General features: G+C 42.4%; 5 protein-coding genes and 2 pseudogenes across 6 annotated transcripts; 3 read left to right on the forward strand and 4 right to left on the reverse strand.

The window, feature by feature from the left end:
• Positions 1-867: 867 nt before the first annotated feature.
• Positions 868-9,393, reverse strand: LOC146521155 (C-type mannose receptor 2-like). The gene is made up of 5 exons (XM_085155525.1): positions 9,248-9,393; positions 2,628-3,011; positions 2,184-2,528; positions 2,010-2,098; positions 868-1,926 (listed from the first exon to the last, which is right to left on the reverse strand). Exons 1-5 carry the CDS (start codon positions 9,315-9,317, stop codon positions 1,801-1,803), a joined length of 1,014 nt encoding a protein of 337 aa, XP_085011651.1. The 5' UTR covers positions 9,318-9,393; the 3' UTR covers positions 868-1,800.
• Positions 9,394-12,136: 2,743 nt separating this feature from the next.
• LOC146521156 (uncharacterized) lies at positions 12,137-18,724 on the forward strand (annotated as a pseudogene).
• A 1,269-nt stretch (positions 18,725-19,993) lies between these two features.
• Positions 19,994-26,924, reverse strand: LOC146521157 (nuclear factor 7, brain-like). Of its 2 annotated transcripts, XM_085154479.1 has the most exons (3): positions 26,695-26,924; positions 26,541-26,593; positions 19,994-22,126 (listed from the first exon to the last, which is right to left on the reverse strand). In XM_085154479.1, the coding sequence occupies exons 2-3, from the start codon at positions 26,574-26,576 to the stop codon at positions 20,957-20,959; spliced, it is 1,206 nt and encodes a 401-aa protein (XP_085010605.1). In that variant the 5' UTR covers positions 26,577-26,593; positions 26,695-26,924; the 3' UTR covers positions 19,994-20,956. The 2 variants fall into 2 exon arrangements, with proteins under 2 accessions (XP_085010605.1, XP_085010604.1); XM_085154478.1 differs by having other exon boundaries at positions 26,541-26,924.
• LOC146521158 (uncharacterized) lies at positions 22,145-24,247 on the forward strand. Its single transcript, XM_085154501.1, has one exon. The coding sequence runs from the start codon at positions 23,095-23,097 to the stop codon at positions 24,115-24,117; it is 1,023 nt and encodes a 340-aa protein (XP_085010627.1). The 5' UTR covers positions 22,145-23,094; the 3' UTR covers positions 24,118-24,247.
• Positions 26,925-31,114: 4,190 nt separating the features above from the next.
• LOC146521159 (nuclear factor 7, brain-like) lies at positions 31,115-37,824 on the reverse strand. The gene is made up of 3 exons (XM_085154480.1): positions 37,273-37,824; positions 37,119-37,171; positions 31,115-34,217 (listed from the first exon to the last, which is right to left on the reverse strand). Exons 2-3 carry the CDS (start codon positions 37,152-37,154, stop codon positions 33,054-33,056), a joined length of 1,200 nt encoding a protein of 399 aa, XP_085010606.1. The 5' UTR covers positions 37,155-37,171; positions 37,273-37,824; the 3' UTR covers positions 31,115-33,053.
• Positions 37,825-48,931: 11,107 nt separating this feature from the next.
• On the forward strand, positions 48,932-53,081 carry LOC146521160 (uncharacterized; annotated as a pseudogene).
• Positions 53,082-55,677: 2,596 nt separating this feature from the next.
• Positions 55,678-58,089, reverse strand: LOC146521161 (nuclear factor 7, brain-like). The gene has a single exon (XM_085146150.1). The coding sequence runs from the start codon at positions 58,059-58,061 to the stop codon at positions 56,883-56,885; it is 1,179 nt and encodes a 392-aa protein (XP_085002276.1). The 5' UTR covers positions 58,062-58,089; the 3' UTR covers positions 55,678-56,882.
• Between the last annotated feature and the right edge of the window lie 13,087 nt (positions 58,090-71,176).

Consider the following 71,176-nt stretch of genomic DNA (forward strand, 5'->3'; position numbering starts at 1 on the left):
CTTAAGTTCAGTTCACACTTGGACCGGCGGCCGCCTCAGGTCTCTTTTCCTTCTGCGTCCCCTTTCCCTCATCCACCTGCTGGCCTCCACCACTTGCTAATGTTACAGAATCTGTGGAAGCTCCGCGATAGCCACCACACGAAGTAACGAGTAACGACCCTATCTAAATCCCAGTAACGACTAACGCGTTCCTGATTTTGGCATAATAACTAGTTACCGTGCTCGTTACCACAATAATAACGTAGTTACTGTAACGCGTTACTTAATAACGCGTTAGTCCCAACACTGGTGAGTACACAGAAAGTTTGCTTCGGATGAAGCACGTGAAGATTATACTGTGAAAAAAGAATTTATTTAAAAGTTGTTAATTAAACTGCTGAGCAAATAAGCTACTCAGAAACACCACTGTGTTTGAGCAGGAACAGGAAGCGATACTATACCACAGAGCGAGCGAACGGGTCCGTTGTAGACATGTCCAAGCATAAAACTGTCTCTCTCTGTTTTAGAGAAAGAAAAAAATACAAACCTCACTGATAAAATCAACCAGAAATTCACAGGAAAGTTTTTTGCTTCCTGCCGGCACCTTTTGTTCCTCCTTGAATTAAATCTTAATCACAGAAAATGCGGCGCTCCGACATAAAACTTACACTGTTAGTTCATCATTTTCACTCTGTACCACTGTTCCTCATCAGGGCTGTGTGAAGCACAATAAACAATTCAGTCGAGGCCTTGAGCCATAAACAGACATCACGCACAGACATTGGTTTCATAACCAGACAATTTCAGACCTTGTTCCTTAAATCTACATAAATGCCCGTGAAATGTAAAAAAAAGAAAAGAACAATTCACGTTCCTTATCTTATTTTATTGATGATCAATGATGTACAATCAAAACTATAGTTACTTTAGTCAAAGACTGCAACATACAGACCTCGGGCTCCTCCACTTTCACTGTGAGACTGCCTTAAGCTTTCATGTATGAGTGGGAAAATTGGGATTGGACCATTTACTGTCATTGATTATATTATGAAGTTATGGCTTTAAAAGCTGTTTTTCTTCCCTGTTTTTCAATAGTAGAAATCACATTTAGTCCTTTTGAATTTGAATACATCTGATTTGTACATTGACCTCAAACTTGAACAGAGAGAATGAAGCACAACAAACAAAACCCTGTATAAGACTACATGTACTTCCTCACTTAACTCATCAGCTGCACTATTTTCTACAACTTTGTCCGCTCCCCCAACGGGACAGTGAAGTTAAAGTGTCAGATACAAGGACATCAATGCATGCATCATCCAAATTTATATCAGGTAAGGTTTGGGACTTTTATGGTCTCACTTTTAGGTGTTGCAGTTATCAAACAGTAAAAGTAGAACAAGGACATAAACAGTACAATGTTTTCTTGTCCACCCTGACCTCCTCAAGCAGATCTCTGAGTCTCCTCACTTTCTTCTCTATCATTTGTGTAAGTCAGCAGAGGTTACTGTCACAAGGAAACAGAACTATGTATCCTAATAAACTGCACATGGACAAAGCCTTTGCAGTGACGTCCACAGAAGGACAGTGTCTAAAGTGTTAAAAGATATTATGGAAAACAAAACAAGAAACTAGAGCCTATCAGGAAAACTAATGAATGGACCTCTGTTTAAAGAATTTCTACCAAACTACAACTGCAGCTGAACAAATGAGCTGTTGGTGAAACTTTACACTCTGAAATATTGAAAGATTTAAAGGATGAGACAGCTCAGCACAGCATGTTATTAACTTCAAGTTAATAAGTGAAGTGGTTCAGTCCAGTCAGAATTCAGTTTTGCAGTCACCGTCCACATCCTGCTTCTTCGACTGGTCGTCATGGTAACTCTGGACTTTCCTCCAACGAATCCTGAAGTCTGTCAGTCCTTTTGACAGCATGAGGCCTGACAGCTGGACAAAATGTGCAGATGATGAAAAACATGAAGCATAGTTTGAACTTGTGTCAAGTTTGTGTTTGTGACTGAACTGCTGACCTGCTGTGAAACCTGCTGCTGGATCTCTGTGCTGTGCATGTCTGCCTCTGACTGAAGCTTCATTTTCAGCACTGTTTGCTTTGTCACTGCTAAAAATGAACCACATATAAAAACACAAAGATCAGTATTTTATATGATGACAGGATCTTACAGTGTTTGCATTCTGGACCTCACCTTTGAAACAGAAAAGAAAGTGTCTCTGGTGACACTCGGAATCAGACCATATCCCTGCCATAAAATTTATTGTTGCACAGTACTGAATTGAATCGTAATTGTTAGGCTCAAGAGGCTTCCAGTTAGTGAATGTGGAGGTTGTGTTGTCAGACCAGAAGGCCCAGGGATCCCTGTAGAGACCAATCCACACATACTGAGCCACTGATCCATTCAAAGTGAGCGTGATGTTGGATTTCTCCTCTTTGCTTCTTATACTGGTCAGGTCTGTGTGGTATGTCCTGCAGTACGACTGAGCCGCTGACCAGGAGCGTTTCTCCTGCACTAAGATGTAACTTGTATTGTTGGCTGTTAAGGATTAAAGATAAGAATTAATTTAAGAACATGCACGTTATGAAGCTCAAGCTCAAATTTTAGGATATCAAGGGCAACAAATCTTTTTCCTACCATTGTAACACAGGAAAGGGTAAGAATCGCCACAGGGTCTATCATTCAACTGTGTTTGTCCCTGAAGAGCCACACAGTATTCCTTTGCATCTACACAGTCTGGTTGGCCGTTAGCCCAGATCAAAAATTCATGTGTAGTGCCAACATAAAAAAGTTTTTCCTCCATGGACCACTTCCAGCTGTAACGATCATCATAGAGCCCTATCCAAGCAAAAGCATTAATCATTGGTGCCATTGAAACAAGCAGTTGGTTGATGTCACTGTTGTAGATGGTGACCAAGTCAGTGAAGTGTTCTCTGCAGTAACTCTGAGCTTCAGTCCAGTTCATCAGCTTTTTCACAAAGTGGTATTCTCTGGAGTGGGGAGGAAGAGTGGAAAGTCCTCCTGAGAAAAATATAAATATAAAAATATAAAGGGCCTGTCTCAATATGCGTACTTGTGCGTACTTGCGTTCTCGTGTACTCGTGATACGTCATCAGTCGGAGACCAAGTACTGTTCCAATTCGAAGTAGGCATCAAGCCGAGTACGCGAAAAAGTCCCGGATGTGTTCTCACTCCGCCCGTTTTATCAAGCATGCATCGGTCGTGGTAAATATCCCAGAATGCATTTCGTCCAAAACTCAAACGCGGCAATGGTGGACGAGCGGGGCTAAAAACTTTTAAATATTACTCTTTCTGGGTCACAAAATAAACTTTTAAATTATTTTCAAGCGAGAATGTAGCTGTGTAAACTTCAAATATCTGCTCGATTTATCAAGATATCATATATTTCCAAACGCGCTCCGACGTTTTCGGAGACGTCTGTGACCCGCCAGCTCCATAGCAGACAGCGAGGTCGAGGGTTATTAGAGCCGGTGAGAACAGCGGACTCTCGGCACATCGTTTTAAACCCCCCTCCCCCGCGGTCTTTTCGCTACTAAGGTTAAACAAACCCCAAGACCCCAGCAGCTCTCTATAGTATTAAATGTCCACTAAAATAAAAGCATTCTACCATCTCACCTGCTTGTTTTTATTAAGGTATTTACATGTATGTACATGTACACTATTTTTATTAAGAGAGATTTCACTACTGAGGTTAAACATGATATATAAGTCAATTAGATCACTTCTAAATGTTAATGTTTGGTTTATTTCAGTGTTTTATTTGTTCCTGAGTAAACCGGTTTAGTTGTGATTAAAGTTAAGCTTCATAACATATTACTCACAGTTAAATTAAGAGGGGACGGCAGTAAAGACTCCGGACCTGTGACATCATCAAGTACACTGGTGTTCTCGGCGAGTATGTACTCGCGTACTTGAGAATTGAGAAACGGCCAAAGTTTTTATTGGTGAAACTGGACTGTTAGACGAATCACTAAAAAGGTTTTAAAAATTAAGCCAATTTAAACCAATTTAAACATCGGAGCACTTTTGCAAATATGTGATATTTGAAGTTTGAGGCTAACCAAACATCACAAACAATAAAGTAGAATGAGTAGAAATAGAATTTCCGGGTGTTTTACTTTTACTCCTTACATATTTACAGATACAGATTTCTGTTTGTTTTCTTTTTTTTCTTTTTTCTTTTTTTTACATTTGTGTTATTTGTGTTTGTGTCATTTGTGTTTTAACACATTTTGGAAAGTCTGTATTTCACATCACTGTGTGTTGTCAAACACAAACGTATTTAATCTAAATGAATGGAACAAAAACAGAAAAGAATGTCCAGCTAGAGATTCCACCACCTGGACTTTTAACCATGCAAAGAGATGCAAGAGGCAAAAACATACAGTTTTTTTGTTTAAACATATGTTGCATATGTTTAAGACAACAGAAAATAGAACTATAGTTTTTAAGCTATTTATTTTTTTCTTCTCTGTTGTTAAACTGCAACAACTACATGTAATGCAACAATGTACAACTAGTTTTCAACCCTCTGAAGCCAGGCCAAGTGATGGTTCCTGTTGGTTCCTTCGGGTGGCACTGTCACTTGGTGTTCACTCTCGCTGTGGTGTGTTTTCAGTTTGTGTTTCCCCTGTCTCCTCTTGTCGATCACAATCAGCTGTGCCTCCCTCCTGTGTGTAGTTTCCTCGTTCCCTTCTGTATATTTATAGTGTGTGTTCACTCATGTTAGTTGCTAGTCCGTCTGTGTTTCTTCCCTGCGTTTTCTCCCGGATTCGTCCATTCAGGTTCGTTTTGTTAGTCATTCCCAATTTAGCTTTTGACTTGCTCGCCGTATTTCTGTTTTTGCCACCTGTGTTAATAAAAGCTTGCTCACTTCCAAGCCGGTGCCTGCATCTGGATCCTGTCTCACACTCACCACACGTCTGCCCCCGCAGCCGTGACATAAAATTTAATTTTATCTAATCTAATAACTTTAATCTATTGATGTTCAGCCTATTAATCAACAAAAGACCAAGACAGACTTTTAATTCATTTGAAAGCCTGATACTTAGCCTCGTCCACCCCAGATGTGAAACTCAGAAACCAGTCTTACTTGTTATCATGTATTGTCCACCTGGGCCTTACACAGAGTTTCTCTCTGATTTCTCAGACTTTTTATCTGATTTAGTTCTGAGCTCAGATAAAATAATTATTGTGGGTGATTTTTAACATCCATGTAGATGCTAAAAATGACAGCCTCAACAAGGCATTTAAACTGTTATCAGACACAATTGGCTTCTCTCAAAATGTAAAAGAACCCACCCACCACTTTAATCACACTCTAGATCTTGTTTTAACATATGGCATAGAAACTGAACATTTAACAGTGTTTCCTGAAAACCCTCTCCTGTCTGATCATTTCCTGATAACATTTACATTTACAATAATTGATTACACAGCAGTGGAGAGTGGACTTTATCAAAGTAGATGTCTTTCTGAAAGCGCTGTAACTAAGTTTAAGAATATAATCCACCCACTGTTATCATCTTCAATGCCCTGTACCAACATAGAGCAGAGCAGCTATCTGAACGCTACTCCAACAGAGGTCGATTATCTTGTTAATAATTTTACCTCCTCACTACGTACAACTCTGGATACTGTAGCTCCGGTGAAAACTAAGGCCTCAAATCAGAAGTACCTGACTCCGTGGTATAATTCTCAAACACGTAGCCTAAAGCAGAAGACTCGTAAGCTGGAGAGGAAATGGCGTGTCACAAATTTAGAGGATCATCATTTAGCCTGGAGAAATAGTTTGTTGCTTTATAAGAAAGCCCTCCACAAAGCCAGAACATCTTACTATTCGTCACTGATTGAAGAAAATAAGAACAATCCGAGGTTTGTCTTCAGCACTGTAGCCAGGCTGACAAAAAGTCAGAGCTCTTTTGAGCTTTAACGTTAACTAGTAATGACTTCATGAACTTCATGAACTTTTTCAAATAAAAATAAAATTCTTATCATTAGAGAAAAAAATACCAATAATCATCTCACCGATGTAATATTATCTACAGCTACTTTTAGTACCATTGATTTTTTTTTTTTTTTTTTTTTTTTTTTTTTTTTTTGTGTCCCGTTTGGATCTTTAGCCATCAGAATTGTTGTCTTAAGGCCAAGAAAGATGCCAAGCAGATTTATTTTACCAAGTGGATCATCATGGCCTTGCCATATTGGTCCATTTGATTGAAAAGAATGAAAGAAAGAGAGGGAGAGAAAGAAAACCAGATGGGAGAAGAGACGGTGAGAAAGCTGGGAAGAAAGAAAGAAAAACAAACAAAACACCTGGATCACCTGTATGGAGAAAAAAACCCAGAAGAGAAAGCAAACAAAAAAAGAGCAACATGCTAAATACAGCACCATCACAATAAACTAGCTAGCAGTAGATAAGAGTAGATACTAAATATTAAACAATATTGTGCAGCACGCAAGATAGACAGCGCACAATGTGCTTTGAGGCAGCAGCCAAGAAAGGTGTAGTCCGCGTCTGTGAACACCCGTGTGTACACCTGTGTGCACACCTGTGTGGATCAGCATGCTTGTATTCCAAAGGTTTCTCCATGTAACGATCTGCTAGGGAGTGTGGGGAGTCATAGCCCCGTCTCCCAGGGCATGAAGCAGGTATGGAGGAGATCCAGGCCCCAGATATCCAGAGGCCCCAGAGTACGAGGACCCGAGGAGGACCACCAAAAGGGGGGGAACCGTGCCACCCTCCTGGGAAGAGCTGAGTAGAGCCCCAAACCAGCAGCTACGGAGCAGAGGCATGCCCGCGGGCTCTGCCGGCAGCCAGCTGTGCCAGAGAGGACCGAGCTTCAGGCCCAGAGGCCAGAGGGCACCCCACCCCCCGGAAGGGGCCCAGCCGGGCCACAGGCACCAGGCCCCGCCAATTGGCCACCAGGAGTGAGCCGGTACATACATGAGCGCCCAGCCCCAGTCGACAAGGAACACCAACACACCAACGTCTGAGGGCATCAGCCACCGGCAGGGAGTGTGGTGAGGGGAGAAAGGCCTCCATACCTCGGAGAGCCTGAGATGTTCCCAGAAAGGTTGAGTCTAAGAACCAACCTGACATATAGACACAGACGAACAGGCGCACGCGGACACAAACGTGCATTCCCACCCCCATATACACAACCAAATACTCGGCACTCACCCAACGTTATGGCCCTAGCAGGGCCTCCTCCTGATGGTGCCTGTGTGGGAGTGTCCTTCAATCGCTTCTGCCTGAGGTGCCACCTTTCCCTTTTACACAGCTGACTCTCGTCAGTAATTAAAAGTATTTAATCCCAGGGAAAGGTGAGCTCTGGGCCAGAGTGCCATGTGAGTGGTTACAGCTAGTGAGCTGTGTATTTGTGGTGTTTGCAGCTACTGAGCTGAGTGTTTGTGGTGTTTGCAGCTAGTGAGCTGTGTTATTGTGGTTTGCAGCTAGTGAGCTGCTCTCTTTCTTTTTGGCTTACGTTTTACTTTATTGACCAACGCCTGAGTTTTGTTTGTTTTCTTAAATGGTGATAGTGGCTTGTCCGTCTCTTTTAGTTGAGCTACTTTAATAAAGCTCTTTAATTTAACCCTTATGCCTTCTTGTCTCCTTTTTCTGACCCGGACACTTTTTGTTACTTCCCCCTCACCGACTAGACCCCTCAGGGGAACAATAGACAGACACAAATAGACACTGCACAGACAGTCACACTCCCCAAACATACTCTATACCCCAGGTCCAAGTACCCCCGCTCCTAAAGGGGCAAGCCGCACCTAGAACCAGGAGATGTAACCCTTCTCTCTGGAGTGGAGGCAAGCGGACCACCTCCTTATCTGCAGTAGCAGGGAGGCCTCGCATCCCAGACCCCAATCTGACGGCCAGCACCTCCTCCCAGCCCCCCAGCCCTGATGGCTAACAGAACCGGGGTGAGTGAAGACCCCAAACCTCCCTACGCCCGCTCATATGTAGTGTTGCTGTGTGCTGTTCTAAAGTGCATTTAAAACACAGGAGAGCATGGTTCCTACTTCCTCTCAGAGAGCAGAATGGCTCCTCCCGAAAACCCTTAGTGTCTATATGCATTTAAAATTGAGGGTAGGACACCAGTGCCAGAGGTGGGTTGGAATACACCGACCATCCTCTGGATGCTGTAAAATGTGCCCACCCCCAAGGCCCTATATGTATGTGTTATGTGAGAGTGTGAGTAACGTGGATGTCTAGGTTGCAGAATAAAATTGAGGCACAGGCGGCCAGAAGGGGACAGAGGGGGAGTGCCTCCCCTGCACCCTGGTGACATACCTTCACCCCAAGCCCTGCGTGTGTGGGTGGGTGTGGTAGAGCGGGAAAAGGGAGGCAGCTGAGGATGGGGAGGGAAGAATGAGACTTTCAACCCCAGATAGGCCAATTATGGATATTCGGATCCACATTATGTCAGCAGCTATTCTCCGCAGTGAACTATGTTAAAAACAAACACCGCTCACGCCTCACAGATGACAGCTTACAGTCCTGCGTAAAGATGAAAGTGACTTCGTACAGCCCCGATTTGCAGACGCTGTGCGCAGAGGTTCAGAAGCAGAAGTCCCATTATAAACATATCACGGCAGACCCGATGATGTTTGCATGAACATGCATTTCAGCATCTCTTTATTGACCACTTTTCACACACGGTTGCTGACGCATACAGGCGGTGTTAAAGCTCACAACCCGGCACACACCAACACAAGAGCAGAGAGAGCACAGACGTTAATGTGGCGAGGCGTGATTGCGGGTGCCGCTCAGGTGCGTCCGCCTCCCCTGCAGCGGCGCTGCAGACCACGCCCCGCCACACACATTAAACAGGTAAAATACATATTTAGGCAGAATTTTGCAAATATCTATTTTTCATTTTTCAGCACCATAGTGCTTTTTTTCCAATTATTTTTTAAAAGTCAGGTCAAGGCTCCAAAAGCCAAAAGGGCTTTATTACTTTTTAATGCTCCAATAAATTCTTTAAAATAAATTCAACATTTTTTTGTCATAAATTCCTTTTAGAATGTTTATATAATGTTTCAAACAAGTGAATGCAGTTATTTTGGTATAAGGAGAAAAAGGTTTTGTCTTTTTATTTGTGGCTGATGTTTTAATAAATTACATTTTAAAACCCTTACATGAAATCAAATTACCCAAATGGTTTCAGTCTGTCACTGAGTGTTCATATGCTATCATTTGAATGCTTAAGATAATTATTACTGACCTGAGAGCAGTAGGATGAGCAGTAAACAGGTTTCTTCCATTCTTTGCGTCTGTATAATAGATACAGTCATTACGACGACTGTGCCATATTTATTTATGATATAAGATTTTTATCATTTAAAATTTCTTATCTCCATTCTAATAGCTGCTTGGTATATATTTAATATGTATATTTGCAAAATAATCATATGCAATAGTTTTTCAATGTTTACATGTATCTGTATCTATCATGTCTTAAAAAATGTTTAAATAATCATTTATAAGTTTTATCATTAATAAAGTAATGGTGTCTAACTTACCTGGCAGTTTATTTTTTTCATCTGTTGACTGTTCTTTCAGAGAAGAAGACAAATATGTTTTAAATTATACTTTTTTATAATTTATTATCAAACATTTAGAATTTTAAATTAGTTTTGAGTGGTACCATGGACCTGCGTCTCTCTGGCTCTGACACAGAGTGCTGCCGCACCCAGACAGTAAACACATTTATTACATGTCATAAAAACAGAATGTTAACGTGATTGGTCAAAAAGCTCAAAAGCTCATGTTTCATCTCTTGCACCTTTCAGACATCTCCCTATAAGGAGACATTGCTTCTAACATCACCATGGCAACCATCTCTTGTCAGGCCTGTAAGGCGAGCGGTGGCCATTCCCTAATAACTGATTGATTGCTCTGTTTTTTTCTCTCAGAGAGTCAGCCATACTTCTGGTGCCATCACTAGTCTAGTCTCTGTCTACTTATGTCCTATAAAAGAATAAATTCTAACATGCCTGAAGCTTTAAAGAAGGTTTTTATTTAATCTTCTAACAGATTTTACTGTCAAATGAGGACACCAAAACAGAGTGAATATCCTCTAGAAAATCGAGACATGTGAAGTTAATGATAGTTCAGATTAGAGATTTTAGTTAAGGAAACGCTGTAAACTTTTATCTAGTATTACAAGTATTATACTTGTATTGTATGTTCTGAGCTTTGATCACAGGCAAAATCAGTTTAAAGAAGCATAAGCAAGGTTACATAAAGGTGAATCTACTTCACCAGCATTCAAATCATTAGGGATATCAAGCTGTTAAAGTAGATTTTAAAAGAAAGGCAAATAAGGTTAGATGTGGTTCAAGGAACAAACAGCATGGTTAGTAGGAAGAATTCGGGAAGGATTATAGAGTGTGTGCTTGTAAATTGTCTTCATGATTCAGGGAATTGAAGTTTTTATTAGCAAGCAATTTGTTTTTACATAATACTTTATGTTGTCTGGTAAAGAAATATCATTATTAAAGCAGAGGGACTGATTGAATGGAATTAGATATTGTACAAGTATTGTGTACATTTTAGGAATACTACTGTGTCAACATTGTGGAAAAAACACAATGTTCAAAGCACAATAGAGATTGACAGACCACGTGACTTTCGTGCATTGCTTTGTGGGTACCGGTGGCAACAAAATCAAAACACTGCATCAAGCACTAGCATTTCCAGCACCGGTAATCATGAATTCTGCGGTTTTAATCCCTACTTGCATTTTATTTGCCCCAAAAACAGTTATGTACAAAATGACAGAGAACATGGCAGGTCCGTACAAAGACAGACTTGACGAAAAGGCAAAAAAAAAAAGAGTTAAAGGGTCAGACACGTACGACCATACAGAGTGGAGTAAGGACGTTAGCGTGCTGCCTGACTTTCATAATGCACGTATTTATTATTATATGGTCCTAAGTTTATTGCATACACTCAAAAAATATTTAGTAACTTCAGACCCCTGCGACAAGCCCAGGTCCAGTTTACTTTGATTATTTGGTCTATTCCATTTCACAGCTGTTGTTAATTTTCTTCCTTTATCTCCTGTACAGGCCAACACAATCTATTTGTTGTTTCAAATATTTCAAATGGCTGCAATCCAGGCCATCCGTCGGCTCTTTGTTACTTGGGAAATGTGGCTTAAACAATTTCTCTTCCACAACGTAATCCGATAACAACCGATCTCTTTACCCGTCGGCTTCCCGTGGCTGTCATGCGACCGGCTATTGCAGTTAATAATACAACAGCTTCTTGCCATTTTTTGTGTTTCTTTTTATCGCTGTGTGACTGTTTTTTTGTTTTGTTTTTTGGGTTTTTTTGCCTGTCCCATTTGGTTCTTTAGCCATCAGAATTGTTGTCTGAAGACCAACAAGGATACCCAATGGATTTATTTTGCTAAATGGATCATCATGGCATTGCCGTATTGGTCCATTTGATCGACCTTTGTTTTTATTATTTATTTTATTTTATTTTCAGTTGTTACGGGACAGACATGAGTGAGGGTGTAAACAGCAGTAAATACTAAATATTGAATGTTGTTGTGCAGCATGCAGGACAGAGAGCGCACAATGTGCTTTGAAGTAGCAGCCAAGAAAGGTGTGATTTAAGTCTACGAACAGTGAACACCCGTGTGCACACCTGTGTGGATCGGCGCACTTGTATTCAAATGGTTTCCCCATTGCAAGAGGGTCTGCAAGAGGATGTAGAGAGCCATAGCCCTGTCCCCCAGGGCATGAAGCAGGCATGGAGGAGATCCAGGCCCCAGACATCCAGAGGCCACAGAGTGCAAAAGCCCAAGGAGGACCACCGGAGGGGCCTCCGTGCCACCCTCATGGGAAGGGCTGAGGATCCCCAGACGAGGGGTCACCCAGTAGCCACCAGGCAGAAGCTAGAGGGGGCTGCACCGGCGTGCCCTCCGGCTCCATCGGCAGCCAGCTGTGCCAGAGTGAACCGAGCCGCAGGCCCAGAGGCCGGAGGCCCGAGGGCCCCCCGCGCCCCGGAAGACGCCTGACCGAGCAACAGGCGCCAGGCCCCGCCAAGAAGCCACCGGGAGTGAGCTGGTAGATACCTGAGCGCCCAGCCCCGCACACCAATGCACCGACCCCTGAGGGCATCAGTAACCAGCAAGGAGTGTGGTGAGGGGAGATAGGCCTCCACACTTTGGAGGGCCTGGGAGTTGGAGTCCCAGAGAGGTGGAGTCTAAGACCCGACCTGACATATAGACACAGACAAAAAGGCACACACAGACACAGACATGCATTCCCACCCTCATGCACACATATACAAACACTCAGCACTCACCCAACGTAGGGATAGACATAAATGGACAAGTACACACAATCACACTCCCCAAACATACTCTATACCCCGGGTCCAGGTATCCTCGCCCCCAGAGGGGGAAACGGCACCCAGACCCAAGAGATGTTACCCTTCCCTCCGGGGTGGAGGCAAGCAGACTGTCCCAGGCTCTGCAGCAGCAGGGAGGCCAATCGGACAGCCAACATCTCCTCCCAGCCCCCCCGCCCCGATGGCTAGTAGAGAATGGGGGTGTGTTAAGACCCCATACCTCGCTCCTCCCGCTCATGTGTAGTGTTGCTGCGTGTTGCTCTAAAGTGCATTTAAAACAAGGGAGAGCATGGTTCTGCTGCCAGAGAGCAGCAGGTGTTAGCATGGCCCCTCCCGAGAACCCTCAATGTCTACATGGATTTAAAATTGAGAGGTGGGCACCGGTGCCAGAGGTAGGTTTGAATACACAGACCGTCTACTGGACGCCATTAACGTGCCCACCCTCAAGGCCCTATATATATATATATATATGTGTGTTATGAGAGTGTAAGTAATGTAGAGATAGTTGTGAGATAAAATTGAGGCACAGGTGGCCAGAAGAGGACAGAGGGGGTGAATGTCTCCCCTGCACCCTGGTGACACACCCGCACCCCAAGGCCCTACGTGTGTGGGTGGGTGTGGTGGAGCGGGAAGAGGTAGGTAGCCGGGGATGGGGAGGAAAAGAAGGGAGGGGAGGATGCCCCTCCCTAGGGCCAGCTCCCCCGCTGACCCCAGTAGGCACCCCCGTCCTTTGGTACCCACCAAGGCAAGGGAGCCCAGGCCCATCCAGACCGGGGCCTACGGCAGCAGCACCGCCAAGCCCCACAGGACCCGGGGCAGCCCACCCTACCCCACCGCAGAGGAAACTGTACCCACCCCAACATTCAATCATCTCCCAGACTACACAAGACAACAGACACCCAGGTTAAGTTTATTCTCCACCTCTCCTATGTCTCTTCCCCACCTGCAGAGTGGACTCCTGCAAGGATGGAACAACCTCCCTGCCAGTTGAAGAGCCCCCCAGTTAGGCCGATGCACAAGAGGCCCCCTGCGCCAGGGCTGAGCCCCCGTGCACCCACCCGCCCACAACCTCGGCAACACACCAACGAGGACTGAAGCCCCCAAAGCCCAGCCAGAGCCCCAGCACCGAGGCGAAGCACCCCCGAACCCCAAACCCCCACGCCTGCCCCGGATCCACTCAGGGGCAGCCAGGCCACCAGGCCAGTAACCTACGTCCGCCAGCACAGACCATCCTCCAGCCCCACTGCACGCAGCCACGAGGAGAACAACCTCTAAGAGCGACCAGAGCCACTAACCAGGTTATGAACACAACCCCCGGGTTAAGCCTTCCAGGGATAACGTCTCTAGGGGTCCTCCGGGTGCCCTCCAGGTGCCCTAAGCCCGTCCCAACCTCCACATCAACCACAATAGCAAAGGCGGGACCAAACCACGACCCCCTACCCCCGCTAGGTGATGGAGCCGATCAAAGGAGCCCAGAGGGATTGATCTAATGTGGTGGCAGAGGCTATATCGAGACTAATGTGATCTATTAGATGGTTTCTATATTGGCTAGAATTGAGATTATTTTTATTTTTCCAGTTCATGAGGACCGTTTTCTTGGCGATGCAGAATGTTTATTTTTTTATAACATCACTTTGATTTCATAAGTATGTAAAAACATGACTGTTGGGCTTCATTTCTGTAGTGAACAGTCATTTTAAGATTAGCCAGTAAATAACAATTAGTTAATGTTGTTGTAACACAGTAAGGGGAATTGTTGAAAAGAATATATGAATGGGCATATGGGTTCGACTACAGGAGCACAGGGGTGTGTCTATATGAGACACAGAGACAACAATGTAACTTAAAAGAACCAGCCGACTTTAGTGAAATAAACCATAAGGTTGACAAGCACAGGTTAAAGACACTTTACAATGGTAGAAAGGAAACTTACAAAAAATGAAAGAAAAGTAAAACACATAAACTACTAAAACAATGACTTGGCCAAGTGTTACTTCTGGTTTTCAATGTAGGGTTTCAAAGCTCGGGTGCACCCTAGTAACCTGACTCCTTAACTCTTATAGAAACAGATTACACAACTCTAATGTAAATTCAAATGAAATCTCACACTCTTTTCACATGTGGATAATGTTCTACACAACAGCTTATTATTCAAAGTCCCAAATAAAAAATGTCCAAGGGGTCCAAAAGATTCCCAGGGTGTGAAAGAAAATATGGGTGAGAGAATGTCAGTCAGTGGTCTCATGTATAACCAGCTGTGTGTGAAAGTGTGAGTGATAGAGTCCTACCACGCCGCAAGGTGCAGCAGACGATCAAGTGGAAAAGAAGCAAATCTCAGTCTCTCTAAGTCCAGGTGGGAAGGCTCGCCATCTATTTCACTGGAGGAATCCACCTCAGGAACAATTCAGCACACAAAAAAAACTGACCCTGACCTGTAGACAGACAAGGTCAGAACAGCAATTCAAATATTAATTATGCTGTTCTAGTTATAATTCACAACTTAGGATTTTGTTGACATCACATTCGACATCAATCAGCAATTAAAATACTCGAATTTGCAAAAATAAAACATCTCTTTTACACTGTGCATTACTGCAATATATTGTCAATATTCTTATTTGTACACTGCAGAACAGTTCTTCAAATATAATATGAAAACATTACGACTTACAACCAAACTGAGTAAAGTTATTGCATATGCGACAATTATTAATCAAACAATTCAAATGAATTCAGTAACTGAACAATAAAGTGCAATACACACTTAAACTGAGACAGACAATATGTGCTAACCGATCTCAGTGCATCACGGCCGAAGACAATGGTATGGTGTCTCTCGGTCGGAAAATGCGGGGCTCTAAATGACCTGACGGGACATGTTTTTTTAAGTTGCGCTTCTAGTGTTACCTTACTTCTGGAAGCAGACTGAGATGAACTTTCAGGCAGTTGATGACAACTAGAGATAATGAAGGTTAACAGTTTAGCTCCACGCGGTACTTTCTAAAGTTGCCAATTGCAGCATTCGCCTGTTTACTCACTGTGGCTACTTTTAACATGAAAGGTAGCTGATAACCAGCGAACTTATGTGCAGCACAGTTGGTTGTAACTTATATCTAATACTTTTTCCAACTCAAAAACTTCAGTCTCTCAGGGATCATAGTTTTGCAGCGCAGCTCTCTGTGGCTATATCCCAATTCAGGGTCTCTAGCCTTAAAGGCCGCATTTTAAGGCCAATTATGTCACTGACGAACAAGCATTTTATGATGATCATGTATCAAAGATTTTTATTGACAAAAAAACAACATGTTGTTCTGGAAGTAGTGCCACTAAATATAATGGTATTTTTTGTCATGGGACCATACCTATGTTTCTTTAAAACCACATTTTCTGTAAGTGACGTGCCTCAATGCTTAGAGAAACATAATCAAGGTTAAACAAAGGTGATTCTACTTTACCAACATGTAAATTATTAGGAAAATCAAGTTGTTAAAGAAGCAAATAAGCTCAGGTGTGGTTCTAGGAACAGACAACAGGGGCATTAGTAGCAAGAAGTGGTGAAGCATGATGGATTCTGTCCTTGTCATATGTCTTCATAATTCAGGGAACTGAACATTTTATTGGAGGACAGTTCCTTTTTACCAACTACTTTTTGTTCCATGGTAAAGAAATATAATTTTTAAAGCCAATGGACTCATTGTATGGTATTAGATATGGTACAAGTATTGTGTAAATATGAAGAATACTGCTGTATCAGCACTGTGGAAAAAAGCACAATGTGCAAAAGTGCAGTTAGAAGTCTGAATAAAGGCTATAAAGCAGCAAAGTTGTCACCACCTCATTAGAAGAATACTATTTAAATTTTTTTTTGTTTTGCAATCTGCAACTTTTTAAGTATTATCTTAGTGCCTTGCAACACTGGGGGTTAAATGGAGCTTCAGCTCCATAGAGATAAATATGCTGCACGGCAAAAGTTATAATGAGCCACTATTCCTACAAATCATGTGAGACTGTAAGGGATATTTTCAGAAGCATATTTCCTGACAGTGACATAGAAAAACAGTTTACTGGTGAAGAGAGAAAAGTGGCATACCTCAGTGCATTTAGGATTGCTCCTCATTTCTCCTAACTAATGAAAGCTAAAGGCAAGAAAGACATCTCTTTGATGAAAGTCTGGACAGGGAAATGAAGGAATGTCAGCTTGACATGCACATGAAATTATGGAATGATAACCAAGTAAAATCGCTGAAATTACTGTACCTGACATTATTTTTCATGGGTCATGACACTGCAGTGCAAATGTATGAGAAGATTGAAAAAAGGTGTTCTGGTATAGGCTTCCAGAATCTGATTCATTTGTCAGTGGATGGTCCAAATGTGAACTGGAAGACCTTCTCACTGGCCCAGCATAACATTGAAGAACACACAGACTGTTACGGCCCTAGCAGGGACTCCTCCTGGAGGTGCCTGTTTGGCCGTGACCAAACAGGCACCTTTTCTTCTGCTACCTTTCTCTTTTATACAGCTGCCTCACATCAGCAAGAAAAGGTATTTAAGGGAAGAGAAAGGTGAGCTCTGGTGCCAGAGTGTCATGTGAGTGGTTGCAGCTAGTGAGCTGTATTTTGTAATTGCTTGCTCTTGCTCTGTGGAGAGGAGTGTATTTGGTCACTAATCTCTTTTTGACTTTTCAGTTTACTGACCAATGCTTGAGTTTTGTTTTGTTTCTTTAAATGGTGATAGCAGCTTATCCATCTCTTTTAGTTAGTACTTGATTGAAACTTTAATAAAACTCTTTAATTTAACTCTTTTGCCTCCATATTTCCTTTTTCGTACCTGGACACTTTTTGTTACTTTCCCTCATCACCTTGACCCTTTAAGGGGAACATAACACAGGCAAAAACATGTTAAATGTTGGAAGTTGTGGTTTGCATAAACTACATAATGCCTTCAGAGCAGAGTGTGCAGCCACAGACTAGGAGCAGGGAAATGCTCTGTCAAGCCTTAAATGACTAATCAAGGATATTCCAGCACGTAGGGAAGATGACACAGAAGTCACTGGTTCCACGTCCTTTCTTCTTCAGTTCTATAATCATTGATGGCTTGAAAATGTGGAGGTGGCTGAGCACGCTCTTCAGATTTTGCCCTTTCTGAAAATGTATATCGGTGCTGCCAAAAAAACACTGTAACAGAGCCAACAACAAAGTCTTTCAAAATGGCTCAGATGATTCTGAAAGATGAACTTTTCCCAGCAAAGCTCAACTTCTTTATAATGTTAGCTAGGGAAATCACTAGCTTGTCAGACTGACAAACCGTTGCTGCCATTTTTGTGCCGTGATCTCATAAATATCCTGAGGAGTTTAACTGATAAGTTTATCAAGCCCAAAGTGAGAGTTTGATTTGTCACAGAGTGAGCACTAGAAAAACACATAAAGAACAACTTAGGAGCTGCGAAGCTGAGACTTGAGTTCAGGCAGAACTGTAATGTATTTTTGTTGAAGATGGTCACCAAAATCTTTGAAAGGGCACCACTTAAATATCCTGTGAGAAGGCTGTCAGTTTTGGATCCAAGGGTGTTCCTCCAAAGCAAAGAGTTAAGTGTCCGAAAACTTACCACTATTCTACGACTCCTTGTGGAAGCTGGCTTTGTCAAAGAAAAATGCTGAGAAGAAATTCTCAAGGAGTTTGGCCATTTTTATGACCACATCATGGTTTCGGCATCAAATTCTTTCAGGAACATCAACCCACTATGTGGAAGGTTGGATGAATTTTACAATGGAAATTTATCCAACAAACCAGACTTTCACTACCCATAGAGATTGAAAACGTGATGTCATTTCCGGGATAAAACCGCAAAGGATTGTAGGTAGAAGTGGTAAGTGGTACTAGCACCGCTGGCTATTAAAAGTAGAGGTGGGTTTTGATTATCAATTTATCGATTGAAATTTATTCTAGCTTGGATTACGTAATATCAATTCGATTCTTAAAACTAAATTTATTTTGTCCAAAATGCCAGAATCTCAGGTTAAACCTCACAAAATTTCAAAAGCCACCAAACAGCTAAAATAGTAAATGAGAGCAGAAACACGGATTCTGCACAAAGATGTAAACACAAAGCGTGGACCCGCCGACGGATCAGAATCAGCGAGATGTGGCCTTTCTCACCCAACGGCACGGACACGGTCGGGGCTGAAAGCCGGCAGCTCGCTGATTCTGATGATTCCTGATTTGATGCTTTGTGTTTACTCCCCTTTTTGCACTAGATTCTGAAGCTGCAGGTTTTATCTCTCTCCAAACAATATTGACTGAACCAGCAGCAAAAGATGATCCAAACTACGCTTCACATTTAATTTCACATAAACATCGTCATTAATTCGCTCTTACTTACAGTTTTCTTCCACCACGATAAAATCACACTTCATGCAGAGCTTGCTGTCTCTTTCTCTCTGTGTGTTTTTAAAGAACAATTTCCCAGCTAAAAATCTGTTTTCTGTAGTGATGTGAATTCTGACTCTTTTTAGTGAGCCGAGCCAAAAGAGCCGGGTCTCAAAAAAGAACCGGCTCTTTCGGCTCCCAACAGGCTCTTCATGTTGTTTTGTTGCTTTAATTATTATTTTGTTATCAACAACAATATAAAATTATGCACAAAAGAAATTACTAATGTAAAACAACATGTTTTTATTTATATGATTACATATAAATATATGCGGTGGCCCCTAGAGACAAAACACATACAAACTCCAAAGAACATTTCTAGCGTTAACTGAACTTCCAAAACAGAGATACCTAGATCAGTTAAATTACACAACTGAAAGCATATGTGCATTGTTTGTGTATTAATACACAGGTACTCATATATATTGAAATAATTTAAAAAAAAAAAAAAAAAAAAAAAAAGGTTCATTTACCTGTTACTACCACACACAAATCAAGCCAAATCTTGCTTGGCTTGTGTCCACAAGGTAACAAAAGCTCAACACTGCCCCCTAGCATCCTGGAGCATTTCTGTTGTGTTTTGGAGTTTGTACGTGTTTTGTCTGTAGGGGCCACCATAAATATACTTTTATTTATTCACTCCGCACAAAATGTAATAAATAAATAATTTAACCTGTGGGACCAGGCCATGGCTCTTCAGACCCTTTAGCAGATCATTAAAACATTTTAAACACAAGCACGCTCATTTACACAGGTGTACAAATGGGTGCTCACAGACACAAACTACACCTTTCCTGGATGCTACCTCAAGGCACATTGTGTGCTGTCGAGCCTGTGTGATGCACAATAACATTTAATATTTAGTATTTACTGTTATTTACACTTAGCTAGACTATTGTAATTATGTTGTTTATTATGTTGTTCTCTTTTTGCTTGTTTTCTCTTATTTTTTTTCTCTCTCAACAGATGATCCTGATGCTGTGTGTCAATATGGCAAGGCCATAATAATCTACTTAGTAAAGCAAATCCAGTGGGTGCCTTCAGACAGCAATTGTAATGGTTACAGAACCACACCGGACCAACAACAAAAGAAAGTCTTTCTGTTCATAATATATAAGTATTTTTTTTATTTAAAATTTTGTAAAATGAAATATATACAACAATTAAAAGAAAAAAACACTTTTTATCTATATATCGTAATCCTTACATGTTTTTAAAAAGCGCAACAGAAGCCAACTGAATATTTACATTTACAAAACCAAAATGTCCCTTTTTCAGATGGTAAAACAAATTAATCTGAATAATTAACAAAAATGAATTATTCTTATTGGTTTTCTGTTCAGGCATGGAGGATTATTGGATAATATGTATACCTATATAACTATGTACACTACATATTTATCTGCATTGAACATATATACTGTAACTTACTCGTAGACTCTTCTTTACCATTTGTTTAGGTGGTACAGTAACAGGGCCGTTAATGCCACTGAAAGTTCTCCTGAATAACTCGCTCTCCATCCCTCAATACTCAGTCTCTTTCATGCACCACAACCAAAACAGTAACATTATAACAGAGATACTGAACACATCACGATAAAATCACCTTAAGGATAATTTTAATGCTATACAATCATACACAAAAACACTATAAACCCACACTGGGATATTTTATATATGAGGTTCACCATAATATATGTATAATAAAAGATTATGCTGACTGCCCGTTGTAAGATTTAATAGTTAGTATTTATGTGCAATGTCTGACCGTGTCTTGACCTATTATGATAAGCCAAAGCAAAGGGTTTCTGTCTGTCTCTGTGTTCCTTTGCTGCTTGTGCTAAAGGCTGTACACCCCAGGTGGTTTTGCTTTGTTCGCTTTCTGCTGTGTGTTTTGCTATACTCTGTATGTATGTTCTTGCTGTTCATATGATGCAGTGAATAAACTCTGTTCCAAGAATTCTAATCTTTTCCAGAGAATCTTTTTGAGTGCACAGATTTTAATTGGATCTTAAAAGCAATCCCGCTCCAAAGCTGTGCAGTCTTACAATTCATCGCGATTATATTATTACAATTTGTCAGTGAGAGTACAAATACAAATTAATAAGAGGAAACAACATTAGAAATATAATCATCCTCATTTCACCTGCTCCACTGACACTGACACCGTCAATGGCAACACCTTCACTTCTTCACGAGTGCGAATGTATGGAAACATCTTCTCAGTAAAAGTGTCTCTGAAGGTGTGAATGTGTTTGTTAGTATCAGGACCAGAGAACGACAATTTTCCGCTGTTCCAGTTCAGATTCACTCTGATCCTCTGGAGCTTCTTTTGTACTACGAAAGCAGTGAGAGGAGCTGATGGTGAGTGTGCGTAGTATTTATCTTCACATAATTTTATCTTCCATAATCCAGCACATAACTCTTTCTTCTTCTCCACAGACTTTGCCAACACACCCAGTTCCCACCCTGTACTCTCTCCAACTTCGACATCCCAGCTGTGAGTCCCTGAGTTAAAGCCCTCAGAGCCCAGGACAGAGTAGAACAAATTAATCCTCTCTGGATTATCAGGAAGCTGCTGCCTCTCTCCTCCTCCTCTCACACTGGTCAGATCTTCAGACAAGATGAGGTTTGGATGAGCAGTGTTTGGGTCCAGAATGAGAGGAGTGTAGGAGACCATGTACTTCATGTTCTTCCAGATGTTGAAGGTCAGGTTGCCCAGGTGTTTGGCCTGGTCTATCAGAGCTCCTGGGTGCAGCTGTGGATCATCCAGCAGGGGGCAGTGCTGGACTCTTTCCACTGCAGCCTTGTAGTTGTGCAGGAATGAGACGTCTTCAGCTCTCAGCTCCTCCTCTGTGGCTCTGACTGTGTCTGAAAGAGCTGCTATCTCTCTGCTCAGAGCCTCCATCTTCTCCTTCATCATCCCACTCTTCTGCTCCTCTTCCTCCCTCAGTGCAGCCAGCCTGGCCTCCTCTTCCTCTGCTAGAAACTGGTGAAGCGTCTTAAACTGCTCCTTAATCTGCCTCTCTGTGTGTCGGGCCTGGACCTTAATGTGTTCTGCTGTTTGATCAAACTTCACTTGAACTTCTTCACAAACCTTTAACTTCTCCTTTAAGGGCTCCAGAGTTTCCTGAAGTTCCTTCTTGTATTGTCGTGCAGCTTCATTGATGGGTCTGAATCTGTGATTGGTGTGTTTTTCTGAGTCTCTGCAGACGAGACACACTGGCTGCTGATGGTCCTGACAGAAGAGTTTGAGTTTCTCAGAGTGCAGACTGCAGAGAGCCTCTGAAGCTCTCTGATCTCTGTCCTGGAAGAATGAGGAACACACAGTAATGTAAGTTCTTAACTTTGTGCACATTTTTTGTAGAATTTATTTTAATTGTTTATTGAATTGTTATATTCAAACACATTGCAGTGTCTACCATATATTACAAGGTAGACCCTGCAATAAAACAACAGAGAAAAATCCAACAGTCATATTACCCCTTATGTGCAAGTGCTCATGTGCAACATTGGGATGGGAAAACTCCCTTTTAATAGAAAAAAAAACATCAGCAAAACCAGGCTCAGGGAAGGGTTATTCAATTCATTCCAATTCAATTTTATTCATATAGCACCAAATCACAACAGAAGCTGTCTCAGGGCACTTTATATTGTAATTTAAACCATATAATAAAAAAAATTATATGAACCCTCATAAACAGGACAAAAGACATGCTGTGGAAGAGAGCCAGAGATGAATAATCATAATTCAGTGCAGAGAAATATATAAAGGAAGAAAGGTGTATTTACACAGTGTGAGGTGTTTATACACCTCAAAGATGAGAGACTCACAACATCATGAGAATGCCCCAGCAGCCTACACCTATTGCAGCACAATTGTCATGATACTGGGTCGTGTGACCCAGTGTTTGAGTTTTTATGTGTCTTTTGTATTCATTTGTGTTCTAGTTTATCTCATCTAGTTAATTTCTAGGTTGCACTTTAGTCCTTTGTTTCTTAGTTGTTTCTGTCATCTCATCTGTCTGTGTTGTACTTGTTGTCAAGTTCGTGTCATGTCTATGTCTCCATGTTTCCTGTTTTATTTTGAAAGAGTCTGGTGTTCTTTGTTCATTGTATTTAGTTTTGCTGCCCTGCTATTGTGCTGTCTCCCCGCTGCCTCGCGAGCCAGAGGCAGTCAGAGTCGGAACGGTGAGGCTCACCACCGACACGCCATCGGCTCACGCTTCATCAACTTCCAGGTCTTCGCCACAGTCTAGCCACACAGCGCGGCACATGGAGATGACAGAAGCCATAGACTTCGGTGAGGAAGAGCGGCAGCAGGTGTTACGGGCTTATCAGGAGGAAAAGCTCCGTTGGAAGCCCTGGCTCATTTCCGAGGAGGAGCTCTCGCCTGTTGCCTCACCTCGGACCAGCAACTCGCCGTTTCCACCCTGCTCAGACTTTACTTCACCTGCCTCGTGTTTAGTGAGGATGTGGGCAGAAGACAAGGAGATTCCCGCCACGTCACCCTCTGCTTCTGTGGCATCAGCATCCATTGCACCCACTTCCAGAAAGAACCGTCGCACAGCGCTAACCCCAGGGGTGAGTGACTGTGTTTTGGTGCCTTGCGATCCATCTATGGAGAAGAGCGAGATGTGCATTGTTTCGCCGGGGCTGGAAACTATAACTGAATCATGTTCTGAGACTGAAAGTACAGTGTTTAGTTGTTTAGAAAGACCTAGTATGGAAATCATGGATTTGAACCTCTGTGAGCAGCAGAAAACAGCTTGCACCCACCTAGAGGAGGAGCTCCGGGGAAAGCTGTGGCTCACCCCCGATTGTCAGCACACTTTTCAGGGAACATGCCTGGCGCTCGGGGGCCCTCTGAGCTGCCAGGGTCTGCCACCTCTCACTTCCCTAAGAGCCAATGCTTCAGCCTCAGTGGTTTCTTTAAAGAAGACGCGGTGTCCATGTCACTGCAGCACCACACAGCAGCTGGAGGTTGGTGGAACTCTTGTTTCCTCTCAGACTCCGTTAATAATAGAGGTCAGTGACAGTCTTTCGCCTCAAAATCTTCCTAAGTTGCAGGAATGTGACTGTCATGAAAGGTCTGTAGATTCTCCAGAGAAAAAGACAATTTCTAAATGTGCTGGAGAAGCAACAGCGACCCAGAGCTCCTCAACACCACCCATTCTCTTGATAAATGATGGAAATGTTGATCTGCCAAATATCAGGCTGAGCCCCATGATTCCTGTCAGTCAGAGCATAATGAGGCTTCAATCCCCTCTGACAATGTCACTCTTGATTTGTTTGTGACTAACGTGGTTACTGCTAAAGCTAATGGCTCTGTCAAACCAACCACAGAAGAGTTTATTCAGACTCTTGGCGTTAACCTAGTGCCAGCCTTCCCATCAGAGGTAAGTGTAACTGCTGTATGCGTAAGCACAGACTCTGATCAGGTTACTTTGTCTTCCTGTGACAGAGGGAATGAACTGTACTCAGAGTTTTTCCTTAACAGTTAATTCACTTTCTAGGAACAGTAAAACTTTTGCTAGAGATGATGCAGAGACTGTTACCAACTCTGGGAAATGTTATGGGGTAGATACTGCCTATGTGCCCAAGAGTCATCAAGGTAATTCAGGTGAGTGTGAGACAGCCAATCAGAATTTGTTTTTCTGCTTCTGAGTTAAAAGAACAAAGGACTGAGAATAAAGACTCTGAATTTATGTTTGTGAAAGAAAATAAAAATATGAATTTGGGCTATGACTAGGGATGGGTACCGGTATCGCACCAGTTCTGACAGAAACGGTAGTGACTAGACCGAAAAGCAGCACACATTTCGGTGCTATGTCATTATCGCAAATTTTCAAATGTATATCGTGATAAATATTTTTGGTCATATCGCCCTGCTCTAATATCTGTTATTAATCTCGCCCCAGTCCGTGAGATCTTCAATGCACATCTCCGGTAGAGCTTCAACAGAGGGAGACTGGGGACATTGAGTCCCAATGGACCATGTTCAGCATCTCCATTGCTGCTGCATTGAGCTGCGGCCGCAAGGTGGTTGGTGCCTGTCGGGTGTCTGGCCCATTGCTACGGGCCATTTGATCTCTATACAACCACTGCAAGAACTTGACTTATTCCCACCCCCCGGTGGGTGATGGGCTCTGCTATGGCTGCCCTTTGCCACCGATTCTGCTCATAATTTTTATGGACAAGATTTCTAGGCGCAGCGATGTGTTGGAGGGCTTTGACTTAGGTGGCCTAAGGATCTCATCTCTGCTTTTCATGGATGATGTGGTTCTGTTGGCTCCATTGGGTGATGGCCTCCAGCTCGCTTTGGAATGGTTTGCAGCCAAGTGTGAAGCAGTGGGAATGAGGATCAGCAACCCCAAATCTGAGGCCATGGTTCTCAGCCGGAAAAGGGTGCCCACTTCGGGTCAGGGACAAGTTCCTGCCCCAAGTGGAGGAGTTCAAGTATCTCGGGGTCTTGTTTGTGAGTGATGGGAGAAGGGAGCTGGAGATCGACAGACAGATTGGTGCAGTGGCCGCAGTGTGCGCATGCTTTACTGGACCGTCGTGGTGAATTTACCGGTCGATATACGTCCCTACCCTCACCAATGGTCACGAGCTGTGGGTAGTGACCAAAAGAACAAGATTGCGGATACAAGCGGTGAAAATGAGCTTCCTCCAAAGGGTGGCTGGCCTCTCCCTTAGAGACAGGGTGAGAAGTTCAGCCATGGAAGGGCTCAGAGCAGAGCCCCTGCTCCTCCACATCGAAAGGAGCCAGCTAAGGTGGTTCGGGCATCTGACAAGGATGCCTCTGGATGAGGTGTTCCGGGCATGTCCCACTGGGAGAATGCCCCGGGGCAGACCCAAAACACGCTGGAGAGATTATATCTCTCTGCTGGCCTGGGAACGCCTTTGTGTTCCCCCGGACAAGCTAGAGGAGTTGGCTGGGGAGAGGGAGGTCTGGGCCTCTCTGCTTAGGCTGCTGCCCCCGCGACCCAGCCCTGGATAAAGCGGAAGAAAATGGATGGAAGAATGGACTTTAACATCCATGCAGCCTCAACATGGCATTTAATCTGTTATTAGACTCAATTGGCTTCTCTCGAAATATAAAAGAACCCACCCACCACTTTAATCACACCCTAGATCTTGTTTTCACATATGGCATAGAAACTGAATATTTAACAGTGTTTCTCAAAAACCTTCTCCTGTCTGATCATTTCCTGATAACAGTTAAATTTATGATAACTGATTACACAGCAGTGGGGAGTAGACTTCATCACATTAGACATCTGGAGAAATAGATTGCTTCTTTATAAGAAAGCCCTCTGTAAAGCTAGAACATCTTATTACTCATCACTGATTGAAGAAAATAAGAACAACCCTAGGTTTTTCTTCAGCACTGTAGCCAGGCTGACAAAAAGTCTGAGCACTTTTGAGCCAACCATCTCTTTAACCTTTTTTGATGTCCAATACGATACAATATTATACATTTGGATATCTGCCGATATCCATATAAATCCAATTCAGTCTACTTCATACTCAGTAAAACAGTTTTTTGAATGTCTTGCTTCCTTTTTTACAAATTATTACTAAAATATGCCTACCCCTGGTCCAGAGAGAATATTCTCTTCTGAGTCACTTATTTATTAACAGTACTCATTTCTCTGACTCCAACATCTTTCATTACATGAAACAACAATGGGAATACTGAAGACTTCCTGACATACCTGACAGCAGAGATCCTCCTCTGATCTGGAAGCCATTGAGTCTGTGAGTGAAGCTGAAAACAGCAGACAGGAAGTACAGTCAGTCCTGGCTCCCCTCCCTCCTCTACCACCTTCACTGAAACTTCCTTTGAGTCGTGTTTTTGCTCAAACTCACATTCAGTGTGTGGAGCGTCAGCAGCTTGAAGCAGCAGTGTTGGAGTTTTCCACTTTTCTCTCCTGTAGCTGGACTCACTCAGAGGAAGCTGCTAGTTTGGTCTGAGCTCAGTCTGATCGTCTGTGTGTCTCTCTTTACTGAGGAACAACAACAGTGTGGATTTTCACTCGACTGTCTCTCACAGGTGCTGTTGCTTCACAAACAATGTGGGTGTACTTCATTCCAGAGCTTACACAACATCTGCTGTAAGACAAGTTAGAACATGCAAACTTATAGGAAGCTCAAACATAAAGTGTCATTCTGTGGTGTGGTGTTTATTCTGCAGCAGCTACAACTAGGAGTGTCTCGCATTGACACACAAAGGTGGACTCTCTTTCTATCTCAAGCTGTCGTTCAGCCTTTGGGACCCTTGAAATAATACACATTTCTCTGTATGTATTATTTTTTCTTAATGTATTATTGTAAGCTCTACCTTAAAATTGAAAGTGCCTTGAGGTGACTGTTGTTGTGATTTGCTGCTGTATAATTAAATTTATTAACTTATTTTCTAAATATACTGACAGCCCTTTAGTGATCCACAATAGTTAAATAAAACAGTCCAGTTATGAAGCTTAACTTCAGTCTCAGCCAAAAAGGTTTGCTCAGCAACAAATAAAACACAAAAATAAAAAACAAGTTGGAAATCATCTAGATAAATTATATCTGATACTTCCACTGAGTGACGAAGCCTAGAGGGGGTTTCTGACGTCAGGCTCAGACATATCCAATAATGAGTTTTGAACAAAAGGCATCCTGATATGCTTGGCTGAACCAAGCACACACACAAGTCATGACCAATGCTTGTAGAACAATAACACATGTGGGCATTCTGAGCATACTTTAATTTACAATCATTGGAACAGTACAGGTGACTGACGTCACAAGTAGAAAGAAGTACACCTACTGAGAAACAGCCTGGGGTTAAAGTGTTAGGTGGATTATTTTCATTGTGAGAGAAGCCAGCGGAGTTTATTATTAACAGGTTAAATGCCATGTTGAGGCTGTTGCTTTTAGTATCTACGTGGATGTTAAAATCAGCACTAACCTTTTTTTTTCATTTTATTTTTAAGTTAACTATAATTTATCAATTACTTAATAAATAATTTTAATACTCAAAATAATTACAATAATTTTATTTCTATTGGTTCCTGCAAAGCCTCACACTTTGAAGATCAAAGTTGATGGTGACAATAAATAAAATATTTGAAAGCTAGTAAACATGATGAAACACTATAGCTATGACAACTCTATAATTTTGAATCCTTAGCATTTTCTTTCTAGAAAAACATTTTTAAATTTAAAAGTTAAATTAATTGTATTTTTAATACAACATATGCCTGTAATTTTACAGTGAATAGACAAGATACAAAAACTATAATTTATATATACTTTATATATTCATTATACAATATATAAATTATACAATGGCACTCGCTCACTTTCTCTCACACACACCAAAAGCTGTCAGACAAGACAGGGTTAATTTTGCCTTATTGCATTACATTTTAAATATGCATTTAGAGCAACAATCTAGAACAGGGATCCCCAACCCCCAACCCCAAAACGGTTTTGTCCAGACCACAAAGCTTTTTCTTATTTACTATATAGTTAGATATTTTATTCCTACCGGCTGCTGTGGCTGACTTTTGAAAAGGTGCAATGGGCAGTAATGTGGGGCTTTCTGGTCCACACTCCAAGCTAGCTGGAGGTGGTATTGTGCCACCAGCCGCCAAAACGATGGCAAAGAAGAACAACCTACGCACGCCCTTCAACATGGGTTGCTAAGTTACTATCTTGGGAGCTTGCGCTTGCTGACAGTACAATGATGACACAGATGAGTGAGTAAAACAAGATGTCTTTGCCAAAAATATGCAAAGTGGTCTATGAAAATCAGACACTTAAAGATGAATAGACAAAATTCGCTCACAGCTGACTAACAAACATTTGCATTCAAGTTTAAAGGGAACCCCGGCTATTAACACATGTTTGCACTAAAATATGCACTGTGCTTTCAATAACATGTATGTGGTATTAAAATACACCAAACATTTTCCTTTTAAGCACATTTATATAAAACCGATTTACCAGTAGGCCACCATTGTTACTTGCTTCTCAATGCACTCTGGGTAGTGACGTCATATGGTTGCCCCGCATCGAGTTCACAGTTAGCAGCGCACTAGAAATGGCTTCTGTTCAACCTTTCCAGGTTGAACCAGAGCAAACCGAGGGAGAGAATGAAAATAGTCAACCAGCACTTAGTTTAGATGAAGATGACGACAATCCATCACACGAGGACGTGAGAGTGAGGAAAAACTACTGATGTCTATGCGGCTACTGCTTGCAAATGTCATGCCAAACTAGGCACGACATTGGCAAGAATTGCACTGACCTCATTTCAACCAAAGTTTGAAATGCTAGCTGCAGAGATGTCTATGCAAATTTCTCCCACTGAAGTGAAAGCCGGAGGTTTCTTCCTGTTAAAAGGGATTTTTTTTCTTACTCATAAGGGGTCATATAACTGTTGGGTTTTTCTCTGTATGTATTATTGTATGGTCTACCTCACAATATGCCTTGGGGTGACTGTTGCTGTGATTTGGCGCTATATAAATAAGATTGAATTGAACTGAACTTCTTGGGATTTACTTACCTGGATGATTGAGCATTCATCAAGGTACCTCAATATTGGTTTTATGTGCAGTAAATATGGTTTAGATTATTGCATAATTTCATTGTTAAATTGTTTTCTGTTTAATATTACTACTTGAACTGGATTGCACTTTTCTGTTCAGAAGAAGATTTATTGGGCATATGAATAACTGGTCAGTAGTTACATAAGAAAAATATGTAAGGTTAATAAAATGTTAAATAGAAATGAAAGAAAATGCTTTTGTCGATTCATTTAAAATGTTTGGACCCCAGAATGGATGATGGAGGTAGTAGATTTTAGCTTGGGGACCCCCATCTAGAATTTGACAGTTATATATAATAAATATTATTTGCTTTACTGGGACCACAGTTACTGTCACCCTCCACATCTTCTCAAGCTCTTCTAAGAGTCCTTGGTATTTCTCAAGCTTCTCAGGTTCCTTCTCCCTTTCTGTCATTTGGTATTGCTATGTCTATCACTATAGCCATCTTCTTCAGTTTGTCTGCCACCACTATGTCCAGTTGGTTCGTCATTTTGTCTGTCTCTACATCACCTGAACAGAATCACTGTTTTGGGGTCAACTTGGATGAGTGACTAAATGTTCCCCCTACTGAAAACGATACATTCAGGTTTTTGGGATTCCCTTAACTGGATGATTGACCATGCATCAAGACATAAAACTACAGCAGGTGCACTGGCAGGAATCAACTTTAGATATGAGATTATCCTGAAGTGATCTGCTGCACTGACACCTTCACGGGTGATCTTTTGACGTCATCCATAAGGAGAATGTATGGAAATATCCTGTGAGTGAGAACCACAGCTTTCCTCCGTTCCAGTCCAGATTCACTCTGATCCTCTGGAACCTCTTCTGTAGTATCAAATCAGTTTCTGATGAGTTATATGTTATGGGCCCTCCAATCAAGCATCTCGCATGAGCATGAGATAGAGACCAGACTAGCCCATTCTTCAATGTCCACTCACTGTTAGGATGACCAGGATACTCAGAGTCCTATCCACTTTCAGAGTTTTAGAGACACTCACAGATGTGGAAGACTGCACCGAGCAATCTGTGTCAGACTCCTGATCAAAGCTCACACCTTCTTCAAATGAGTCCTGCAACTTGGTGAGACACAGGCTAAATGACCATCTCTAAAGTCTCTTTTGCATTAAATGTCACTTTATGTATCTCCTTCTCTTTACTCCAAGTGTTTTCCCTTCTCTGGTCTCTAATGAAAAAACGCCTCAGCCAGGCTGCGTGCTTATGTTTTGCAGTGAAAGCAGCCAGGTGCATGTACACACTAACATTTGATCAACTGATCCCTGATTGCAATTGACACCCTTTATACTGTTCCAAATGCCTTCAAACGCTTATCGCAGAAGTCAGACGGCAGGTGTAAGTCCCAGCGCTGGATTAATAGCACTTGGCTGGATGCCCGTGGCTACTTTAGCTCACCTCTCACCCCCTTACCCACCCCAGTTGCTTGTCATGTGGTTTATGGTGTTGTAATATGAATGTGTGTTGTGACTTAATGTTAAAAGATGCAAAATTACACACATACACAATTAACAATTTAATTACTGGTATCTAAAAACAGACAATTTTGATCAAATTAGTCTAAAGTGACTTATGTCTACACCTGGAATGTTTCATACCATTTACTTTTTTTCACATACAATTACATTTTATTCCTGTATTTCCTTTTATGTACAGCAGGACAACTGAACAGTGAATCAGAGAAGATAAGACAACTCTTTATTGCCATTGCACAGTCATACCTAGTACAATACTACAACAAAATTGGAAACTGTCCATCATTGGCAGTGCGCACAACACAAAGCAAGACAACACAACACAGTAACTTAACTTGAAGTGGATTTTTTTAAGGTGCAAGAAATGTATAAGCAAATTAATGACTTAATAAATTAAAGGAATGAGTGTATTTTTATTGCACATTGTTATCATTATCAGTATTATATTATTATTATTGTTATTATTGCCCCCCAAAAAGTGCAGGTAGGTAGCTGGCTAAGGGCAGAGGAAAGATGAGGTCCCACTCTAACTTTCTGTACATGGTCTGAGCAAAAGTCTATAATCTAGTGGCACGTTGTAGAAGGAAGTCCGATATCCAGCAGTTTTACTATTAGTCTGTCCAGGAGTATCTTATTAGAAGTAGAGTCGAGTAAAGTCAACAAAGAGCAGCCTAGTGTAACGCCCGCCATTGTAGCAATGGCGTTTTCAGTTGATCTGTTAGCAAAATATTTTCATTGTCTTTCATTTTATATTATGTAAATACATATTTTTATGAAAATATATTTTAAAATTAAACAAAAAGAAAAACACTTTTTAAATATACTGTAATCCTTATATGCAGTGTTGGGAAGGTTACTTTTAAAACATATTCCACTACAGATTACAGAATACATGCCCCAAAATGTATTTTGTAACGTATTCTGAATACTTTGGATTACTTAATATATTATCATGCTTTTTACAACTACAATTACATGAATGTACTATTGCTGTGATTTATTACTGTTACTGAAGGTCTGTGGCTTCGAACCGTAGTAAAGGGACCTCTGGCTAATGCGTCGGGTCCTTCTCGGGCTCGTAGCTGAAAAATAGCTTTACTTTGTTGTGTGGGTCAACTTTGCTAGCGAGAGACAGAGAGAGGCGTTGAAAGGCTGCTCCAACAGAACTTATTGTTTTGGAGGAAAACACGAACACGGTGTACAGTCGAGTCTTAATAGCTTACTTACAACTGGGCTCGTCAGGCTCTCTTCTTGGCTGCAGTGGTTATTATTATATTTACATGCTTCCAGCTCCCGTTTCTGCTCGATGACAGCTCGTACTTTTCCTTTTTCTCCCTCCCTCGCTCACAGACACTTAACGGGTATGGCAGTCCATTCTCCCTGCAGCACGGACTACACTGCCTATGATTCTACATTCTTTAGAGCTATACCTGTAGCATTCTGCCTATTAGCTTAGCACAACAACATCAACAAAAAGGCCTCTCTCACCCAGGAAACACGCAGAGAGACAGCGTCACCCTGTAATCATGGCAACCGTAACACCACAATATGAAACAGGAAAATACCGCCGAGTAATCCATTTATTTCAACGAAGTAACTGTATTCTACAGAATACATACAACCTTAGAATATATAAAACCTTTTTAAACGGTAACTGTAACAGAATAGAGTTACTCAGATTTTGTATTTTAAACACGTAATGGTGGCACATGTTTTCCGTTATTTTATTTTTTTTAAAAGCACAAAAGAAATAAACTGAATATTTATATTTGGATTAAAATGCCTTTTTCTTTCACATTATAGAACAATATATATAAAGTTTAATTGAATCCTGATTGTCTACTACATATCCTTGCTATATATTTTTTTAATATCATTTAATGCGGCAGGAGTTCCATTCATTTACATTAACCAGTTTAATTATGAATTAAATTATTATTTTTTTCATCTGAGGTTTGTATTCACTCTCTGAGTAACAACTCAAGCTGATTTTTAACCCTGTGCTGAGTTTTCACTTTTTAAATCATTCATAAATACATTCATATGTGAACCTTCTGTTAGACTGGGTGTATTATTACATCTGGACCCAATGTACATTTCACTGACAGAAAACGACATTAGAAATATAATCATCCCTAACTCATCTGCTCCATGACACTGACACTTTTAACGGCAACACCTTCACTTCTTCACGAGTGCGAATATATGGAAACATTTTCTCAGTGAAAGTGTTTCTGAAGGTGTGAATGTGTGTGTTAGTATCAGGATCAGAGAACGACAGCTTTCTTCTGTTCCAGTTCAGATTCACTCTGATCCTCTGGAGCTTCTTCTGTACTGAGAGCGCAGTGAGAGGAGCTGATGGTGAGTGTGCTGAGTATTTGCTTTCAAATAACTCTATTCTCCATAATTCAGACCATAACTCTTTCTTCCTCCCCATAGACTTTGTCAACACACCTAGGTCCCAATATGTACTGTCTCCAACCTCGACATCCCAGCTGTGAGTCCCTGAGTTAAAGCCCTCAGAGCCCAGGACAGAGTAAAACCAATTAGTTCTCTCTGGATTATCAGGAAGCTGCTGCCTCTCTCCTCCTCCTCTCACACTGGTCAGATCTTCGGACAGGATGAGGTCTGGGTTTGCAGTGTTTGGGTCCAGAATGAGAGGAGTGTAGGAGACCATGTCCTTCATGTTGTTCCAGATGTTGAAGGTCAGGTTGCCCAGGTGTTTGGCCTGGTCTATCAGAGCTCCTGAGGGCAGCTGTGGATCATCCAGCAGGGGGCAGCGCTGGACTCTTTCCACTGCAGCCTTGTAGTTGTGCAGGAATGAGACGTCTTCAGCTCTCAGCTCCTCCTCTGTGGCTCTGACTGTGTCTGAAAGAGCTGTTATCTCTCTGCTCAGAGCCTCGATCTTCTCCTTCATTATCCCACTCTTCTGCTCCTCTTCCTCCCTCAGTGCAGCCAGCCTGACCCCCTCTTCCTCTGCTAGAAACTGGTGAAGCTTCTTAAACTGCTCCTTAATCTGCCTCTCTGTGTGTCGGGCCTGGACCTTAATGTGTTCTGCTGTTTGATCAAACTTCACTTGAACTTCTTCACAAACCTTTAACTTCTCCTTTAAGGGCTCCAGAGTTTCCTGAAGTTCCTTCTTGTGTTGTTGTGCAGCTTCATTGATGGGTGTGAATCTGTGATTGGAGTGTTGTGCTAAAACACAGCAAACGAGACACAGAGTCTGCTGATGGTCCAGACAGAAGATTTTGAGCTCCTCAGAGTGCAGACTGCAGAGAGTCCCTGAAGTTTTCTGATCTCTCTCCTGTAAGAACATAGTAATGTAAGTTCTTAATTTTTTTTCATTTTTTTTGTAGAATTATTTTTAATTGTTTGCTAAATTTTTTTGTTCAGACACATTGCAGGGTCTACTTTTTATTATAAGGTAGACCTTGCAATAAAACAACAGAGAAAAAAAAACAACAATCTTAGACCCCTTATGAGCAAGCGCTTTGGTAAATGTGGGAAGTTAAAAATCTATTTTAACAGTAAGAAACCTCCAGCAGAACCAGGCTCAGGGAAGGGTGTTTATCTGCTGCAACTGATTGGTCTGAGGGGAGGGTTAAGACAGGGTTAGTGATGGGATTTCCGTCTCTTTTTAGAGAACCGGCTCTTTCGGCTCCGAACCGGCTCTTCAGGTTGTTTTGTTGCTTTAATTAATTTATTATTAACAATAATATTAAATTATGCACAAAAGGAATTACTAATGTAAAAAAAGTTGTTTTATTTATATATGTTTATATATAAATATATGCGGTGGCCCCTAGAGACAAAACACGTACAAACTCCAAAACACATTTCTAGCGTTAACTGAACTTCATAACAGAGCTACCTAGATCACTTAAATTACACAATTGAAAGCATGTTTGTATTGTTTGTGTATTTGTACACAAGCATTCATATATATTCAAATAATTTTTTTAAAAAAAGTTAATTGACCTGTTACTACCACACACCAAATCCGGTCGTTGGTACTTGCTGGCTTCTCTAGCCACTAAATAACAAAAGCTCAACACTGCGCCCTAACATCCTGGAGCATTTCTGTTTTGTACGTGTTTTGAGTTTTTATGTGCTTCTGAGTTTGTACGTGCTTTGTCTGTAGGGGCCACCATAAATATACTTTTATTTATTCACTCCACATAAAATGTATTAAATAAATCATATAATACAAACAACAACTATTTACATTTCAACTTTTAACTATTTAAATTTTCAGCTTTTTCCTTTTAAACAAATTTAAAGTGAAACAACACAAAACACTGCAAACCACAACACAATTAAATATAAATTAAAATATCAAAACTGAAAGAAGATGCATATTCTCTGTCATATGGGCCTGCATGAATAAACTTTCTGAATCCTTTATCATCTGCAACTGAAAATAGTTGTGGATGATTACTATACCTTTCTAATGTGACGTTGTTGTCCCTTGCTCTCTCTCTCTCTCTCTCCCTCCGGCTCTGTTCCTGTGCTACTGAGAGTGTAACTACCGCCCCTCCCCCCTCTTCCCAGCACAAAGCACAAGCTGCAAAATGTTACCATTGTATTAGTTATATAAACCTTGTTAAAACATTCCTTCCGCCTTCAATCTGGGTTACTGCTCTTAGGTTCATTTCAAGTTTCTGGCCTCCGGGCCCCTCTGGCAGTAATACTCCGTACATGATGGGAATCCCCCAGCAGCCTACACCTATTGCACCATAACTAATGGACGATTTAGGGCATTTAATCTCTCATCAAAGAAGTTTCTTGAGTCCTAAGAGCAATATGTGAGCAGTCCAAGATTTTAAGTCCTTTGGGATTTTCCCCAAAAGGGATACTCCCACACTCCGCTACTGATTCTCTACATAATCACATGAGCCAATGTGTTAAAACAGGTGTAGGTCACAATCAGCCAAGGTTTTGGGTGAATCCATTGTGAAAGCTAGCCCCACCCTATCATGTGATACTTTGGTCAAATGGCCAAGGATGTGAATGGCATTAAGGCGTCTGGGAAGGGATCTCAAAACTGGATTATAGATGGCAGACAGCTGAATGCTGGAATCATTTTGGACAGAGAAGACAGATGGTTTAAAAGACTAGTGAAAGAAGTTATCTATGTCCACTGTTAATGACCATGTTTGAACAGAGGCAGTGGCTTATGACACCGACTGTCTGTTGTGTAGCTGTTTTCAAATACATTGATATTTATTTATTCTTTTTCTTCAAATCTCTAGTAATTACTTCTTCCAAACCATCAATATGTATTTTAGACCCCATTCCAACAAGACTGCTCAAAGAAGTCCTACCATTAATTAATTTCAATTTAAAATATTTAAATTTAAATAGTAAAGGTTGCCAGCAGTAAGCAGAATTCAAGGTTCCATTAATCATGACAAGTTTTCCAGGTCCCGAAACACTTCTCTTCTCTTGGCTGTCGCACTTTCTCCCTCTTCCTTATCTTTCCTGCTTGGCTTCTCATGTCTTGTATAGTCTTGCTTATTCTCTAACCCTAAGAGACTCTCCCAGACTTGTTCTCTAAAAAACAAAAGAAGAATTATCCCGATTGTCCTGTGGAGACGTTCCCTGTCGGATACTCTATGGTCGGTTGTGTCGTGTGTCTGGCGACACTCTCGATGGAGGACATTGAACGATGAGACCTGGTGACCAGTGACGGACATTAGACCTACTGTAAAATTGGTTTGTTCGCACTAACCAAAACAACTACCATCTTCGTCTCATGCGCCCCCCCCAGGCACCAGCTGGATGCTCAAGGCAAAAGCTGACGGGAATGACAACATTCTCCCCTAGATAATAAGACTATTTGTTGTGACTCTCTCTCCCCTCATTCAAGGCCACCCGCGTCGACCGAAGATTGTTGACTTTTCCCTAACCGGGTGAGGGGAGTCACTTACTTTTTAAAATACCTTTTAAAATAGGGCCAGGCAGGTTTGGATAGCTTTTTTTTTTTTAAAAAACTTAATAAATGCATTGATTAAAAAACTGCAATGTGCATTTTCTCAAGTTAATTTGATCTAATATTAAAATATGAGTAGTTCTTTAAAGCCAGGTTTATAAGTGGCTCATATATGTACTAACTTTTCTCTTTCCACTCTCCCTTCAGACAGTCTTTATAGAAGCTGTAGCTACATAAAAGAACAATGGGAATACTGAAGACCTCCCGACATACCTGACAGCAGAGATCCTCCTCTGATCTGGAAGCCATTGAGTCTGTGAGTGAAGCTGAAAACAGCAGACAGGAAGTGCAGTCAGTCCTGGCTGCCCTCCCTCCTCTACGACCTTCACTGAAACTTCCTTTGAGTCGTGTTTTTGCTCAAACTCACATTCAGTGTGTGGAGCGTCAGCAGCTTGAAGCAGCAGTGTTGGAGTTTTCCACTTTTCTCTCCTGTAGCTGGACTCACTCAGAGGAAGCTGCTAGTTTGGTCTGAGCTCAGTCTGATCGTCTGTGCGTCTCTCTTTACTGAGGAACAACAACAGGGTAGAGACTCATTCAACTACACCCACGTGAGTGTTTTATTCCAGAGCGTAGCTGTTTGTCTTCTTAAGACAGGTCAAAACATGTAAACTTTTAAGAAGCTAAGAACACAGAGTGTCCTCCGGTGGTGTAGTGTATATTCCACAGCAGCCACAGGCACAACTATGAGTTTGTTCTATTGGGATCTGTCACGCATTAACACACAAAGGTGGACTCTCTTTGTATCTCAAGCTGTCGTTCAGTCTTTAGGACCCTTGATGATCTTCTTTTTTGCTAATTTAATCATAAATATTTAATCATGATGCTGTGAATCCTTTTAATAACAGAACAAAGTTTAAAACAGGCAAACCTTTTCTTTTCTCTAAGATATTTTTGTTTCCCCACCTTTTTTTTTACTCTGCTGATGATCACTTACCTGTTCCTTATGCTTTAATGAAGCCACTACTAACCAGAGTGGTGGATCTTCACTCGATCGTTGAACTACTAACAGTTAGCGTAACATGGCGCTGATGCTTGTTGTCTTGTTGCCGTCATGATCCGGGTGAGTTTCGGTGTTTTCCACAGAGTCAGCAGTTCCACCTCTGGGAGGGGCCATTCATTTCATCTGTTGACATATAACAACAGCACTCTCCACTCCTCTTCACCAGAGTCTCAGCTAACCAAAGTTATTGTAGGCCACAATAGTATTTGTGAACCGCTTAAGTGAATTGCATTGTCTCACCTTGTGATACTCATTTATAGTAACTGTCCAATTGCAAACCTTCCCCAGAAAAGCTTCATTCAGAGGCAGGACTTCTAGACAGTTTTCTCAGCCATGGCTTTGCTCTCCCTATGCACCCACCTGCCTCCCTGCCTCAGCTTCGGGAGTTCTGGATTCCTCCCCACTCACTCGGACAATTCTCCCCTCCATGCTACTCCTCCACCTGCAGCAAGTAAGCATCAAAGGAACACTCTAAACCACAGTCAGCCAGCATTTTCCTGGAACAATACCTGAACTTATCTTATTTCCATATCAGGGAATCCCCATGAACCAGCCATCCAGTATGTCTACACCCTTTTTGGCCACAAAGTCATAGAAGTGTCATTTTCACTGTTCAAGTTTCTCTGATTGCTTTCATAGCTCAGGTTGCATATGTACTTCACAGTTTTGCATTATTTATAGTTTATGTTCATTCCCACAGTTGACGGTTTACTTGTCTTGTACATTCACTTGTTTCTCTAAATAAATTTGGTTACTAAACGTTTACCAGTGCCTCCGTCTGTATCCTACATTTGAGTGCTTTTTCTCTGAGTCGGCCTTAGGCCTGACAATTGCCTCTAGAAGCTGTCTCATTTTTATATGTGTCTCTGTGTGTGTGTGTGTGTGTATGTGTCTGTGTGTGTCTGTGTGTGTGTGTGTGTGTGGGGGGGGGGGGTATCTGTGTGTGTGTGGGTGCAGGCATCTGTCTGGACTCGTTTTTGTTCTGCACTACAGTACTGATTAAGAGCAGAAGAAAGAGACGGATGGTGAGTGGGGCGGGAGGGGGGTAACTGAGTTAGTAACTAACTTACAATATTATGAAAGTAAACAATTACTAGGAAAAGTAACAATTGCATTACTTTATAAAAAAGTTTAACCCTCTGAGGTCCATTGTATAATTGGCCATTTTCTGACTACATTGACCTCTACATCATCTACATCTACATCTACTCTACATTTCAGGTTCAGAAGCTGTTCATCTTGTCTTGTTTGGTATCATTCTTTTCAGCACAACCTCACATCTAGTTTTATAGTTATTTTTTCATTTTAATATACTGTATTAACACAACTGATTAATGCATCTATGTTCAGACAAAAGTTCTTACTGTAATAACCACAAACATGTTTAACGAATCATTTTCAAAAGTTCAAATGCAAATATAAATTGTACATTTAAAAAACTCTATGCACAAGTTTAAAACTTGTGGTTTACAAAACTTTTGCAAAGTTATATGCAACTATTTACCTAAAAAAAGAAATTTTCAGAACCATTCCAAACTATTTACAGAACAATTGGGTGTTCTGTTTTCCACCTGGAGACAGCATTTACATTGCAATCTGGCTTTGGTGGCTTCTTAGCAGCACCTGTGACATTCAACAGTTTCCTCACAGAGATTGCCATAGTATCTTGATGCTATGCCATCTTAAATCGGTGATGTAATTGGTTTATCCTGACTACTTTATTCTTCCTCAGCCAATGAGCAGCACTGCCTGTGTAGCTCCCGGTATGCTGAAGACAGCTTCAGCTGTCTATGTGTTGAAAAATAGTAACGCGTCTGCACTTGTTAGTAATGGCATGGCATTACTACTCGCGTATCAGCTTAAAAACGCTACAAAGAACCAAGGATAGAGGAGGATTAGATCTGCCTAATTTTCACCAATACTTCTTAGCCAACAGCTTCAGTTCATCTCAGAATGGTTAAAATGTACCCTCTTAGATGAGTCCTGGCTAGATGTTGAACAGGCACTATGCAATGATCTAGAGATTTCAGACCTACCATTTATTAGCTCAAACATCAAAAGACATGAATGCTTTAAAAGCATCAACATCAGCTTTTCTCTGACAGCATGGTGGGAGTTTCTAAAAATAACGGAGTCTTCATTAATCCCATGCAAACGTACACCTATCTGGAATAACCCTGACATATTACAAAACAATAATATGATTAATTTCCCAGAATGGAGTTGTAAAGGAATTAAACACTTAGAACATATATTAGAGGGAACAGAATTTATTCCATTTGACAGACTAGTTACACAATATGGGATCAACAAGAAAAGATTTTTAGAATATCAACAAATTAAATCCATAGTAAAAAAGAAATTTAACCTCAGTCAAGTTGAATTACAAACACCACCAAGTGTGGTTCAATTTCTTACTCTTAAATCCCCCAAACTATTATCTAAAATATACAGAACACTTTCTAAAATAGATGAATCAATATCCCTTCCTATTGCAAAGTGGGAAGCAGATTTATCAGTCAGCTTAGATCAAAACGTCTGGTCTCAGATGTGCTTAAAAACCTTTAAATTGATTAAAAATCCCAATCTGCAATTAATACAATACAAAATACTGCATAGAGTGCACTATACAGGTCATCGAATGTTCAAGATGGGCTTTAGATCCGCCAACAACTGCTCACACTGTCAAGGCAATACACCAGACAATTACATCCACGCTCTTTGGTTCTGTCCACCAGTGCAGAAGTTTTGGCACGAGATATGTGAAGACTTATCAAAGTGTCTGAAATGTAAAATTCCAACCTCCCCTTTAGTATGCTTGTTGGGAAATTTGGATGATGTCACTACAGAAACTAATACAGTCCACATGGTTTTTACTGCCCTATGCATCGCCAAGAAAACGGTCCTCGTGAACTGGAAAAATAAAAATAATCTTAATTCTAGCCAATATAGAAACTATCTAATAGATCACATTAGTCTCGATATAGCCTCTGCCACCACATTAGATCAATCCCTCTGGGCTCCTTTGATCGGCTCCATCACCTAGCGGGGTTGGGGGGTCGTGGTTTGGTCCCGCCTTGGCTATTGTGGTTGATGTGGAGGTTGGGATGGGCTTAGGGCACCTGGAGGACCCCTAGAGACGTTATCCCTGGAGGGCTTAACCTGGGAGTTGTGTTCATAACCTGGTTAGTGGCTCTGGTCGCTCTTAGAGGTTGTTCTCCTCGTGGCTGCATGCAGTGGGGCTGGAGGATGGTCTGTGCTGGCGGACGTAGGTTACTGGCCTGGTGGCCTGGCTGCCCCTGAGTGGATCCGGGGCGGGCGTGGGGGTTTGGGGTTTGGGGGTGCTTCGCCTCCGTGCTGGGGCTCTGGCTGGGCCTTGGGGGCTTCGGTCCTCGTCGGTGTGTCGCCGAGGTTGTGGGCGGGTGGGTGCACGGGGGCTCAGCCCTGGCGCAGGGGGCCTCTTGTGCATCGGCCTAACCGGGGGGCTCTTCAACTGGCAGGGAGGTTGTTCCATCTTTGCAGGAGTCCACTCTGCAGGTGGGGGAGAGACATAGGAGAGGTGGAGAATAAACTTAACCTGGGTGTCTGTGTCTTGTGTAGTCTGGGAGATGATTGAATGTTGGGGTGGGTACAGTTTCCTCTGCGGTGGGGTAGGGTGGGCTGCCCCGGGTCCTGTGGGGCTTGGCGGTGCTGCTGCCGTAGGCCCCGGTCTGGATGGGCCTGGGCTCCCTTGCCTTTGTGGATACCAGGGGACGGGGGTGCCTATTGGGGTCAGCGGGGGAGCTGGCCCTAGGGAGGGACACCCTCCCCTCCCTTCTTTTCCTCCCCATCCCCGGCTGCCTCCCTCTTCCCGCTCCACCACACCCACCCACACAGGTAGGGCTTTGGGGTGCGGGTGTGTCACCAGGGTGCAAGGGAGACATTCCCCCCCCCTCTGTCCTCTTCTGGCCACCTGTGCCTCAATTTTATCTCACAACTTAGACATCCACATTACTTACACTCTCATAACACACACACACACACATATATATATATATATATAGGGCCTTGAGGGTGGGCACGCTAACGGCGTCCAGTAGACGGTCTGTGTATTCAAACCTACCTCTGGCGCCGGTGCCCACCTCTCAATTTTAAATCCATGTAGACATTGAGGGTTCTCGGGAGGGGCCGTGCTAACACCTGCTGCTCTCTGGCATCAGCACCATGCTCTCCCTTGTTTTAAATACACTTTAGAGCAACACGCAGCAACACTACACTTGAGCGGGAGGAGGAGGGTATGGGGTCTTAACACACCCCCGTTCTCTGCTGGCCATCGGGGCAGGGGGGCTGGGAAGAGATGCTGGCTGTCCGATTGGCCTCCCTGCTGCTGCGGAGCCTGGGGCGGTCTGCTTGCCTCCACCCCGGAGGGAAGGGTAACATCTCTTGGGTCTGGGTGCTGTTTACCCCTCTGGGGGCGAGGATACCTGGACCCGGGGTATAGAGTATGTTTGGGGAGTGTGATTGTGTGTACATGTCCATTTACGTTTATTCCTACGTTGGGTGAGTGCTGAGTGTTTGTATATGTGTGCATGAGGGTGGGAATGCATGTCTGTGTCTGTGTGTGCCTGTTTGTCTGTGTCTATATGTCAGGTCGGATCTTAGACTCCACCTCTCTGGGAACTCCCAGGCCCTCCAAGTGTGGAGGCCTATCTCCCCTCACCACACTCCCTGCCGGTGACTGATGCCCTCAGGGGTCGGTGCATTGTTGGTTCTTGGTGTCCGGGGCTGGGCGCTCAGGTCATGTGCCAGCTCAGTCCCGGTGGCTACTTGGCGGGGCCTGGCGCCTGCTGCTCGGTTAGGCCTCTTCCGGGGCGCGGAGGGCCCTCGGGCCTCCGGCCTCTGTGCCTGCGGCTCGGTTCACTCTGGCACAGCTGGTTGCCGGCGGAGCCGGCGGGCACGCCGGTGCAGCCCCCTCTAGTTTCTGCCCGGTGGCTACTGGGTGACCCCTCGTCTGGGGATCCTCAGCCCTTCCCATGAAGGTTGCACGGATGCCCCTCCGGTGGTCCTCCTTGGGCTGTTGCAGTCTGGGGCCTCTGGATGTCTGGGGCCTGGATCTCCCCCATGCCTGCTTCATGCCCTGGGGGACAGGGCTATGGCTCTCTACATCCTCTTGCAGACCATTACATGGGGAAACCATTTGAATACAAGCGCGCCGACCACACAGGTGTGCACACAGGTGTTCACTGTTCGTAGACTTAAATCACACCTTTCTTGGCTGCTACTTCAAAGCACATTGTGCGCTGTCTGTCCTGCGTGCTGCACAACAACATTCAATATTTAGTATTTACTGCTGTTTACACTTAGCTCGATTAATGCGATGGTGTTGTGTATAGTATGTTGCTTTGTTTTGTTTTTTTTTTTGCTTGTTTTCTATTCTTTTTCTCTCAACAGGTGATCCCGGAGATATTTTTTTCCCCCCCCTTCCTCACTGTCCCTCTCCCCTTCTGTTTTTCTTTTCCTTCCTCTTTCTTTCTCCCTTTCCTATCCCTCACTCATGTCTGTCCTGTCTGTAACAACTGAAAATAAAATAAAATAAATAATAAAAACAAAGGTCGATCAAATGGACCAATACGGCAATGCCATGATGATTCATTTGGCAAAATAAATCCATTGGGTATCCTTGTTGGTCTTCAGACAGCAATTCTGACGGCTAAAGAACCAAATGGGACAGGCGGGAAAAAAAAAAAAAAAAAAAAGTAATGGCATGGCAACAATAGAAATAGTAATTTGTTAGATTACTAGTCACTGAAAAAAGTAATACCATTAGCAACACCATTATTCCCATCACTGGTGTTGGGTGTCACAAAATAACAGATTACACAAAGTACATTACTTTTTTCAGCGTTGCTTTAATGTAACATGTGATTGTACTAAATTCAGTAGTTACTTACAATTATGTCGTAACAAAGGTACAAAGGTTCTTGTTTTTATTCGACAAAAGGACAAGAGCACAATTCTGAAGTGTAAAATGCATAGAGGACAGATGTTCTGCAGACAGATCATATGTTATAATTTTATTTCTATTTTAGCAGAAACCCAAGACTTTCAATGGTCAGCTGGTGTTTAGAACAGAGTTGAATAAATAACCAAAACTAACCCCCCAGAAATCTGATCAGTTCTGCAGCAGTCATCAGGATGAATATGCTGGTCCAGATATGTCTGCTCCAAGTGAAAACGCACTTCAGTTTAGAATAAAGTGTTACAATACGTTTATTACAATTTAACATCAAGAATAATGGTGGCTGAAAGAGTCTTTCTTATTGACAGCAGTGAGACATCATAGTTAAATAAAACGGTCCAGTTATGAAGATTAACTTCAGTCTCAGCCAAAAGGATTTACTCAGGAACAAGTAAAGACTGAATGAAAGAAAAATAAAAACAAGTTAGAAATCATCTAGGTGAATTATGTCATGTTTCACTTCCACTGAGTGGCGAAGCCCAGAGGGGGTTTCTCACCGGGTCATGTCAAGCTCAGACATATCCAAAAATGTCAGAGCACTTTTGTAAATACTGTCAATGTCTTACATAATTATGTTTTTATTGCAATTTAATGTATTAATTACTTAATAAATTATAAAAATAAAAAAAAATAAGAATATTATTATTATTGGTCCCTGCAAAGCCTCACACTTTGAAGATCAAAGTTGATGGTGACAATAAACAAGATACTTAAGCTAGTAAACATGATGAAACAGTACAGCTATGACAACTCTATAATTTTGATCATCTTTAACATTATCTTCAAGCATGTTAACAATTTTGAAAAGTTGCTGCCATACAGCAGTTTACTGTCATCTTATGGCCACAGTTCATTATTGATGTTGCTCTCCAGAGTGTGTACCCTGGACCCCCCTGCTTTTTAAACTATTCAGCAAGAATGGTTCCTAAACTGACCCTTTCGGTTCTTACTCATAATTTTTACAAAAACATTTGACATAATTTCTTTAAACAAATTAAATATAATTAAAATTGTATTCTAAATAAATTGTAATTTTAATTATGCAAAACTTTAATTTCACAGGCATTTATTGTTTATGTGAACAGAGAAGATACAAAAACTATAAAATACAATCAGTGAAATTATACTTTAAAAAAAAAAATTTTTTTCCTAACATTTGATTCCTTTCCATAAATCTGTTATTAGTAAACAAAGTTCTGTAAAGACACATACAGTGGCACTCACTCACTCTCTCTCACACATCCTCACATAGCTCTTCCTGATAATTTTTCTGAAGGGTAATAGTGATGTGCATCAATTTGATTTGTATGCAAATCAAGGGAGTGTGATAGAGAGTCTCTGATGTGCTGAGACACTATCCACTTTAAACACTTTATGACTACAGATGTGAGAGCTACAGGTCTGTAGTCATTGAGGCTGCCCATACCAGTCGTTTTGGGGATGGAAATGATGGTGAAGGCGTTCTGACAGGTGGGAACAGTGGCATGAGTCAAGGAAAGGTTGAACAGCCTTGAACAGTGAGGATGATGTCCCTGGGATGATGTCATGGACGGTGTTACGGATTCAAATATTGGGGATGGATACAAGAGGAAAAACCAACCAACCAAAAACAATTCAGCGAAAAACTTTCCTGAAAATTTCCAGTGATGGTAACCGATAACTGGAGGAGAAGATGTCCTTTAGGCTTCTTTTTAGGGTAGGGACAAAGTGAGAGGTCAAGCTGTAAAATTTTGAGCCAGAGCTTGGCCTGTCTGTCATCCCAATTTTGTTAATCTATCCTTTTGCCGCTGTACTCAGGTTTCCAGGTTGAGAGATGACCGTTCAAAACGGTAAAGTGGTGCAAACACTAGTTATTCTGGAGTGCCCCAAGTTCCAATGTGACCAACTGACTATCCCTCAAAGAGGACAAGGCCTAGGCGTCCCCGGCCTTGGCAAGCATTACCTCTGAGCACTGCGCTTCCTAGCGATATATGATCGCCGTTCTCACAGAATTTATAATACTTTGAAATAACAGTCAACCCCCCAAAACAAGAGTATGACTGAAGCAGATGCAACGTTATGGAAAATGGAGCCTCTAACTCACAAAATGACCAACACAGGTGCAATCTTTTGACCAATGGAGCCTCTAACTCACAAAATGACCAATTCCCTATCAAACTACCTGGGCCTCTAACCCAATTTCACTGTTTTTCTTTACCTTGAGCCTCTAACTCAGTATTATTTTCCTTTATCTTGGGCCTCTAACCCAGTACTGTAACTTATAAGCTTACTTCAACTTTCAAAACTCATGAGATTTTTTCATCAAAATCAAAACAGACACTCACCGGCAACTTTTACTGAATAGACATTTAATTTTATCGTCCAATTCAGCACACTTCGGATAAAATCAACAGGCCTGTGGCTACCTCTTTTATAAAGGCGCCTGTCCACTCAGTTCGATTGCCGGATAATGTCTGCCCGTCTGACCACCTCAGACCGTCCAAGCCTCCAAAACTTCCACCCCAATACCACAGGACGAGCCCCCAAAACTGTTACGGATTCAAATATTGGGGATGGATACAAGAGGAAAAACAAAAATAACAACACTGGTCCGGCCGGGTCAAGTCAAACGATGATTTAATGAACACACGCGTGGGAGATGGACACCATACAGCAGACAGCATCAGATCTCAAAATGGTGGAGCATTGATCAAACTGTTATAGCCTCTATTGGCCCCCACCTAATCATAAAAGCCTAAACATTCACATTCTTTCTCTCACACAGCGCCTAAGCTACAACCTTGGCTCCCTGTTTATCTGCTCCTGCTGAGATGGGGCAGTATGCTCTGTTCTCATCTAACCAGACAAATAAGGCGATGACTTTCTGCAAACAGTATTTCTTATAACTCAGCAGTATAATGCATCATAAAACAATATCATTCATTCACAATAAATCAGCAGTCTAATGTAATGCAAATCAGTTTACCAAATGCAATAGTTATCACCATCTTCTAATTCAGGAGAATAATGCAAACTAAAACTACATAATAATTCACAATCTTTAATTAGGGGTCTAACATGGCATAAAATAATATTATAATCCCACAAGAATCAATATCCCTTCCTATTGCAAAATGGGAAGCAGATTTATCGATCAGCTTAGACCCAAACCTTTCAATGGATCAGAAATCCCAGTTTGCAAGTAATACAATACAAAATATTACACAGAGTGCACTATACTGGTCATAGGATGTTCAAGATGGGCTATACACCTTCCAGCAACTGCTCACACTGCACAGCAAATACACCGGACAATTACATCCACGCTCTTTGGTTCTGTCCACCAGTTCAGAAATTTTGGCGTGAGATATGTGAAGACTTATCAAAGTGTCTGAAATGTAACATTCCAGCCTCCCCTTTAGTATGCTTGCTGGGCAACTTGGATGAGGTCACTGCAAAAATAAACACAGCCCACGTTGTTTTTACGGCCCTATGCATTTCCAAGAAAATGGTCCTCATTAACTGGAAAAATAAAAATAATCTTAATTCTAACCAATATAAAAACCATCTAATAGATCACATTAGTCTTGATACAACCTCTGCCATCACATTTGATCAATCCCTTTGGGCTCCTTTGATTGGCTTCATCACCTAGTGGGGGTGGGGGGTCATGGTTTGGTCCTGCCTTCGCTATTGTGGTTGATATGGGCGTAGGGACGGCCTTAGGGTGTCTGGGAAGTCCCTAGGGATGTTTCCCTGAAGGGCCTAACCTGGGGGATGTGGCCATGACCTGGTTAAGGGCTCTGGTGGCTCTTAGATGGTGTTTTCCTTGTGGCTGTGTACAGCGGAGATGGGGGAGGGTCTGTGCTGGCGGACGTTGGTTACTGGCCTGTTAGCCTGGCTGCCCCTGGGTGGGTCCGGGACAGGCGTGGAGGCTTGGGGGTCTGGGGTGCTTGCTGGGCCTTGGGGGCTTGGGTCCTGGCTGTTGTGTCGTGCAGGGGGGCTCAGCCCCAGTGCAGGGGACCTCTAGTGCATCAGCTCAACTAGGGGGCTCTCTAACTGGTGGGGAGGTTGTTATATCTTTGCAGGTGGTCTCCTCTCTACACGAGCTCACTCTGCAGGTGGGGGGAGAGATATAGGAGAGGTAGAGAATGAACTCAACCTGGGTGTCTATTGTCTTGTGTAGTTTCGGAGATGATTGGATGCTGGGGTGGGTGCAGTTTTCTCTGGGGTGGAGTCGGGTGGGCTGCCCCGGACTCTGTGGGGCTGGTCTCTGAGAGGAAGCAGGAACCATGCTCTCCTGTGTTTTAAATGCACTTTAGAACAGCACACAGCAACACTACATATGAGCGGGCGTAGGGAGGTTTGGGGTCTTCACTCACCCCGGTTCTGTTAGCCGTCAGGGCTGGGGGGCTGGGAGGAGGTGCTGGCCGTCAGATTGGGGTCCGGTATGCGGGGCCTCCCTGCTACTGCAGATAAGGAGGTGGTCCGCTTGCCTCCACCCCAGAGAGAAGGGTTATCTCCTGGGTTTAGGTGCGGCTTGCCCCTCTGGGGGCGGGGGTATCTGGACCTGGGATATAGAGTATGTTTGGGGAGTGCGACTGTCTGTGCAGTGTCTATTTGTGTCTGTCTACACGTTGGGTGAGTGCCGAGTATTTGATTGTGCATATGGGGTGGGAATGCACGTTTGTGTCCGCGTGCGCCTGTTCGTCTGTGTCTATATGTCAGGTTGGGGTTAGACTCAACCTCTCTGGGTACATCTCAGGCCCTCTAAAGTACGGAGGCCTATCTCCCCTCACCACACTCCCGGCTGATGCCCTCAGACGTTGGTGTGTTGGTGGACCTTGGTGGACCTTGTCGACTGGGGCTGGGCGCTCATGTATGTACCGGCTCACTCCTGGTGGCCGATTGGCGGGGCCTGGCTGGGCCCCTTCCGGGGGATGGGATGCCCTCAGGCCTCTGGCCTCTGGGCCTGAAGCTCGGTCCTCTCTGGCACAGCTGGCTGCCGGCAGAGCCGGCCACTGCACGCCACTGCAACCCCCTCTGGCCTCTGCTCCATAGCTGCTGGGTGACCTCTCGTTTGGGGCTCTATTCAGCTCTTCCCAGGAGGGTGGCATGGTTCCCCCCCTTTTGGAGGTCCTCCTCGGGTCCTCGTACTCTGGGGCCTCTGGATATCTGGGGCCTTGATCTCCTCCATACCTGCTTCATACCCTGGGGGACTGGGCTATGGCTCCCCACACTCCATAGCAGATCGTTACATGGAGAAACCTTTGGAATACAAGCATGCTGATCCACACAGGTGTGCACACAGGTGTGCACACAGGTGTTCACACGGGTGTTCACAGACGCGGACTACACCTTTCATGGCTGCTGCCTCAAAGCACATTGTGCGCTGTCTATCTTGCGTGCTGCACAATATCGTTTAATATTTAGTATCTACTGTTATCTACTGCTAGCTAGTTTATTGTGATGGTGCTGTTTTTATTATGTTGCTCTTTTTTTGTTTGCTTTCTCTTCTCTTTCTTTTTCTCCATACAGGTGATCCAGGTGTTTTGTTTATTTTTCTTTCTTTCTTCCCCCCCGTTCTCAACGTCTCTTCTCCCTTCTGGTTTTCTTTCTCTCCCTCTCTTTCTTTCATTCTTTCTCCCTGTCCTATCCCTCAGTCATGTCTGTCCCGTTTGTAGCAACCGAAAATAAAATAAATTCATAATTATAATAAAGGTCAATCAAATGGACCAATATGGCAAGGCCATGATGATCCACTTGGTAAAATAAATCCGCTTGGCATCTTTCTTGGCCTTAAGACAACAATTCTGATGGCTAAAGATCCAAACGGGATACACAAAAAAAGGAAGTAGAGGGGGCGATGAGCTGGGTGAAGGTGAAGGGAATGTTGGTGCAGGGGCTGTGGGCGAGGGCGGGCCTTTGTCCTCTGGATCTCAAAGAGATGATTCTGTTCATCAAACTAAAATCGTTACGTCCAGATAAACAGAATTAACTTTTTGGGGTTTCCTTAATTTCCTTAATTGGATGATTAAGCATGCATCAAGACATCGGCTGGGATACCTCTTCATGCCCAGTGGGGTTGTTGTCGGTCAATGGGAGCATTTATTATGCAAACTGCAAACTCATTGAAAACTTCAACAACAAAAGATAAACACAACAGAACATATGAAATATGAACACATTTGAAACAGAAATAGCCAGGCTTTGTATGTATGATGTATGTGTGTATTTGAGAGAAACAGATAAATGGATTGAGAGAGGATATGTCTGGCTGTGTGTGCGTTGAGGTGGTAGGGATGTCTGTGTTAGTTTGTGTGTAGTTGTGTCTGTGTTTTTGTTCATCTTTCTTCACAATTTTATCTTTTCCTTTTACATTCATCCTGTAGTCTTCTTGCCAACCTATAGCTGCAAGTGTTAAGCCTAAATTTTTCAAATATTTAATATCTTATTGTCAGGTCTGGCTGTCCAGAAGGCAGGATAAAGGACTCAAATGCAGGTCTCATACAAGAATGAATAAACTCAAAATGGCTGCTTTGTTGCTGGGGTAAAACTCTTACCTCAAATACAACAAACTATACTAGGAACTAGAACTAGATATAGGAACTAGATGTAGCGTTTTCTGAAAACGCTACATCCAGATGAACAGAATCAACTTTTGGGGATTTACTTACCTGGATTATTGAGCATGCATCAAGATGTAGGAACTAGAAACTCAACTTAGACAACAAGAAAACGAACTGAGAACTAGACTGGAGCACAAGGGGAAACATACAGCAGAGGTGTGAGTGACGAGACCAGAGACTGCAAATTTTTGTTTAGGAAAAAACAAAAATATATCGAATAAAAGGGTGGAAAGGGGAAATGGAACAAAATAATAAATACAAAACACAACATAAATAAATTTACCACAATTACAGTTTTTCTCAAATGCTAAAGCACAAAAGCCAATCCTCTAAACCAAATGACCAGTTGTCTAAACACATTTACTAAATCTAACCATCATTTACCAATATCATAAACACATGTCACATGAAGACACAATTCACAGAACAGAATCCTTCGTTGTCATAAATCTAAACACATCTTTCCTGCTAAAACACAAGTTGCAAAAGAACTCTGCTCATATTCTCAAATGAAAGCTCATGTGATGCAACATGCTTGCCACAGTCAGCAATATTTGAACACAATGAACACACCTGGCATCATTCATTACACACAATGACTCAAAATTAAAGACACATGTTGCTAATGCTGTGACCACATGTATAAAAGCAAGTTCAGAGTGCACAGTATGCTGAAGATTCCAAACAAACACAATGGATGAAGGTAGAGTCAGGGGAAGAAGAATTCGATGCAGAGGAGAGAGAAGAGCTGGCCCTGGAAGAAGAGGAGCAGGCCAACGAGGAAGAGGAGGAGGCCAACATGGGAGAGGAGAAGGTCCAGGAGGGAGAGCAAGACAACCTCGCACCATCATTGCGGACGAGATGCGAGCAACAGTCATTGACCATGTCATTGTCCATGGCATGACAATGGCTGAAGCAGGACTAAGAGTCCGTCCAAACCTGAGTAGGTTCACTGTGGCCACCATTATCAGGGCATTCAGACAACAGGTATTGTACTCTAGTGCTTTCTTTGTCACAGTTTTACAAACCAGTGAAAGTAGTCTATTGTTTTCAAATCAGTTGTGACTGTATTGTAACACATGTCAATTGACAACACATGTGGGGTGGGAGGGTTGCCATATTTACAGCGGCACAAGAAACCCTCATTGTGGATATGGTTCGTGGGAACAACCTCATCAGACTCCGGGAGATCAGAGACAAAGTCATTGCCGATAATGTCAACTTTGTGAGCATTGACGATGTCAGCTTGGCCACAATAGACCGAGTTCTCCGGCGCCAAAAGACGCGGATGAAACAGGTCTATAGGGTTCCCTTTGAGCGCAACTCTGTGTGACACAAAGACCTACGTTCCGAGTATGTGCAAGTAAGTATACATCCATGTTCACAGTACAGTTAGTGGACATACTGTATTGCTCAGTGGCCTACATTACTTCTGGACAATACTGTGCTACCTGATTGACTGTTGTTCTGAACACCTGTGCACTTTCACATTTTCACAGAGGATATTACAGTTGGACGCGATGGCCAGACCTCATGAGTACCTCTTCCTAGATGAGGCTCGCTTCAACCTGCAGAAACGAAGGCAAAGAGGCCGTAACATCATTGGCCAAAGAGCCATCACTGAGGTCCCTGGCCAACGGGTGCGGGATGATGATATTACCCTTTGTGCGGCCATGGGTTCGGGGGGGCTTGTCCACCGGCATGCTGTCCTTGGGTCTTACAACACCCAACGTCTCCTCACCTTCCTAGAGCTAAAAGACATCACCATCCTGGACCCGCACATCACATTTATGTGATCATTTGGGACAATGTCCGCCTCCATAGAACAAACCAAATCAGAGAGTGGTTCACCACCAACAGTGACCACTTTTTAAACGTCTGTCTGCCACCCTACTACCCTTTTCTGAACCCTATAGAGGAGTTCTTCTCATCGTGGAGATGGAAGGTTTATGACAGACAACCATACACAAGAGACAACCTCCTAAGGGCAATGGAGCTGGCCTGTGTTGACATCCCAGCGGAGGCCTTCCAAGGATGGATTTGCCATTCCAGGGCGTTTTTCCCACGGTGCCTGGCAAGAGACAATGTAGCCTGCGATGTGGATGAGGTGATGTGGCCCGATGCAGCTCAGCGACATGATGCCGCACAGTGATTATGGTGTGTGTGTGGTGTGACTAACGTAAATAAAAAAACTTCACACCCTGATCATGTTTTCAAGAGTACTGTTGTGTGCAATACTCTTCATATGAAACTCACAAATCTGAATGCCTAATCCTCTGCAGAGATCTACGACGATCCGTTACTGTATAGTTTCTAAAAATATGCATTGGCAGTTATGAAACAAAGAACCTTCTCACAAATTGAGCATTGTGTTTTCAATTGTTTTGCTGTAGTGTGTAATGATGTGTATAGTGTTTACATTTTTGAAAGCTTCGAGCTGCTCTTTTGGTGTGAAAGTTTGAGTTTTGCAGTGGGAAGGTGTGGTTGTGTTTATGTAGCTTTGGAAAAGGGTGTTGTGTTTAGACATTGGGGAACATGGTGGAAACGTTTGTGAAATGTGTTTTAGCATTTGAGAAAAACTGTAATTAATAAATTAATGTTGTGATTATCTGTGCAGGAGTTCTTTTGTTAAGAGTCCTTTTGGTCCTTTTTAAAGTTTCTTTTACAGTTCAGTTTTTCAGGAATTCCTCCTTAGGGTCCAGTTTCATGTAATGGGGAAAATATGTCCGGAACCCAAAGATGGCTAAGTGGGTGAAAAGAGGGGAAAAGAATGATCCTACCGGCTCGCCACTTCAATATGAATAAGATCAATTCAGTGTGGGAAAAAAAACCTGATCTGTAGGCCAGAAAAACTTCCATTAGTACATCAAGTTCAATTCAGTTTACCAGTAAACAAATCATGTATGGGTTACAAAGGGAATAAGACAAAGGAAGAGCAGATCCTGTGTAGGCTTTTTCTTTGAAAAATCTGTTGCATCATGTCAGGAGTGAGGAAAAGGTCAAAACAGGATGCACATCACAAATACCTGATAAGTCATTTCTCGTGGACCCTCAGATCAAGCATCTTGGTATGAGATAGAGACCAGACTTGCCCGTTCTTTGATTTCCAGTCACTCAGAGTTTCAGAGTTTTGGAAACACTCACAGATGTGGAAGACTCCACCGAGTATTCTGTGTCACACTCTTCATCAAAGCTTGTGCCTTCTTCTAATGAGTCCTGCAGCTCGCTGAGACAGGCTACATAACCATCTCTAAAGTCCCTTTAGTTTATCTTCTCTTTGCTCCATGTGTTTGAACTTCTCTGCTCTCTAATGAAATGAATCCTCAGCCAAGCTGTGTGCTTACCTTTTGGCTGTAAGAGCAGGCAGGTGCATACACACACTAAAAGTAGTTTTTGTTTTTGTAGCAAAGGCAGGATGCCATGTTATTGCTTGAGGGCAGGGGCGGATCTAGAAGGGTGGCATGGGGTGGCAAGTGCCACCCTAAAATGATCTCTTGCCACCCCAACTGCCACCCTAATTTTGCATATGACAGTGTTGTTTATTAAAATAAGATAGCATTAACACTTTAAGTGTAGTTACAGTTAACAGTGAATATAAAAGCTAAAACTGAATATATTGCATAGTGTTACCCCCCCTCCACCATTAAGAAATGGTTCGGCCGGCTTTTTCTTGTTTTCAGTAGCAAGCGATGCTTATGATTGTGCCAAAGCACATTTTGAACAACACCATGGGAATTTCGGATTTCACACAGGTGGTTGGTTGTTACACTCTGGAAATGGAATGAAGGTGAGTGGGTTAGGGTGGACCCTCTGTGGTCCACGGACATGCTGCACCTCCAAATCACATGCCTGATTTACGCTGACATAGCAACAAGCTGCAGCCAGGCTGAGTCTCTATTTCAGCCCGTGTTGAAAGTTCGGACTTCAAAGAATACACCGGTCTTTAAATGTTAATTACAGGCCAGTAGATCAAGAGTTATGATAAAAATCTAATTATATATAAGCCATGCTTTTTTCTAAATATTGTCGTCACAGTGTTTTTGTGTGTGTTTTTTATAGCGTTTTCTAAAGACAGCGCAAAAACAGTAAAGAAAGAAAAAAAGCCAACTCTTTCCTATCGGTGGAAAAATGTACCATGTCGACCAATTTAAAAAAAAAAGTCAACACGTGAGATTTGGTTGTTTTAAAAGAGGCGAAAGTTTTGGGGGTGACGGTAACGACTGCGAGATGAGAGAGAGAGACTTTTTAGATGTGGGTGATTTGTGATGTTTAGCGTGGAGAGTGTAGTTAGTGTGTTGTGTTGTCTTGTGTAGTTAGTCTGTTGTTTTGTGTGTCAGTGAGGGCACAAATGAATGTTGTCACCAGGTGGAAAACCAGTGGAGTGATACACCACCTGTTGTCAGGCCTGAAGGTTTATCCCTGTGCTGTACTCCTCTGTCTTTTGGTGGACTGACAATTTTTTATTCATTTTTTTACTGGCACACATGTGAGGCATCTTATTGCGACACCTGATTGTTCTCTCATTTTAGTTTTAGTAATATTTTTAAATGGTTGTACAAAATGAAAAAAATGGCAGGTATATTGTCTGCATTTTTAGATAAATACTTGTATATGTTTACAAAATGCACAATTTATATTTGCATTTCAAGTTATAAAAATTTACTCAACATGTCTGTGGGGTTTTTTTACAGTAAAAAAAACTACTACTACTATTATTTTAAGTTTTTTCTGTGATTTCAGATGTCAATGAAAAAACAACTAAATTCAGACACGAGAGGTTGAGCTGAAAATAATGATACCAAACAAGGCAAGGGGGAAAAAATAAAATGAAACAATCTGAAGATGAAATACAAACGTAAACTCAAAAGGAGTCAAAAAGGACCGGTTATATTTTGGAGGGTTAATCCAACAAATCATGAAAAATTAGGTTTAAATTTGTGTTCATGTCAGTGCAGATTTCTGACATTTCGTGTAATTTAAGCATGTAACAATTTTACTTTTTTTTCTAACAAGAAACAGTGAAACTTAAGTTAGACTTGTGTTTGTAAATGAACCGGCCCATGTTGTGTACCTTTCTGGATTTTATACTTATTGGGCTACATATTTATTTATTATACAGTACATAAGATCAAAACTCACGTTTTATGTAACTAAAGTGTTTAATTATGTGGGCTACAGAAAATAATTAAGTTATGTATATGTGTATATTATGTATACTTACTGCATTTGAATCATTTTAACCATTTGTAACCACCTGCATATGTGTTTGAAGAAAAGGCTTTGATTTGCCACCCCATTTGATTTTTTTTGCCACCCTCATGCCACCCTAAGAAAATTTCTCTAGATCCGCCCCTGCTTGAGGGCCTCTTCAAAGACACATCAAAAACATCCCTCCAAGATGGCCTTTGTTCACCTCCTAAATGATCAGTGCATGTTGATAGATTTATACTCTCTCTCAGATGCATGCATGTATACAATCCAACACAACATAACACAGCACGATAAAAACATAAAATTAACAATTTAATTATTGGTAACAAAAAGCAGACTGTTTTGATTACAGTATTATAAAGTCACATATGTCTATACATGTAAAGTTTCATACTGATTATTTTTCCACATACAATTACAAGAAAATCATGTTTTTCCTGTAATTCCTTTTTTTTTGGAAAGTACAAGGACAAATGAACAGTGAATAATCAAAACTGATGTTTATTTAAAAGGTAAGATTGGGAAAATATCATGAAATCACTTCTTAAAATTACCTACACAACATTATGTCCCTTTTTTGGTAAAAAATACTCTAAAGTTTCTGACCACTTAAAAATACTAACTTACAATACAAATAGAGTAATTTGTTTGTTCATATCCATATAATCTCAAATTGAATATTTACATTTGTGATAAAATGTCCTTTTTTTCCAAATGATAAAAAAACGAATCGGAATAATTAACAACAACAAATTGTTCTGATTGGTTTTCTGTTCAAGCCAAATGTGTTACAAAGGGTTCAAAATGGGTCCACCAAACACTTTTATTATGTATCAACAAATTTGAAATTTGAAATTGAAATTTGAAATTTAATCTTACTACCAGATATAAAGTTTCAAAAAATTCTTGTTGTTCCATTCATTTACATTAACCTGTTTTAATTTGTTAGTCTGAGGTTTGTACTCACTGTCTGAGTTACAACACAAGCTGGTTTCTAACCATGTGCTGAATTTTCACTTTCTAAATTATTCTTAAATACATTCAAATCTGAACGTTCTTTTAGACTGGGTGTATTATTGCATTTTCTCAGTGAGAGTATAAGTACATGGGGAATTCACTGACAGGAAACAACATTAGAAATACCATCATCCTCAGCTCATCTACTCTACTGACACTGACACTGTCAATGGCAACACGTTCACTTCTTCACGAGTGCGAATGTATGGAAACATCTTCTCAGTGAAAGTGTTTCTGAAGGTGTGTATGTGTGTGTTAGTATCAGGATCAGAGAACGACAGCTTTCTTCTGTTCCAGTTCAGATTCACTCTGATCCTCTGGAGCGTCTTCTTTACTGAGAGAACAGTGAGAGGAGCTGATGGTGAGCATGCTGAGTATTTACCTTCAAAAAACTCTATTCTCCATAATCTAGACCATAACTCTCCCTTCCTCTGCACAGACTCTGCTAACACACCTAGGTCCCAATATGTACTGTCTCCAACTTCAACATCCCAGCTGTGAGTCCCTGAGTTAAAGCCCTCAGAGCCCAGGACAGAGTAGAACCAATTAGTTCTCTCTGGATTATCAGGAAGCTGCTGCCTCTCTCCTCCTCTCACACTGGCCAGATCTTCAAACAGGATGAGGTTTGGATGAGCAGTGTTTGGGTCCAGAATGAGTGGAGTGTAGGAGACCATGTCCTTCATGTTGTTCCAGATGTTGAAGGTCAGGTTGCCCAGGTGTTTGGCCTGGTCTATCAGAGCTCTTGAGGGCAGCTGTGGATCATCCAGCAGGGGGCAGCGCTGGACTCTTTCCACTGCAGCCTTGTAGTTGTGCAGGAATGAGACGTCTTCAGCTCTCAGCTCCTCCTCTGTGGCTCTGACTGTGTCTGAAAGAGCTGCTATCTCTCTGCTCAGAGCCTCCATCTTCTCCTTCATCATCCTACTCTTCTGCTCCTCTTCCTCCCTCAGTGCAGCCAGCCTGACCCCCTCTTCCTCTGCTAGAAACTGGTGAAGCTTCTTAAACTGCTCCTTAATCTGCCTCTCTGTGTGTCTGGCCTGGACCTTAATGTGTTCTGCTGTTTGATCAAACTTCACTTGAACTTCTTCACAAACCTTTAACTTCTCCTTTAAGGGCTCCAGAGTTTCCTGAAGTTCCTTCTTGTGTTGTCGTGCAGCTTCATCGATGGGTCTGAATCTGTGATTGGTGTGTTTTTCTGAGTCTCTGCAGACGAGACACACTGGCTGCTGATGGTCCAGACAGAAGAGTTTGAGTTTCTCAGAGTGCAGACTGCAGAGAGCCTCTGAAGCTCTCTGATCTCTCTCCTGTAAGAACAAGGAACACATAGTAATATGAGTACATAATATTTTTCCATTTTTTCTTTCTTTTTTTTTTGCTGAATTGCTTTATTCATATACATTGTAGGGTGTACCTTACATTACAAGGTAGACCCTGCAATAAAACAACAGAGAAAAACTCAACAGTCATATGGCCACGTATGAGCAAATGCACTTTGACTCCCTTTTAACAGGAAGAAACCTCCAGCAAAAAGAGGCTCAGGGAAGGGCGGCCATCTGCGACGACTGGTTGGGGTGAAGGGAGGAAGACAGGATAAAAGGCATGCTATGAAAGAGAGTCAGAGATTAATAAGAAGAAATGATTCAGTGCAGAGAAATGTATAAACACAGAAAGGTGTGTTCATACACTGTGAGAAAGGTGACCAAAGTAGCAATTCCCCAGCATCCTACACCTAGTGCAGCATAGCTAAGGGAGGATTCAGAGTCACCTGATCAAGCCCTAAATACACACTTTAGCAAAAAGTAATCTGCATAGCAATTTAACTAAAAACTTCTAGATAACATGTTATTTCATAGTGTAATCTTCACGTGCTTCGTCCAAAGCACACTCTTTGTTGATTCACTTTTAATTCATTTGAATGCAAGATACTCAGCCTTAGCCCCGTAGCTGCAAAACTAAAAACAAAAAAAAACAGCCTTATTTGTGATCATCTATTGTCCACCTGGGTTTTACATAGTTTCTGTCAGATTTCTCAGACTTTTTTGTCTGATTTAGTGCGCAGCTCAGAAATAATTATAAAATAATTATTGTTGGTGTTTATAACATCTGTTGAGATGCCCACAGCCTCAACACGACAGTCTGTTATTCGACTCAACTGGTTTCTCTCAAAAGAGAAGGAGCATTTCTACTCTTTCCAGCGGCTGCTCGCCACATCTGGAATTCCTGAGCATTAAGTGCCGCCATTTCTATCTGCCCCGTGAGTTCACCTCGGTCATCGCCACGGTGGTCTACATCCCACCCCAAGCGGACACAGGTATTGCTTTGTCCGAATTACATGATGTGCTGAGTTCGTTTCAAAACCAGGACCCGGGCGCAGCCCTCATTGTAGCAGGAGACTTTAATAAAGCGAACATTACACGATGTGCTGAGTTCGCTTCAAAACCAGGACCCGGGCGCAGCCCTCATTGCAGCAGGAGACTTTAATAAAGCGAACCTCAGACAAGTCATGCCAAACTTTTACCAGCACGTCTCGTGTACAACGAGGGGGGATCGAATTTTGGATCACTGCTACACGCCATACAAGCAGGGCTACAAAGTTGTCTCACACCCGGCTTTTGGGAAGTCTGACCACAACGGCATCTTCCTCATTCCCCAGTAGTGATGGGTCGTTCGCGAACGAAATGGCTCTTAGAGCCGGATCTTTGAAGTGAACGACGCGAGCCGGCTCCTTATTGGGAGCCGTGAGGTTTTTTTTTTTTCTTTCTCTCACCCTCTCTCTCGCCCTTTTTTCCGCTAAACTCCGCACACGCGGCCTGTACTTTACGCTGAGCAGAGGGGGGAGGGGCGTTAGTTACACTCAGAGCCAGAGAGAAAGAGAGCCAGGGACAACAACGTCACATTAGAAAGGTATAGTAATCATCCACTATTTTCAGTTACAGATGATAAAGGATTCAGAAATCATGCAGGCCCATATGACAGAGAATGTGCATCTTCTTTTTGTTTTAATATTTTAATTTATATTTAATTGTGTTGTGGTTTGCAGTGTTTTGTGTTGTTTCACGTTAAATTTGTTTAAAAGGAAAAAGCTGAAAATGTAAAAATTTTAAATGTGAATAGTTGTTTTTTGTATTATATGATTTATTTATTACATTTTATGTGGAGTGAATAAATAAAGTATATTTATGGTGGCCCTTAGAGACAAAGCATGTACAAACTCCAAAACACGTACAAACTCCTAAGCATGTACAAACTCCAAAACGCGTAAAAACTCCAAAACACGTAAAAACTCAGAAGCAAGTACAAACTCCAAAACACGTAAAAACTCAGAAGCACGTACAAACTCCAAAACACGTAAAAACTCAGAAGCACGTACAAACTCAGAATCACGTACAAAAGACAACAGAAGTGCTCCAGGATGCTAGGGCGCAGTGTTGAGCTTTTGTTTCCTAGTGGCTACACAAGCCAGGAAGTATCAACAACCGGATTTGGTGTGTGGTAGTAACAGGTAAATGAACTTTTTTTTTTTTTTTAATTATTTGAATAAATATGAGTGCTTGTCTATAAATACACAAACAATACACACATGCTTTCAATTGTGTAATTTAAGTGATCTGGGTAGCTCTGTTTTGGAAGTTCAGTAAACGCTAGAAATGTGTTTTGGAGTTTGTACGTGCTTTTTGGAGTTTGTATATGCTTTAGAGTTTGTACGTGCTTTGTCTCTAGGGGCCATATATAAACATATATAAATAAAACCACTTTTTTTTAACATTAGTAATTCCTTTTCTGCATAATTTTATATTATTGTTAATGATTAAATAATTAAAGCAACAAAACAACCTGAAGAGCCGGTTCGGAGCCGAAAGAGCCGGCTCTTTTTAGTGAGCCGAGCCGAAAGAGCCGGATCTCTAAAAAGAGCCGGAAATCCCATCACTATTCCCCAGTATAAACAAAACATATGGAGGGAAGAAGTAACCACGAGGGAGGTGAAACGGTGGTATGCCCAATCAGAAGCTACGCTACAGGACGCACTCAACGACGTCGACTGGGACATGTTCAGAACATGCGCAGTCGACATCAACGAGTTTACGGAAGTAGCAGTATGCTTCGTGAACATGCTAGCGGAGGAGATTTTCCCCACTGTGAGAGTCACCACATTCCCAAACCAGAAACCGTGGGTGGACAGATCGGTCCGCACTGCAGTGAATGCCAGGACCGCCACCTACAACGCGGTTCTCGCCACTGGCGATATGAGCGCCTACAAAGCGGCTTCATACGGCGTGCAGCGCGCGGTGAGAGATGCCAAACGCCGGTACCGGGAGCATGTGGAGTCCCGCTTCCACCAGGGCGACACATGAAGTATGTGTCACGGACTACGCACCATTACGGACTACAAAGCCAGGGACACTGCGCCGATCAACGCCGACTCACCAATTCATTTCACATTCACCAACGAGCTGAATCAGTTCTACGCCCGTTTCGAGGTTATCTAGGCGCCTAATGCTATCTACCGCCTGACTACCGAGGACAGTGACGTAATCAGTGAGAGACCGGTGACCAGCATCGCGGAGCATGACGTCCGAGTGGCATTGAGGAGAGTGAACACAAGGAAAGCGGCGTGGCCAGATGGCATCACCGGCTGTCTGCTGCGCTGCTGTGCTGAGCAGCTAGCAGGTGTGTTCACTTCCATCTTCAACAAGTCCCTGGCGAAGTCTGTGGTCCCCACATGCTTCAAAAGATCCACCATCATCCCTGTGCCCAAGAACAGCAAACCCTCATCCCTGAACGATTACCGGGCAGTTGCACTGACCTCGGTAGTAATGAAGGTGTTTGAGAGGCTGCTGAAGAACATCATCTCCTCCTCCATCCCAGACACCACAGATCCGCTCCAGTTTGCCTACCGACCCAACAGATCCACTGAGGACGCCATCGCCCACGTCCTGCACATCACCCTCAACCACGTGGACAAGAAACAGAGTAACTATGTGCGAATGTTTTTTGTTGATTACAGTTCAGCGTTTAACACAATAGTGCCCTGCAGACTGTTCACAAAGCTCAGGGATCTGGGACTCAACAGCGGTCTGTGTGCATGGGTGTTGGACTTCCTCACTGGCAGAACTCAGGTGGTGAGGGTGGGTAGATGCGTCTTCTCTAACAGCATCACCATCAACACAGGAGCACCACAGGGATGTGACCTCTCGCCACTGCTCTACTCCATCTACACTTCAGACTGTGTGGCCACCCATGGCTCCAACACCATTGTGAAGTTTGCTGACGACACAGTGGTGTTGGGTGCCATCTCCAACAACGATGATGCAGCCTACATGGACAAAGTGAAGAATCTGTCATCATGGTGCCAGGACAGCCACCTCCAGCTGAACGTCGGCAAGACCAAGGAGCTGGTGGTGGACTTCAGAAGGAGTCAGCACAGAGACTACAAGCCCATTATCATCAATGGAGCTCCAGTGGAGAGGGTGCAGTCCTTCAAGTATCTTGGTGTCCACATCTCCTCAGACCTGACATGGTCTGCCCACATTCAGGCCAAAAAGGCCTGTACCACCTACGACAACTGAGGAAGTTCAGGGTCTCTCCAAAGATCCTCAGGATTTTCTATACAGGCGCTGTGGAGAGCATCCTCAGAACACAGAACATGACATCGTGGTTTGGGAACAGCTGTGTTAAGGACCAAAAAGCTCTCCAGAGAGTGATCTGTACAGCAGAACGCTGCTGCAGGATTGCTCTCCCCCGCTTCAGGACACCTACACCAGGAGATGCCGGACTAGAGCAGTGCAGATACTGAAGGACCCGTCCCATCCTGGCAACAAACTGTTCCAACTTCTGCAATCCGGTAGAAGGTTCCGCATCATCTGGGCAAGGGCAGAGAGACTCAAGAGGAGCTTCTATCCCCAAGCCATCCGGGCCCTAAACACACACACACCCGCCTTCTCACATCATCTATAATTGACTGAGACAGGACTCTCTTCCAGACACTCTAAACCCAGGCACAATGTACATTTCAAATTCCTTTAATTGTAAATATGTTTATATTGTCTATTCCGTAAAATAGTCAGATTGTCTATTCTTATTCAATTCACTTAATGTACAGAATTCACCTGCTACTACTGCACAATTGCCTAATGTATATACTATATATAATGTTCTTCCTCTACCCCCCCCCCCCCCCCCCCCCATTTTTTGCACATGTCGAGGAGCGTGTCAGGTTACATTTCACTGTGTGTTATACTTGTATAACTATACATGTGACAAATAAAGAACCTTGAACCTTGAACCTTGAAGAGAGAAAACCCACCACTTTTATTTATCATCTATGATTCAAAATGGCGGTATGGACACACGCAGCAGCTGCTCCTTGTCCTGACAACCGACATTCCTGTATTTGTTTTGCTCTTTTTCTTGTTTTTGATAACACTCATGCAGTCTCCTTCTCTAAATCAGGAGAAGCTAATCCACAAGCTTTTCAATCATGGAAGAGCTAAAAAACACACTGAGGAACTGCGGACTGCTTTGGAGGCATCTACCATCAGCTACCCCTGCTACTAAATCTCGCCCACAGTGGAAACATCTCATGTGGTGCGAGAGGAGACAGAAGAGGGGTAAGTGCGGAGACATCTGGAGTAGGCTAAAGGCTATTCCACACAAATCCGCTATTCCAATCATCCTATTGTCCAACATGTGCTCCCTGGACAACAAGCTTACTTCGGTCCACTTTGAAGTCAGTGAGGGAGTGTTGCGGCTCTTTGTCTTTGTGGAAACTTGGCTTAACAATAACATTCACAACAGCACCATTCAACTCGACTGGCTAACATGCTTTTGAGCAGACAGAGCTCTCGCCAAAGCGATTAAGACTCGCGGAGGGGGACTCTGCGAGTCTTACGTTGTTTTATCTTGCAAACACTGTTCACCAGTGCTGGAGCTTATGATTATCAAGTGGATATCGCTCTACCTACCGAGGGAATTTTTAGCCATACTGGTCAGCAAAGCCCAACAGCGACTCTACTTCCTCTGCAAACTGAGGAGAGCAAGAGCCTCAACCCCCATTGAGCACCTTCTACAGAGACACCATTGAGAGCATCCTCACCAGCCGTGGTATGGCTCCTGAACTGGGTCTAGCGAGAAAAAAGTTACAACTGATAGTGAGAGCAGCGGAGAGGATCATGGGTACTTCTCTTTCCACCCTCCAGGACATCTACTGCACCCGGCTCATCTGGAAAGTCCTCTGCATTACAGGTGACTCCACTCATCAGTCCAATTGCTTCTTCAGTTTGCTGCCATTGGGAAGGAGACCGAAGAGCCTCTGGGCTACAACCAGCAAACTGAGAGACAGCTTTGTTTATCAGACTGTCAGGTTGTTGAATTTACTCCCTGCTCTCACACACATGAACTCGAGACCTGCATTCACCTCTTCCCTCTGAACCCCCAAATATACAAAACTCTAAACCACCACGGTTGCCTTTTCACTGACTGTCCCAACCCAACTTGCAGATGGATTTGCCCACAATCACTATGATTTTTGTTGGGCACTGCTGTTTATAAAATGATATAGTATTGTGTTGTACACAAGACTCCTATTTTATTTTTATCTTTTTATCTTTATAATGATTTAGTGTACACTGAGGGCCATGGGAGCATTGCAATTTCAAATTTCTATGTATGACTGTGCATATGGTCTTTGACAATAAAGCTGACTTTGACTAATCACACTCTAGATCTTGTGTTAACATATGGCATAGAAACTGAACATTTAACAGTGTTTACCTAAAACCCTCTCCTTTCTGATCATTTCCTGATAACATTTACATTTACAATAATTGATTACACAGCAGTGGAGAGTAGACTTTATCACAGTAGATGTCTTTCTGAAAGTGCTGTAACTAAGTTTAAGAATATAATCCAAGCGCTGTTATCATCTTCAATGCCCTGTACCAACATAGAGCAGAGCAGCTATCTGAACTATCTGATCTACCCCAACAGAGGTCGATTCTTTTGTTAATGGTTTTACCTCCTCACTACGTACGACACTGGATACTGTAGCTCCTGTGAAAATAGAGACTCAAGTAAGAAGTACTTGACTCCGTGGTATAATTCTCAAACACATACCCTAAAGCAGATAACTCGTAAGCTGGAGAGGGAATGGCGTGTCACAAATTTAGAGGATCATCATTTAGCCTGGAGAAATAATTTTCTAATTTATAAGAAAGCCCTCCGCAAAGCCAGAACATCTTACTACTCATCACTGATTGAAGAAAATAAGTGCAAGCCTAGTGTCTTTGAAGATTTTAAGTCATCCAGGTCATCGTAGTCTAAGGAGCTTAAAGAGAAAAACGTCACCTCTTATCAACATCCGTGAAGCTTCTTGCTTCACGGATGTTGATACATCTTGAAACATCTTTAAAAAACTTTTTATTTGATGTCCAGACATGTATAAAAGGCCCCAAAGTTCATAGAATAGTTTTATTGGTGTTTATAAGTTTATATAAGCTCATTTAATATTCAGTCTTCTGTCAGTTTTGGCCAGCCCACCTTCTAGTGACATCATCCGGTTAGTAAGGTGGGCAGTTTAATGTCGGATGAACAGTGTTGGTCCGGAGGGGGTGCACTGATTCCTGGGGAATGTTATGTGTGCGTAAATGACAAGTAAGTATTGGCCTGTGTTGTATTTTGCCTTTCTTTGTGTCAGTACTGTAGTATGTTACCATTTAGGAGCTAATGTAGTCCATAGTGGGAGCGGTAGGCCACGCATGGAACGTGTGAGTTCACCCCCATTTCATATGCTAATTTATGTTGTCAGCTTACCCCGGCTTAGCTTTGTTGATGCATGCTCGGTCGCTCGTATGTCCATAACTTCTTTCCTGTGTTATCAGACCTTCTCTGTATGTTGTATGTGATGCTTGTGATTGTTTACTTTAAAGTAGCGGAGTTTGTAGCGAACAATTAGGTACGAGGATTAATAAAATAGTGATCGTAGTTTGACCGGAAGGATCGCGTTCCCGCTTGCCCTTCACAATGGTCGTGTCCAAATTCATGGGTGCATCCTCCTGAGGACCGGGCCTTCACGGTCTACATGGGCCGGGTCCTCATGAGGTCGGGTAGGCCGGAAGTAAACGGCTGTGAAATTGGACGGTCTAGCCTTTTGATTAACGTCACCGCTGTCTTGGTGGAGTTTAATAAACGTAGCCATCTGCTTCTTGCTATCTAAAATATAACAGGACACTGGCGTAAATTCTTGACCATCTCACACTTCTGTTTAATCGGTTTTCTGTTTGACGTTTATTCAGCTGTGTAAAAACCAAGGAGGAACCCACCCGGGGGATGAATAAAGTTTTATTTTTTCTTTTTTTTTCTTTTTTGTGTCCCGTTTGGATCTTTAGCCATCAGAATTGTTGTCTTAAGGCCAAGAAAGATGCCAAGTGGATTTATTTTACCAAGTGGATCATCATGGCCTTGCCATATTGGTCCATTTGATTGACCTTTATTATAATTATGAATTTACTTTATTTTCAGTTGCTACAAACGGGACAGATATGACTGGGGGATAGGACAGGGAGAAAGAATGAAAGAAAGAGAGGGAGAGAAAGAAAACCAGAGGGGAGAAGAGACTGTGAGAAAGGGGGGAAGAAAGAAAGAAAAACAAACAAAACACCTGGATAACCTGTATGGAGAAAAAAAAAACAGAAGAGAAAGCAAACAAAAAAAGAGCAACATAATAAAAACAGCACCATCACAATAAACTAGCTAGCGGTAGATAACAGTAGATACTATATATTAAATATTATATTGTGCAGCACGCAAGATAGACAGCGCACAATGTGCTTTGAGGCAGTAGTCCGCGTCTGTGAACACCCGTGTGTACACCTGTGTGCACACCTGTGTGGATCAGCATGCTTGTATTCCAAAGGTTTCTCCATGTAACGATCTGCTAGGGAGTGTGGGGAGTCATAGCCCCGTCTCCCAGGGCATGAAGCAGGTATGGAGGAGATCCAGGCCCCAGATATCCAGAGGCCCCAGAGTACAAGGACCTGAGGAGGACCACCAAAAGGGGGGAACCGTGCCACCCTCCTGGGAAGAGCTGAGTAGAGCCCCAAACGAGAGGTCACCCAGCAGCTACGGAGCAGAGGCCAGAGGGGGTTGCAGTGGCATGCCCGCCGGCTCTGCCGGCAGCCAGCTGTGCCAGAGAGGACCGAGCTTCAGGCCCAGAGGCCAGAGGCCTGAGGGCATCCCATCACCCGGAAGGAGCCCAGCCGGGCCACAGGCGCCAGGCCCCGCCAATCGGCCACCAGGAGTGAGCCGGTACATACATGAGCGCCCAGCCCCAGTCGACAAGGACCACCAACACACCAACGTCTGAGGGCATCAGCCACCGGCAGGGAGTGTGTTGAGGGGAGATAGGCCTCCGTACTTTGGAGGGCTTGAGATGTACCCAGAGAGGTTGAGTCTAAGACCCAACCTGACATATAGACACAGACGAACAGGCGCACGCGGACAGAAACGTGCATTCCCACCCCATATACACAACCAAATAGTCGGCACTCACCCAACGTGTAGACAGACACAAAAAGACACTGCTAATAAAGTTTTATTTTATCTAATCTAATCTAATAACTTTAATCTCAGCCAAACCGATTTACTCACAAACAAATAAAACACTGAAAAAAGACAAACAATATCATTTTTAGATTGTCTAAGTGACTTATATATTGCGTTTAACCTGAGTAGCGAAAGTCCGGGGTGATCTGAAAATGATGTGCCGGGAGTTGTGCCGGGAGTTGTGCCGGGAGTTGTGCCGTTCTCGGCGGCTTCAGTGACCCTCGAGCTCCCGGCGAGCTATCGAGCTGGTGGGTAACAGACGTCTCCGAAAACGTCAAAGCACTTTTGCAAATATGCGATACCTTGATAAACCGAGCAGATATTTGAAGTTTACACACCCACGTTCTCACCTTAAAATGTGTTAAAACTTTATTTTGTGACCCAGAAAAATTAATAAAAGTAATTTTAAAACTGTAGCCGCCATTGCCGGAAACTGGAGTTTGGTTTGGCCGCGCTATGAATTCTGGGATATGGTTGGCCACGAAGGACACACCCGACCCATCCTTCAAATTCGGGGAAAAGGAGGACGCATTTGTCGGCTGCATTCGGAGGAGTCTACGAATTTGGACAGCCTTCGGCACGTCTCTGTGACGTAATTGGTCTACAAATGTGGCCTCAGGAGGATGCAGCCCATGAATTTAGACACGACAAGTAAGAGCATTACGGCTGATTATAATGGGGACGCTTTTATTTTGTACAACTACCGGAAGTAGTTCCTGTGTACTGACGGTTGCTTAACTCGCACTAATGCTGTTTAGTTGCATAGTGTGAGCAGTTTGAAGTGTATTATATTTTTCTGATCTTTATATGTGATTAGGTTAACTATATTGTATTATGTCTGTATTTGAGTGTTTTACTTGTCTTGTTGTACTTTGTAGGAAACCACACACACACACCTATGTACACCCGCTGTGTTTACAGCCCCAGAAATTGAGTGGTGACAATAAAGTGCCTCAAACGGAACCTAAAGCTCCCTCGTTCTTTCATACTCTGGGACAATTTGGCCTTAAGTGGTGTTCTGGCCGACACACCGGGGTGACCGTAGTGCTCAAAGACTGAATCAGTGCCACATCCGTGCCTATCTTTGATATCTCCACTACAAGACGCTTTTCTTTCCAAGCTCCTAAGTCAACCCTAGGTTTCTTTTCAGCACTGGTAATGACGTCCTGAACTTCACACAAGACATTTTCACGATTAGAGAAAAAATGACTCGAAATATACCCACATAGCACACTTGGTGAGGCCCGGATCTGGCCCACACAATGTGCTTACACATGGACCACATACTGCAAAGAATGACGGCCCTTGTATGGCCCAGATCAGGTTTGCCAGAGGTGGCCCACACATGGGCCAGGACAAGGCCAGTTGCAGACACACTGCTGGCCCAGAACAGTTTCAGCTCTGGCCCAGATGTCAGCCTAATGTGTACCTTAATCAAGCCATGTAATAACAACATGTGCCAGAACATACAACAGTAACGTGACGAAACTCTGTTCACACAGTGAATGGACTGATTCCTATATAGCACTTCTAGTTTCCCTGATTACTCGAAGTGCTTTATACATGTTGTATAAAGCATTTCATGCCACGAGTTTCGTGGCATGTTGCCACAGTCACCCAATCACACACTTTCTCTTAACAGAGTGCTTTCTAACTACATTCATACACATTCAAAATCTTGACATGCAGGCTGGAGGAGTCAGGGATTGAACTACTAACTTTCCGATCAGTAGGGGACCTGCTCTACCTCCTGAGCTACAGCCAGCCGGTGGTAAACATGAGTAAACCCTCACTAGGTTTTGGATAAAGTGTACACTAACAAACCTGTCAAACCTGCATTTGAAACTTTGGCTATGATAGCAGTATAGTATTGCAACATGGCATTTAGGTCTTCTAACTAAAATATAATTTTTTTTCTTTTTGAGACATTCATAGGTGGTGTGTTTCAAATCACCGGCCTGCTGCATAACCAAACCATAACCTAAGTACAATTAATTAACCATGACAATAACGTGTTTTACTGTTGGCATCATGTTCTTTTAATGAAATGCTGCGTTAGATTTAGGCCAGGACTCAAACCTTACAAAAAGTAACTTCTTAAATTAACTTCTCTAACTTAGATCAATGAAGCTTATCTCTAAAAGTAATATTACCCAATAAAATGAACTCTAGTTTCTAACAGTGCAGTAAATCACGCTATACACAAAAATAGATCATAGCAATCCTCCTTTAATTTACCAAAATAATTTAAAAAATCATAATAATTTACCAAAATAATTAAAAATAATGAAATGATAAAACAGCAGATTTCGCATTTAGTCAAAACCCAAAAAATACACACAACAATTTACCAACTTACAAGGAATCCCCACATACAGTGTAAACCGCCAGTTATAGAAATAATTACTGTCCCAAAAAACCTAAACCTAAAGCCGGCGCAAATACATCCTATGTTGCAGGCCTGTATTGATGCTCTAGAACATAGGTGTCAAACTCTGGCCCGCGGGCCAAATTTGGCCCGCAGCCTAATTACATTTGGCCCGCGAAGCCACACCAAATTATTATTAGAGCTGGCCTACTGGTATTGTACAGCTAATATATATATTGTTTAGTATTAAGCTTTGCTTGTTCCATATTCAGTTTTTCAGCAAAATGTGTTTGAGTCCATAAGAAAAGATTCATTCTCATATCTGGAGGAAGATTTTTTTTTCAATAAATATTAATGTTAGCCCGCGACTTTGTTCCAGTTTTGAATTTTGGCCCACTGTGTATTTGAGTTTGACACCCCTGCTCTAGAATGTAGCAGTCTATTGGGATCTCCGAACCGGAGGTTCTTCACTCAAAAAGCAAAAAAATAAATGAACTCAGTACCTTGTAAAATGTGCAACTCCTACCAGATTAGTCCAGGCAACAGGTTGTCTCCAATTCAAAGTGCGCATCAAGCCGAGAATGCAAAAAATTCCCAGATGTGTTCTCCCGTTTTATCAAGCATGCATCGGTGGTGACTTGTGTGGACTTGGTACAGCTAAATATCCCAGAATTAATTTCATCCAAAACTCAAACGCGACAATGGTGAGGAGCTCAGTTAAAACTTTTAAATATTACTCTTTCTGAGTCACAAAATAGAATTTTAAGTTATTTTCAGGCAAGAATGTAGCTACATGAACAAAAACAGCATGTGGAGATTCTGAAGGCTGCTTAAAAATGATCAGATTGCATTTAAAATATTTGTTCAGTTCTCTTCCAAACCCCCAGCAGCTGTCTGTTGTAATTTTTAAGTGTCAACTAAAATAAAAATAAATACGTTCTAACATCTCACCTGTTTGTTTTTATTCAGGCATACATGTACACTATTTTTATTAATAGAGAGATTTTGCTACTGAGGTTAAACATGATATACAAGTCACTTAGATAACTTCTAAATCTTAATGTTTGGTTTATTTCAGTGTTTCAATTTTTCCTGAGTAAATCTGTTTGGCTGAGAGAGAGGCCTTGGCTGCATTTGTAGGTAAATAATACCATATAACTTTGTTGTTTGCAAACTTGTGCATAGTTTTTTTTAGAAATGTATAATTTCTATTTATTAGTTATGAAGATGATTCCTTAGACATATTTGTGTTTTTTACAGTAAAAATATAACTTTTTCTACTGAGACTTTAAATTTTTTGTCTGAATTTAGATCAATTGTGATAATATAGTATGTCAAAATGAAAGAAATAACTCCAATTTCAGATATTTGAGGTTGTGCTGAAAATAATGATACCAAACAAGGCAAGATAAACAGTTATCTTTCCGAAAAGTATAGACTCACTTGCTGGAAATATATGTAAACAAGCTAACT

Source organism: Neolamprologus multifasciatus, chromosome 3 (genome assembly GCF_963576455.1).
Source record: "Neolamprologus multifasciatus chromosome 3, fNeoMul1.2, whole genome shotgun sequence".
NCBI classification, from domain to species: domain Eukaryota; kingdom Metazoa; phylum Chordata; class Actinopteri; order Cichliformes; family Cichlidae; genus Neolamprologus; species Neolamprologus multifasciatus.

What these genes read in the sequence shown, in the direction of transcription:
- LOC146521155 (XM_085155525.1), bottom strand. Translation starts at nt 9,317, where the DNA reads ATGACTGTATCTATTATACAGACGCAAAGAATGGAAGAAACCTGTTTA. An exon ending in GCTCATCCTACTGCTCTCAG is followed by an intron (nt 3,012 to 9,247) that starts GTCAGTAATAAT and finishes TATTTTTCTCAG; the next exon opens with GAGGACTTTCCACTCTTCCT. An exon ending in AGCAGCAGGTTTCACAGCAG is followed by an intron (nt 1,927 to 2,009) that starts GTCAGCAGTTCA and finishes CATTTTGTCCAG; the next exon opens with CTGTCAGGCCTCATGCTGTC.
- LOC146521161 (XM_085146150.1), bottom strand. Translation starts at nt 58,061, where the DNA reads ATGTGTTCCTTGTTCTTACAGGAGAGAGATCAGAGAGCTTCAGAGGCT.
- LOC146521159 (XM_085154480.1), bottom strand. Translation starts at nt 37,154, where the DNA reads ATGGCTTCCAGATCAGAGGAGGATCTCTGCTGTCAG. An exon ending in AGGAGGATCTCTGCTGTCAG is followed by an intron (nt 34,218 to 37,118) that starts GTATGTCGGGAG and finishes ATGTTCTTACAG; the next exon opens with GAGAGAGATCAGAAAACTTC.
- LOC146521157 (XM_085154479.1), bottom strand. Translation starts at nt 26,576, where the DNA reads ATGGCTTCCAGATCAGAGGAGGATCTCTGCTGTCAG. An exon ending in AGGAGGATCTCTGCTGTCAG is followed by an intron (nt 22,127 to 26,540) that starts GTATGTCAGGAA and finishes TCATTCTTCCAG; the next exon opens with GACAGAGATCAGAGAGCTTC.
- LOC146521158 (XM_085154501.1), top strand. Translation starts at nt 23,095, where the DNA reads ATGGAGATGACAGAAGCCATAGACTTCGGTGAGGAAGAGCGGCAGCAG.